The 72,089-nt window shown below is 42.1% G+C and overlaps 1 protein-coding gene across 1 annotated transcript; it reads right to left on the reverse strand.

The window, feature by feature from the left end:
• Positions 1–47,571: 47,571 nt before the first annotated feature.
• S100A10 (S100 calcium binding protein A10) lies at positions 47,572–56,814 on the reverse strand. The gene is made up of 3 exons (XM_036905085.2): positions 56,628–56,814; positions 50,411–50,563; positions 47,572–47,968 (listed from the first exon to the last, which is right to left on the reverse strand). Exons 2-3 carry the CDS (start codon positions 50,540–50,542, stop codon positions 47,807–47,809), a joined length of 294 nt encoding a protein of 97 aa, XP_036760980.1. The 5' UTR covers positions 50,543–50,563; positions 56,628–56,814; the 3' UTR covers positions 47,572–47,806.
• Positions 56,815–72,089: the final 15,275 nt, after the last annotated feature.

Here is a 72,089-nt window from a genome sequence, read left to right on the forward strand (position 1 = left end):
TCTAGTAATATTATATTTTAGGCGAAGGGTATGTGCATTGACATGGAATTGTTTGTGAAATTGAGCAGCTTGTTCTACATTGTCAAAAAGAGATTCTCTAAGATGTACACAGCATTCACTACATACTGACTATCTGCTAAAAGGTTAAAAGGTTCCTGTGAGAAAAGCGTAAAGGCTTGTGCTACAGCCAACAGCTCTGTTTGCTGGGCTGAAGTGGTTGGAAAACTGAATGTCCAAGATTGGTCACCAGTGACCACAGTCCCAATGCCATTCTTTGACCCATCAGTGAACACCACCTTGGCTTTGGGTATGGGATTACATCTTGTGTTTTTAGGAAAGATGACGGGATTAGAGAGGCAGAACTGTAGCCAAGGATGTTTTGGGTAGTGGTTGTCAAAGGAAGCATTGGTGATGGTGTAAGCAACAGCCCATGCATCACAGCATGCAGTAAGACATTCAATCTGCTCAGCAGTATAAGGCGTTATTATTATGTTTGGGGGAATCCCAAATGTTTTTATAGCTGTCCTGATTCCCTTGATGATCAAATCAGCTATACTCTGAGGATACCATCTTAATGTTTTTCCTGGAGAGTGGGCCAGATATACCCAGAGAATTGGCCCTTCCTGCCAAAGTACCCCTGTTGGGCTATTATTACTGGGTATCACTATAAGGAATAGCAATTTGCCATAGTCTATTCTATCTACCTGGGCAAGCTGCAAGCGGGATTGGACTAGGCTCAAGGCTTCCTTGGCTTGCTTACTGAGAGAGCGCGGAGATGATAAATCAGAATCGCCCTTCAGTGTCTCATATAATGGACTGAGCTCTTCATCTGTAAGCTTTAGGAATGGCCTTACCCAATTTATATCTCCAAGTAGTTTTTGAAAATCATTAAGGGTTTTTAATTGATCTGTTGTTATGGTCATTTTTAATGGCCTAGCAATAGTATCTTCCAATTTAATTCCTAAATACTGTTTGGTGCAAGTTGCCTGTATTTTCTCTGGTGCTAGTTCCAGACCCCATATCTTAAAGTGTGCTTGCAAGAAGCAGAGGGCTTCTTCTACTTTACTATTCTTTTCATGACATAAGAGAATATCATCCATATAATGATAGATAATTACATCAGGGAACTTTTTTCTAACTTCTGCCAGGGCCTCATGCACATACAACTGGCACATAGTAGGGCTATTTGCCATGCCTTGTGGCAACACTTTCCACTCATACCGCTCATCTGGGCAATCATGGTTGATGGCTGGTACAGTGAAGGCAAACCTTTTACAGTCCTCAGAATGAAGAGGGATGGAAAAGAAACAATCTTTGATATCTATTACAATTGATTTCCAATCTTTTGGCAGGGCCATAGGCAATGGTAAACCTAATTGCACTGATCCCATGAGAATCATCTGATTATTTACAGCTCTTAAATCATGCAGCAATCTCCATTTTCCTGACTTCTTTCTTATGACAAATATGGGTGTATTCCATGGGGAAGTAGAACTTTGAAGATGCCCTGCGGCAATTTGCTCTTGCACTAATGTGTGGGCTGCTTCTTTTTTCTCTCTGGTAAGGGGCCACTGAGGAACCCACACGGGCTCCTCTGATCGCCATTGTATTTTTAATTGCTGTCTTCCCTCAATGGCCCCGAGGGAAAACCCAGTCCTGGGCCTCCAACCCTACTGGGTACCACTCCTGAAAGTGGGATAGGTGTCTCTCTGCCAGTCAGGTTTTTTCCTATGCCTCCGGCTCCTGTATAGCCCTGCTTCCTCATAATGGACTTTGCCTGATTACTATAGAAGGTTTCTGTTGTTAGTTTAAGATTCATCTGGGTTAGTATGTCTCTTCCCCAGAGAGACACCGGTATGTTCAGCACATAAGGTTGAATTACTCCCTCATGTCCCTCCGGGTCCTTCCAGGGGAGTGTGGCAGCACTACATAATGGGGCTTGGGCTATGCCTAGCCCTCTTAAAGTCTGAGCAGCTCGGTTTAAAGGCCAATCTTTTGGCCACTCATCTTCCCTTATAATGCTGCGATCTGCTCCTGTGTCTAATAGTCCTAAGAAGTTCCTATCTCTAATCTTTAGGACAAGCATAGGCCTGTCTCCCAGCTCTAATGTGAGACAGGTCAGAGGGGCCCCAGATGATCCAAATCCTGATTGACCTCTTTTCATGTTGTTATTCCCATATTGTCTATGCTTACTAGGAAGCATAAGAATTTGAGCAATGCGGTCTCCAGAATTAATGGCTGTAACGCCTCTTGGGGAGGAGACCATAATCTTTACTACTCCCTCATAATCTGGTTCAATAACTCCTGGGTGTACTATTAATCCTGCTTTAGTTGTGGAACTCCGGCCCAATAGAAGTCCCACTGTCTCTTTAGGCAATGGTCCTTTAAAGTCTGACTCTACTAACTGGACTCCCATCTCGGGAGTCAGTACGAGTCTGGTGGTGGCACGGATGTCCACTCCTGCGCTCCCTGAGGTGGCTCTCCTTGGTTCTTCAACTCCAAGCTGGATCCTTGATCTGTCAGATGAAAATGTGTCCTGGGAATTTGTTGGATCACCCCATACATTTGAGGGCCCTGAGGTGGGGGGCCCAGCCTCCCGTTTTTTGCCTGTTGCGGGGGTAGTGGGCGTCCCTCCACATCTACTACTGATCTGCACTCTCTTGCCCAATGGTTTCCTTTTCTACATCTGGGACATAATCTCGGTTGTGGTTGGATGTTGGTTACACTGGCTCCTCCTCCGCCTAATTTCGGGCAATCTCGCTTTAAATGACCCATCTGCTTGCAATAGAAGCATGCCCTGGGAGGGGTAGCCCTGCTGCACGCATTTTGCAGTCCCTGAGTTATGGCTGCAGCCATTACCTGTCCTTGCACTACAGTGTCATTGATGTCCCTGCAAACTTTGAGGTACACATTTAAATCTTTATTTTTCCAAGGTCTGATAGCCTCTTTACACCATTTATTTGCTTGCTCATAGGCCAACTGTTTTACTAGGGGCATTGCTGTGAAAACATCTCCAAATATACGGCCTGCAGTTTGCATCAACCTTGCCAAGAAGTCTGCATAAGGCTCATTTGGTCCTTGGAGTACTTTAGATAATTGACCCTGTAAATCACCAATGCCCTGGAGTGTTTTCCAGGCCTTGACAGCTGCTGTAGCTATTTGCATATACACAGCAGGAGGGTAATTTATCTGATTATGCTGTCCTAGGTAAGGTCCTGTGCCCATTAGCATCTCCAGGTTCCACTGATTGTTCCCTGCGGCAGCGTTGCGCCGGGCAGTGTCTTGAGAAAGCTCTGCCCATGCAGTTTTGAATAGCAGGTACTGACCTCCAGTAAGGCATGCTCTGGCTACATTAGCCCAATCATCTGGTGTTAGATTCTGAGTGGCTAATGACTCCACTATGGCCACAGTGAACGCTGCTTGCACTCCATAGGTGATGGCAGCTTCCTTTAGGCTTTTAACAAGCTTAAAATCTAGGGCTTGATGGTATCTTTGCTGGGTGTTTGGATCTTCTATTACTGGGAAGACTGCATTCCCCTCCATGGTTAGCCATTCCCTCCATCTATCCTTGCCCAATTGTTCTTGGCACCCCTGGCCACCACAATATGAGTAACTCTGGTAAAGGGGTGGCTCTGCTCTATAGGTTGGAGAGCAAAATGGATAATTTGGGGCGGTTGGCACAATCTCCTCTACCTTACTGCTCTTATTGGGGCGAGGGGCTGAGCTAGTCTCTCCTTCCTCTCTGCTTATTCTCAGTCGGCTCAGTGAGGAGCACAATGTGGGCCGATGTCCTCTCTGAGCAGCCTTAGCCTCTAACTCTTCTCCTGATAATTCTTGGTCCTCTTCCTCATCAGAGGACCCCCCCCCTGTGTCAGAGGCTCTTTCTTCTTTCAAGAACCTCCTCAAGAATCTCTTCTCCCTCCCTTATGGCTTCTCTACAACTAGGTTTATTCTCCTTTAGGCAGCTCTTAACCAGCCCCCATATGGGGAGCGTCCCAGCCGGGAGCGGCTCCCTGCGATCTGCGCTGCGCAGATCCTCGCCTAACTTTTCCCACACGGGGGTAGTGATTCTTCCTGCATCTAGGAACCACGGAGCATGCTTCTCCACTGTGTGGAGGAAAGCCCTTGCGGTTTTTGTTTTTAATGAGGTTCCGTTGGCCCTCAGGAGTGCTCTCAAAGGCTCTTCTACTCTAATTCGAGACTCTTCAGATCCCATGTTAGCGATTAAAGGATAAAAGGCTACTTCTAAGTTTATGGGTAAAGGGAACTCTTATCGCTAACCTGCATTCGTCGCTATACCGCGAACTTTCCTTGCTTCGTCGCTTTCCCGCGAACTTTCCTGGCTTCGTCGCTTTCCCGCGAACTTTCCTGGCTTCGTCGCTATCCCGCGAACTTTCACTGGCGCCCTAACTTTTCATAACATTTTTGACAAAACAAAACAGTACAACAAAGAACACTATGACGGACAGACAAAACAGAAATCCCCACCACAGCCGCTTGCTATCTCCTTTCCTACTCCTACATTTGCTTTGCTCGTTGGTCCACTCACCCTTCTCATCTGAGGCGCCTTCCCGAGCAATCCTTCCGAACGGGGTCCACAGGTACTGCTTCAGGGTAAGAAGCTCTATGGCGTCTGCGTCCACTAGTTTCTCCTCTGGGTGGTTGGAGAAAAACTCCCGGGTTTCGGCACCAGATACCGCGTTCGCCCCTTGTTGCGGTGACGACAGCGATACGTACACAGACCTGGTTCACTTCAGTTCTTTATTGTTGCTCGGAAGGCCGGGAGAAGGCGAGTGAGAAGAAGCAACAGCCGGGGGGAGCGAATGAGAAGAAGAATGAGGGGAGAGAGGGAGACAGAGATTGAGAGAGTGGGAAAGAGAGTGAGTGAGAGAGTGAGAAAGAGAGAGAGAGAGAGAGTGAGAGAGTGAGTGAGTGAGTGAGTGCTTCTCTTTCCTGCTTATGCCTTATATAAAGGAAGCTGGCCTATGGTGATCAAGATCATGCAAGCCTATAGGAGCAACTTCCTTATGCTAATGCCACCTAACCAGGCAGGGTGGCGCCCATTAAGCGGGTGCCATCTTAGGGCATTGGTCAACTAGAGTGGAAAGGCGGTGTTCAGCCATAGTGGGACTCAGCCTCGGCCGTAGGCCGGCCCCTACAGCCTGTGGCACCAGCCCCTCCTTTATTTTTAAAGGTCCGCCCTGTTGTAATTAAGAAAGTAAAAAACACAACCACCTCGGGCCCCTGAGGGAGAGGAACCACCCCCTCCACATGTTGTGGGGCACTCCATGCTCCGCCCCTATACTCAGGATGAGCTGGTGGACCTGAGAACCTAGTATTGGCAGAAGCCAAAGGAACCTCTGCGTACATGGCTTTTGCACCTCTGGGATATAGGGGTGGAATTAACAATTCATTGGCCCCCTGTGAATACACAACATGTCCTGGCACCGGAGGACATAGGAGCTGAATGTTCTCTGAGTTATGGCAACCCTGAGCATTTTCCCGGGACCCCTGCTGTGATAGATGGCTATGGGGGTAAGGCAGTTAGAGTGAGGAAAGCCCAAATCCCACTGGGGATAGGGCGTTTACCCCCAAAGGAGTATACTGTGTACATCTCTCCCATCCCTGAGTATATTTTGCGTGTGGATATCCTGCAGGGCCTGTGGTTACAGACCACTGCAGGTGAGTTCAGATTGAGGGTACATGCTAAGCACCCATCTGTAGCTTCTCCTGTACCTCAGTGGGTGACAAATACTAAGCAGTGTAAATTGCCTGGGGGCACAAGGAAATTGGAGAAACTGTACAGGAGTTGGAGAAGGTGGGCATCATAAAGCTCACTCATAGTCCTTTTAATTCCCCAGTGTGGACAGTGAAAAAGCTATATGGCTCCTGGCGTATGACTGTGGACTACAGGGAATTGAATAAAGTCACACACCCTCTTTGTATGATGCTGTCCCCTCAATAGCAGCCCTATGGACACACTAAGTCAGGAAGTGGGCACATGTCATATGTCTGAACCTTGCTAATGCTTTCTTCTCTATTGACATAGCACAGGAAAGCCAGGAACAGTTTGCCTTCATGTGAGAAGGCCGGCAGTGGACATTCACTGTCCTTCCACAGGGATACCTCCACAGTCCCACCATTTATCACAGATTTGTAGCCCAGGACTTGACCACATGAAAGAAACTGCAAACAGTACAGCTGTATCACTACATTGATAATATTATGCTCATGTCTGATTCTCTTGCAGATTTAGAAGGGGCAGTTCCTAGACTGCTGCAATGTCTACAGGAGAATGGATGGGCTGTGAACAGTCAAGGTTTAGGGACTTTGTTTGTCTGTGAAATTCTTGGGGTTGTCTGGTCGGGTAAAACTAAAGTTGTTCCTTAAGCAGTTATACACAAGCTCCAGGCTTTCCCCACCCCTACCACTGTGGCAGTCTTACAAGAGATTTTGCATCTTTTGGGCTACTGAAGAGTGTTTATCCTGCACTTGGCACAAATTCTAAAGCCCTTATACTAGTCGGTATGAAAAGGCATGAGGTGGGACTGGGATGAGACATGTGCAGCTGCTTTCACTGCTGCTAAGCAGGCAGTCAAGGCCATACAGGTCTTGAATGTAATGGATTCATCAAGGCCCTGTGAACTAGATGTTCACGTAACTGTGGATGGTTATGGATAGGGCCTTTGGCAGTGGCTTGAACAGACACGCCAATGCTTTAGATTCTGTTCACAACTATTAAAAGGAGCAGAGGTCTGGTACACCTTGATAGAGAAGCAACTGGCTGCTGTGTACCACACCTGCTGCCTATGGAGCCCATCACGGAACAGTTCTGAACAAGGTAATAACCCCTATCCCAGCACGGTGCTGGAGTCCAGCTTCAGAGAGTCCAGGAGTCCCTGAAGGATGAATGGCGTCGGCCACTGAATGAATGAGTGAGAACACAGACACTAGCCAAAGCTGAGCCTGGCCTCTAATGAAAAGTAGCAGCTTGATTATATACCCTTTGATTACATAAAGTAAAGTACAGATATTAATCATATAATTGACACATAGCATGGTTACATGAGTTTGGGAAATGAGATTAAGTCATTTGGCAGGTCTTAGCAGTTAACTTATTTCTAAGTAAGCTTGGTTTTTAGTTATTGTGGCCAGAAAATCTCACAAAGGTTAGCTAGGTGCCAGACTCTTGGTTTCTTTACAGATGACTATCTAAAGTTCACTATTCTATTGTTTTTATGTAGGGCCCTCATTCTTTCATAGCTATACTCCCATTCTTAATCGCTGGTAGGACAGAAGGAGGCTCTTTCTAAAAGAACACGGTGACTTTTTGGCAGGCAGGGACAAATTCTATGGACTGTGCCTCGGACCCGTTTTCAGGAAGACTTAAAATGGAGATTTTTCTGATCTGGAGTTAGGTAATGCCCTGTTCTCATTTGTTTTATAGTTTGCCAGGTTGTTCTCTGGCTGGCTAACCACAGAATAGCATTTGTACTCTGTACCCACCTGTTGCCATTAATCATTGAATATGTTATCTGGAGGCCATGTAGGGGCGGGGTAAGGAACCTCAACCCAGGTAAATTTTCCATGTCTTTTTTCCCATAAACTTGGGTTCAGTTCTCATGGGGTCTCACTTTCCCATCATCGGGGGTAGTCACAGGGCAGTAGTGGTTTTTTCCAATTTCCTTTAAGGCCAGTACCTAAAATTTTCAGGGAGAATTAGATATGACTTCTTCCCTGAAGGGGCAGCTTGAATTGAATCCAAAATAAGCAAATTTATTAGGAGGGGCATTTTGAGCAGGAGGGATATCGGGGTTGCTCCTCTGGGAAGGCCACTGTGGAGTCCTTTCCATCCAACTGCCTGGACTGTGTCATCAGGCTGGGGGTTTAGACTGGCTCCCGACATCATGGGGTGGGTGAGAGCCTGGACCCAGAGGCCATGGAGTGGCATGTCACAGATGCCTACACTGGCCACATGGGGCACATATTTACAGTAGCATAGTGTCCTCTCTACTAGGCCCTTAAGTGGAGAACTCCAACGCTTATTGAGGCCAGTGACCTACATCAGTGGAAAGCAGGAAGAACTTGCTTTTGAGCCATTGGTAGCCAAGAGTCCTTATCAGCAGGGAAAAGCCCCTATACCTGAAGATGCTTGGTACACAGATGGCTCCAGTTGTGGGCAGCCCCTGAAGTAGAGGGCTGTGGCTTTCCATTCTAAGACTGAAACAATATGGATGGAGGATGGAGAGGGGAAGAGCAGTCAATGGGCTGAGTTGTGAAAAGTAGAACTCATGATCACCCATAAGCCCTCCCCAATAGTTTTCTGTACTGAAAGCTGGACCATCTATCAGGGTTTGACCCTGTGGCTACTGACATGGTACCATGCCAACTGCATGGTTGGTCACCTGTCCCTTTGGGGTCAAGAGTTGTGGCAAGACCTATGGGCCTCTGGTCAGACTAACACTATTACTGCCTATCATGTGACTGGCCACTTGCCTTTGGCATCCCCAGGGAATGATGAAGCAGACAGATTGGCCCAGGTATGCTGACTAGAAGGAAAGCCTGCCTCTGATGTGGCCCAATGGCTATATCAGCATTTGTTGCACACAGGGCAAAAGACAATGTACGGTGTAGCCCATTGGTGGGGCTTGCCACTGACCTTTGAAAAAGTCAGCCAAGCCCAGAAAGAGTGTCTTGTGTGCTCTAAGAGGGACTTATACTGAGTTCCTCAGCAACATGCGACAATAGTAAGGGGGCTGATACCCCTTATCAGGTGGCAGATAGACTATATTGGGCCTTTGCCCATATCAGAAGGATATCTCTATGCCATGACTTGTGTGGACACGGCTACTGGACTATTGGTTGCTTTTCCTCCGACTTGAGGATTATCATTATTTTATGTTATTAGTCTGGTCACAATGCTCCAGTTTTCTCACAAAAGGGCCATTGTGGAAGATGGAATGTGTAGATTGTGAGGCAAGATTTCTGGAGGTGTGGGCTGTGGGTAAAATTGTAACATTTCCAGAATCTCTTGTCTGGCTTTGTGTATCTGCATATCAATAGGTGTTTCCAAGGGGTGGAGAGATTTAGTCCATCTACCCATCAACAGGTAATTACAAAGGCCTGTGAGAATTTATCTGGATTGGAGAGGTTGGGTGGCACTCTCTTCTGCTGCAGTCTGGTCAAGAGAGAGAGACAGATGACTGCTTGTAAGAAATAAAAGGTTTTCTTAACTTTATTTCTCCCTTTGACTGATTTCTATTTTAGAGGTATTTTGCTGTGGAATTTTCCCCCCAGAGTTACACCACAGTAGGTGAAAGGTGGCTTAGGCAGGCAGGTAGGGAGCACCAGGTAGAGAGCTGTTAGCTGTTGGGATTGAGGTGTGGAGAGGGGCTTCAGGCATAAAGAGGAAAAAGAACATAGACAACATAGGACCTGGGGCAGGAAATGGAGTCAGAAATCAGAAATTCTAAGTGGTAAAAGGTTCTCTCACAAGGTAAACAAGCAGAGGGAAAGAATGTCTTTTAGGGCAGAACATGTGGAAAGACAATTAAATATTTTGGCTGCTTTGCATCAAATGAAAGCCTATGGTAACAAGGAATAAAACTAGTATTTGTGTCTTATTATATTGAACACTAATTATCATTAATCTGAACATTTAAATAGAACTCAGCATGTTCTGAGAGCAGGCCAAAATTCAGAGGCCTAGTGTAAAGCACATTAAAAGAAGAGAACTTTTATAAATAATGCTGAATTGGTCTCAATCTAGAAAAATTGATTCAGAATCTTGGGGGTGGGGCTGGGCATCAGTGTGTTTCTTTTTAAAGCTCCTCACTGAGTCTATGGCACATCCAGGGCTGGGAACTCCCAGTGTGGTGGAAAACAAGTCCTGAATTGGAAGCCAAAAGATTGAATTTAGAGTCTCAGCTCTGAAATAGCTCACTGTGTGTTTTTGCAGAAGTCATTTTAGCTCTCCGGACATCTGTTTCCTTCACAACAGAGTAAGATTGGAGCAGATGACCTCAAGACCCCTAACTAGCTCCAATAGTCAGTGACTCATTTTCTGGAGAAATGCCTTCTTTATTAGCTCAGATACTGACCTGCCCACAACCACACCCCAGTAGCCCACTCATTCTGGGGGAATTTCACACAGGAAAGAAGCAGCTAAAAGTCAATCCAGAGAGACAGGCAAGGATTTCTATGGCTGGTCAGGAAAACAAGTGAGAAAACAAATGAACAACAGAAGCACCAAAAGGCTTACTTCCCTTGGCTTGTTTCTAAAGTAGACTTAAATAAGCAGAGAATAACTCACTGGAGGCTTATCTTGTATTAGTTTTCTATTGTTGCCATAACAAATTATCACAAATGTGGCAGTTTAAACAACACAAATGTATTATCATACAGTTCTGTAGATCAGAAGTTCCACATGGTCTCACTGGGCTCAAACCCAGGTGTCCACAGGCTGTGTTCCTTTCTAGAGGTTGTGTGTGTATCAGGGGTGGGGATTCAGCTCCCTTGCTCATTTCAGTGGTTAGCAGAATTCTGTTCCTTGCTGTTGTAGGACTGTAATCCCTGATTTCTTTGCTGGCTGCCAGCTGAAGACTGTTCTAGAGATGACCCAACATTCCTTGACCCATGGCCCACTTCCTCCATCTTCAAAGCCAGCAACAATAGCTTGAGTTCCCCTCACCTTTCCAGTCTTCTCCCTTCTCAATTCTCTAACCCACCAGGAAAGTTTTTCTGCCTTTAAAGACTAATGTGATAAAATTGGGTTTACGCAGATCCAGTATAACCTCTGTGTCCTTCACCTTGATCACATCTGCACAGTTTTTTTTGCCACGTAAGATAAGATATTTACAGGTTCCAAGGATTAGGATGGGGACTTGGGGTTGTTGCAGGAGGAAGCCATTATTCTGCCTACCGTAGGCCTCCAGGTAAATGTTTTTTTAAAGATCAGAAACAGGAGTAGGAGCTTGTGCTGCAGAGTAGGTCTTAGGTTTATCTTCAGAGTTACTGAATGTTGATCCTGGAAGGGATGAAAATATTTATCTGATATAAGTGGGTTTTGAATCATGGACACTGAGAATGCTAGGTCTTGCCTTTCTTTTTTGTTCAGGGGTAAAAATATAGCATGTCTAATTCTATTAGTGTATGTTCTTTGAGAGCAGGCATCAATGGCTGAAAACACTCTCCCTTTTGGGCCAGAGCTTTTCATTCTTGTCCCATGGAATTCTCAGCTTCTCTAGGATCCTTTAGAAAGAAAGTCTGGCCCTGTTATTCAACTTAGTTTGCTCCTGGCTCGTCTTCTTGAGCACTGACATTGGGGAACAGAATTTAGGGCATTAACAAAAGTCAATGAAAGAAGACTCTATAGCCTTAAAAAAGATGAAAATAAATCCTGTTTTTCAGATCTTCTATTGAAATTTAGGATCTGAACTCAAGTAAGATGGCTCTGAACACCCATAATACAGGAATGGTGAAGATTTGTTCATTCAATATTTATTGGACATCCACTGTGTGCAAGATAATGAGCAGTTCAAAGATGTCTGAGAGGAAGAGACAGGGTGCTGTTTTAATCAAAAACAGTCATTGAGCCAACTTCATGTTGTGAAAGGGTTGGCCTTGTTGGTTTGGAGTTTGTTTACCTCCCACAACTACTTAATGATAGACAGGAAAATCTGAGTCTTCCTGGAGTTATGTCCCTTTAGTCAATTAATCATTCAAAAGATTGTTCCCACTTTATAGGAGGAGAAAAAAAGAAAGCCTTTTTCTTTTTGAGGAACAACATTTTTTTCTGGCATGGTCTGGCAAAGAAAGGAAACAGATTTTATTCTGAGAAGATGGAAGTATTGCATTCTAGTGCTTTCTACTCTGGTGGTTGATTCTGATAAGCAGAATTTGGGAAACATTTCTGGAAAAAAAGACTTTTCCTAATGTTCCATTAAAATGTTGTGAATGATCTTTCTCTGTTAATTTAACAGCATTTTTGGGTTGAGAAGTTTTCCTTACTGGAGGGAAACATTTCAGTTCTGGATATTGCTGTGTGCTAGAGTGGAGAAAGCACAGACAAGAGACAAACAGACCTGGATCCAAACCCAGCCCTGCCTGTTCTTATTTATGTCTTATTTTGTGGGTCACTTAACCTCCCTAAAGTTTTGGTTTCCATATGGAAAATGAGATAATATCCACTTGTATCAAAGTTCTTAGTGTATAACAACAAAAACCAACTACACATTTAATTGCACACTTAAGCAGAAAAGGAACTTAATGAAAGGATACTGAATAGTTCACCAAACCTCAAGAAAAGAAAATGTGTAGATACAGGGAGGTCAGCCATGGCCAGGACCAAAGTGGAAGCATGTTATAAAGCCAGGCTGGTGGAGATAGGGATGACTGGGAGCTGGCCCTGGGCCCTGAACACTAGCTGGCACTGTTAATTCATGGTGACTCAGGATTGCTTCCCTCCTGCCCTGCCTGATGGTGCAGTGGATTCTCTGCAGTCTTTGCTTTTTAGCATCACTAATTTTCAAGTCAGCATTTGGGGCAAAGTGTGCTGTTTGGAGAACTTAGGTCACTTGCTATTCCCTAGCAGTAAAGAAGTTTGGGAAAGCAACTATGTAGTACATTAGCTTCTATAAAGAGAGATGGGCTCTTCCCATGCACCACAACTCTTAGGGCTGGAAAATTTCCAGACATAGGAAGGAGATTTAGATGCTAGGTAGCCAAAAAATAAAACAAAAAACTACTATAGTCCATCTCTTTGGCGGTCCAACATTGACCTATTTCTTCTTTCCCTTATTTAGCACTTCCAAAATAAAATATTTCTCCCATACAACCTAATGCAACTATACTTTGTATAATATGCTCTCACCCCTACCCCAAGAGGCATACACCAGTCTCATCAGTTACTGTGATCAGCTCTAAATTCAGGATCTCTAGATAGTGTTCACTCCTTCAGTTCTGACATGATCCTGTAGGGAAAATGGAAATTTCATGGCCAGGATTCTCACTTGATCCTCTCACCTCACCCATTGTACATGTTTGATGAGGTAATACTTAGCCTACTTCACAGGTGCGTACTCACATACCTGTTGGCAATAAGCCATTACTGCAGGTACTGATGTAAGAAGAGTTCCGCCCTGTGCTAGGGGCCAAGGAAAGCAGGAGAGTGGAGCCTAGAGAACAGAGCAGAAACTGGAGCCTGGAGTGGAGGCAATGCTTGGGCAGAGATGGAGACGGGCTTACAACTTGTAGACAGCCGGGTGACCACCATGAGAATAAAACTTGGTATGAACCCCTTTATACCCTCAACATTCAGTTATTAGTCTCACCAAATCTATAGCAAACTTGCCTGGGGCTGAAACCGTCTTTTGGCCCAGAGCTACAGTCCCATATCAATGTTTGTAATATATAGACTGAGTTGTAAAGTTAATTACCACTAGCATAGCCTATGTAAAATAAAGGAATAAATTAGTTTAAGTATGTATTTACATATAAGACACAGCAAGGAAAAAAAAGGGTAGATGTTATTATATTCCATTCTTCTGCATCAGCTCACAAGGCCAAAGTAAATATTTTTGACTTTTTGCCTTGGCTGACTAATGTTCTTCATACAATGGTATAACTAAACCTCTACTCCCAGCATATCTAAGCCCTTGGCAATCTATATATTTTTTTCATTCTGACCTTTCACTCTGACAGGACTAGGATTTACCCAGGATCTCCTGGATCCAGCCATCCTCTTCCCAGCCTCATTCTGTGGTAACACCCCTATTTCCTCATGATGTCCAGGATCAATCATCTCAAACAAGACTGTAACAGGCACAAAGTCTGTTTCACCAGGATCATCAGGGGTCTGACCTTGTAATTGGCTCTTCAGGGCATGCTGAGATCTGCTCTAGTTAAAGGCTCAGAGACAGTCAGTGTCTGTGTGGGTAGAGTAGGAGTTGAACTGGCTTCACCTTGCACATGGCCTCCTTCAGCTAGCAGGTTCTCAGGGCAAACTGAGGCAATCTCATCTGACAAGGAGGGAGTGGCAGTTTGGGTTGATGAGGATGACTCACTGAGAGTGAGGTTTTTGGATGCTCTGAGTTGGCTGAATGTTTTATTTCCAGATTCTAGTACATCAGGTTAAATTCTTTCTGCTCAGTACTATAAATCTTACACAAAAGATCTTGGAAGGCTGTGGATTGAACATATAACTTGTTGACCCACAGAATTAAACTTTGTGTTGTTTTTTGACTATCTCAGTCTTGTGGCCCTGAAAAGATAAAGAGTTTGAGCTTTATTTTTTTAAATGCTTTTTTATTTTTAAATTGTGGGAAACTACACAGATGAGACCTCTATTTTTTCAGTTATATAAAGTTTTGGATTTCAGTCCATGCTGTAAGTGTAAAATGTAAGTATTTGAGTTTATTATCATCTTTCTTTATTCTGTCCAGTGACACTAGGATAAAAACATTCTACTCCATAGTCCTTGAATTCCCCATACTGTTCATACTGGTATATGACTATTTTATTCCTCAAATCTTCTCTTCAGTGGGTTACTTACTCCCTATGACCACAGGTAAGAATTTAATTAGCAGGATTCTTAATAGTTCCTGCTTTTCTGGGTTGTTACCTTCTGATTCAAGTCTGGATCAGTCTGAAAGGTGGCCTAGTCCTTTGTAAACTTCCTAGTTATAAGGGAGTCTTGGAGAGTGAGTACCTGGCTTATGAGCATTTACGGAGGGAGGGTGACTGCTTCCAGCAAGACTCATAAGACAGGGAATTTCCCCAAGGTATGTAGGGAGTTCAGATGCTGAGCAGCCTGGAGCCTGCCCAGGGCCTACTGTGCTTCCTTAGGAGGGTGTTAGGGGTATTCAAAAAGATGAGACCCATGACACAGCTAGTAGAGTAACTGGCACATTCCTAGCATTTTCCTGGTTAACAAAATTAGTAGGCCTGAGCCATGAAGAATGGAACTATGAATATATAGTTAAACTTAAGCATTGAAATTTGACATGATTTAGATCAAAGATTTAATAGGCAGACTAGGAAATGTTATATTAAGTCATTATCTTCTGATACTTAGAAAACTTCTATTTTTGGGAAGAAAAATGACATTTTAGTTGAGAAAAAGTGTGAATATTCAACTTAAAAAAAGTTCTTTAAAAACCAGCTTAACTATTCTTACCTGGTTCTTGTTATAAAAAGGAAATTTAAACAATTAAGCAAAATTTGAATCCATCTTCATCCATACAAAGTTGTTTAGAATGGGTGTAAGTTCTCTACGGTGTTGATTTCTCATTGGACAGGAACTTGCTCCTGCTTGCTGTTTCATCTGGGTTTTTAGTTAGTTTTGCATGTTTGGCTTAAACTTATGGATATGTATAAACAGATCAACAGAAATGAGAAAATACTGTTTTGACTTCCCAGATGAATCTGAAATCAGAATGATATTGTTCATGAATATTTAGTCATAAGCTCCATTGAAATTAGAGGCCCCAAAGGCATATTTATTGGCTTGGAAATATTATCCTCATCTGTTGGCTTCCAAAAGAAAGAAAAGAATGTCACCACTCAAGATTCACTCTAAATGACTTGTGATTCCATTGCTTATATACACATGCATTAATTAATTTGTCAAACATGTGTGAGTTCCTAGTACATATTGGGTATTATGTTAGCCCTCTGAAAACACAGCAATGAAAAAAAACTTGGTCCCTGAATTTAGAGCTCATGGTCTAATGGAATAGGTAAGAAAGATGTATAAGGAAGTAATTGTAGTATAATGTGACAAGTATGATAATCAATGTATGTACAAAGAAAAGTGGTGGCTCAGAGGAGAACATGGTTAACTATAGTTGGGCAGGTGGATGAATTCAAAGAAGGCTTCACAGAGAGGGAGAGATGAGCTGAATCTTGCAAGATAACTTAAATGTTCCCTAGGGGAAGGGAGAGGGCATTTCAGATTGAGAAATGGCCTGTGCATAGGCATGAGGGCATGAGAGCCTGATGCTTTGGGGAACTGCAGGTAGCTTGGAGTATAGAGTGGGAGAGGGATTGGCAGGAGATGAGATTGGAGGGGTAAGCTAAAACCAGAACATGGTGAGTCTTTTATGCCATGCTGAGGAATGTGTACTTCATCCTAAAGGTGCTAAAGACCATTGATCTGCTTTAAATGGGGCAGGTTTGAATTTAGAACAATTATTCTGAAAGCAAACTGTTTGATAATTGAAAGTGGAGGTGAAAGTGGAACAGGGTGAAATTAGAAGGTGAAAGTGGAACAGGGTGAAATTAGAGCCAGGGAAACCAATGAGATTAGAGAATATTGCAGATGTGCCTGTGAGAGAGGCTAGCAATGTCCATCTTCATTTGATATGATGAAGCTATTGTAAGTGTACTGATAAGGAATCCCAATTCTTATCATACTTATAATACTTACAGCAGGGTAGCAGAGCCAGCTAGATGACCCCCAAAGATTTGTGTTCCCCTTCCATGATGTAGAGCAGCTGTTGAGTGGCAGATGCCCAGCCAGGAGCTACATTAGCAGGCCCCCCACCTCACAGCCTGGTGGGGCTGTGTGTCTAGTCCTCAGCAGAGGAATCAAAATGGGAGGGACGGGTTTACTTCAGGGTTAAGGTGGTTGAATATCAGGTGTGAACTTCTTCATACTCTGTCCTCTGTCTTTACTGATTGCAAGTTCCTGAATCACCACTTGAAGGATAGCTACCAGACATAATTGGACTTTACTGTGCTATTGGACTCAGCAGTTAACCTACTCTGATACAGCCTGTCTGTTCTGTTGCCATATTACAGAAATTTGTCATTAGACTTTGAGTACTTGCTGCTGAATTATTAAGGCTTAACTCTAAATCAGTTCATTAATTATTTTGACAGTGACACTATCCATAGACCTCCATAGTTTGTGTTCTTTTTATTGAAAGCTTTCTCCATGACTTCTGGCCTTGGAGGCCAATCCAGTCTGTGTTCCACAGAATGACTCAGGTGAGAGCCAGAAGGAAGCTGACCAATACCATCTCATGCTCCTCCTGTCAGGTTGGCCTGGTGATGCTGTCATGTGTTTTGGGTACTGTTTCAGTTCTTCTTTCCTTTAATTTCCACAAGTATTTTTTGGCACCTATTGTCAGGCCTATTCATTAAGTTTTACTTTGTGCCTAGAACTGTGCTACATTGTGCTGGTGCAATAATGAACTAGAAAGAGATGGTCTCTGCCCTCCTGAAACTTAGAGTACTGGTGGGCACAGAGAATTAAGAAAACTTCTATAAAATGATATGCTAAATTCTATGGGGAATAACAGGATGCCTTGAGTGCAGATAGAAGGAACACAAAACCTAAACTTGGGAATTCAGGAAGGCTTGCTGGGAGAAGTGACTTTTAAGCAGATATATCAGGGTTGAATAGGAGTTAGTCAGATGAAGAGTAGGAGACAGTATTTTAGGAGGAGAAAGTATGTGCAAAGTCCTCGAGGAGGGAGAGCATGAAAGGAGCTAGAAGTTCTATGCTCCTGGAATTTGGGAAGTGGCAACAGCTAATGTTGGAAAAGGAAACAGGAACCTGATGATGAAGAGTCTTATAAACCTTATGAAAGGACTGTCTTAGATTGGGGTGCCCCAAAAGCAGAACTGGAGGCAAGGGTTTGGAAGGAAGTAATTTATTTGGAAGTTAGTTTCAGGAAGCATGGTGAAGGAAAGGGGAAGTAAGACACAGAAAGGAACCCTATAAAATCTGTGTTAACCAGCAGGGCACTGCTCTCAGCAGCTGAAGTTCAGTGCCGCCGAAGGCCGCTGAGAGAGCGTGCGGGGCATGGGTCTGAGTTGTCACCGGGGCTCGGAGGAGGGACATTTATCCAGCATGTTCATTCCTCACTGACTGGAGGTTATCCTTGGGCCTTTAACTCCCTCCACTTCTGGTCTGACCTGAGCTTCTGAGAGAATGCCAGTGTCTCTACGCTGGAAACCATTGCTCATATGGGACAGTCTGTAGGTGATATCCAGGTTGGGCCAAGGGGATGTGGGCAGGGTACATCTGCATCTCCCAAGAGTCTAAACTTTCATCTAAAAATAAATGGAATCTATTGCAGGGTTTTCAAGAATGCATTTTAGAAAGCTCACTTTGGCAGAATGGAGAGGGTAGATTAGAGTGGGGGAAAACTGATGCGTTAAGAGTTATTTTTTAAAAATTTCCTTTCTGTTTGAATAAGCCTGAGTGAATTTTGTGTGAAACCAAGAATCCTGAAAAGGTCAGCTTTTTTTATTTGTAGAGTAGGGGAGAGTAAGGAAGATAATGAGTATAGCTTTTTAAAAAATAGGTTTTATTTTAGAGCATTTTAAGTTCACAGCAAAAATGAGTAGAAAGTATAGAGATTTCCCATACACCCCCACACAGGCATAACCTCCCCCATGACTAACATCCCTCTACCATCAAGATGGTGTACTACTGGCAAAACAATAATGGTGGAATAGATCAATGGAACAGAATAGTGAGCCCAGAAATACACCACATTGCTGTACCAGAGTGGGGCATTTGTTATGACTGAACCTGCAGTGATGCATCATTATCACTTAGAGTCCAAAAGTTAATATTATGGTTCACTTCTGGTGTTGTACATTCTATAGGTTTGGATTTATAATGACATGCATCCACCATTGTAGTATCATGCAGAGTAGTTTCTCTGCCCTAAAAATCCTCTGTGCACTGCCTGCTTATCCCCTCCCTACCTCTTAACTCCTGGAAACCACTGATCTTTTTACTGTCTCCATATTTTTGTTTAAAATGTTGTCATATAGTTGGAATCAGATAGTGTGTGGCCTTCCCAGATTGGCTTTTTTCATTTGGTAATATGCATTTAAGTTTCCTCCATGTCTTTTCTTTTTAGAACTGAATAATAGTCTATAGTTTGAATATACCACAGTTTATCCATTCATACACTGAAGGACATATTGGTTGCTTCCAAGTTTGGGCAATTATGAATAAAGCTGCTATAAACATATTAGGTAGGTTTTTGTGTGGATATAAGTTTTTCAACTCCTTTCGGAAAATACCAAGGAACATGTTTGCCAAATTATATGGTAAAAGCATGCTTAGTTTTATAAGAAATCTCTAAACTGTCTTCCGAAGTAGTTGTGCCATTTTTCATTACCATCAGCAATGAAAGAGAGTTCCTGTTGCTCTACATTCTTGGGTTCCAATTTTGGCCATTCTAATAGATGTGTAGTGGTATTTATTGTTCGAATTTGCATTTCTCTGATGACATATGATGTGAAGACATATGATGACACATCTTTTCATATGCTTATTTGCTATGTGTGTATCTTCTTTGGTGAGTTAAGTTCTTTAGCTCATTTTTAGTGTGTTATTGTTGAGTTTTAAGAGCTCTTTGTATATTTTAGATAATAGTCTTTTATCAGAAGTGTCTTTTGTGAATATTTTTTCCCAGTCTGTGGCTTGCCTTTTCCTTTTCTTTACAGTGTCTCCTTGGACACAGAAAATTTCAATTTTAATGAAGTCCAGCTAATCAGTTTTTTTCTTTCATGGATCCTGCCTTTGGTATTATATCTGAAAAGTCACTGCTAAACTTTAGTTCATGTAGATTTTCTCCTATGTTATCTTCTAGTTTTGTAGTTTTTCATTTTACATTTAGGTTTGTGATCCATTTTGAGTTGATTTTTGTGAAAGGTGTAAGGCCTGTGTTTAGATTCATTGTTTTGCATGTGGATGTCTGGTTGTTCTAGTCCCATTTGTTAAAAAGACAATCTTTGCTCCATTGTGTTTCCTTTGTTCCTTTGACTCAGTTGACTATATTTATGTGGTCTATTTATGGGCTCTCTATTCTGTTCCATTGATCTATTCCACCATTATTGTTTTGCCAGTACTACACCATCTTGATTACTGTAGCTTTTAGTAAGCTTTGAAGTTGGATACTGTCACTCTAACTTTGTTCTCCTTCAATGTTGTGTTGGCTAATCTGAGTCTTTGCCTCTCCCTATAAACTTAAGAATAACTTTTTTGAAAAGAAAATCAGTTTGTTTTGTGCACAAAACAACTCATTGGAAGTTTGACTGGGATTGCATTAAATCTATCAAGTTGGAAAGAACTGCTATCTTGACAATACTGAGTCTTCTTAGGTATGAATGTGGGATATTTTTCCATTTAGTTAGTTATTCTTTGATCAGAGTTATATAGATTTCCTCATATAGATCTTACACATATTTTGTTAGATTTATACCTAAGTGTTTCATTTTTAGAGGTGCTATTGTGAAAATAGTATTGTATTTTAAATTTCAAATTCTGCTTTTTCATTGCTAGGAAAGCAAATGGCTTTTGTATATTAACATTATATCCTGAAACCTTGCTATAATCACTTATTCTAGAAGATTTTTGGTCAGTACTTTAGGATTTTCTACATAAATGATTATGTCCTTTGTGAACAAAGACAGTTTTATTTCTTCCTTCCCACTCTGTACACATCTTGTTTCCTTATAGCATTAGCTAGGACTTCTGTTATGACGTGGAAAAGCAGTGGTGAGAGGGGACCTCCTTGACTTTTTCCTGATCTCAGGGGGAAAGCTGCTAGTTTCTCAGAACTAAGTGTGATGTTAGGTGTAGGCTTTTTGGAGATTTTTTTTATGAAGTTGAGGAAATTCACCTCTATTCCTAATTCACTGAAGAATTCATTTATAATAAATGAGTATTGGATTTTGTCAAATGCTTTTTCAAGATCTATTGATGTGATCATGTGACTTTTCTTCTTTAGGCTTTGATTTAATAGATGACATTAATTGATTTATGCTTGTTGAATCAGCCTTGCATATCTGGGATAAGTCTCACTTTCTCAGAGTGTATATTATTTTTATACATTATTGGATTTGATTTACTACTATTTTGCTGAAGATTTTTACATCTATGTTCATGAGCATATTGGTCTGTAGTTTTTATTTCTCTTGTAATGCCTTTGTCTAGTTTTGTTATTAGGGTAATAATAGCTTCATAGAATGAGTTAGGAAGTATTCCCTCTGCTTCTTTCTTCTGAAGGAGATTGTAAAGAATTGGTATAAATTCTTAAATGTTTGGTAGAACTCACCAGTAAACTCATCTGGCCCTAGTACTTTCTGTTTTGGAAGGTTATGGTTAGTGATTCAATTTCTATAACAGATATAGGCCTATTTGATTGTCTAATTCTTCTTGTGTGAGTTTTGGCAGATTGTGTCTTTCAAGGAACTGGTACATTTCAACTAGGTCATCAAATTTGTGGACATAAAGCTCTTTAGAGTATTCCTTTATTATTTTTTTAATGTTCATAGCATCTGTAGTGATGTCCCCTCTTTCATTTCTGATACTAATAATTTGTATTCTTCCTCTTTTTAATTTTATTGGTATTTTCAAAGAACCAGCTTTTGGTTTCATTAACTTTCTGAAGTGATTTGCTGCTCTAATTTTTATTATTTCTTTTCTTCTGCTTACTTTGGATTTAATTTGCTTTTCTTTTTCTAGTTTCCTAAAGTGGAGGTATAAATTATTTATTTTAGATCTTTCTTCTTTTTTAGTGTGTGCATTTAATGCTGTAAGTTTCCCTCTAAGCACTGCTTTCACTGCAACTCAGAACTGTGATAAGTTGTGTTTTAAGTTTCATGTAGTTGAAATTATTTTGAAGTTTTGCTTCATAATTCTTCTTTAACATGTGTGTTACTTAGAAGAGTGTCAATCTTCAAATATTTAGGAATTTTCCAGCTACCTTTCCGTTATTGATTTCTAGTTGAATTCCATTGTGGTCTGACAGCATACATTGTATAATTTCTATTCTTTTAAATTTGTTACGGTATGTTTTATGGCTCCAAATGTGGTCTATCTTTGTGAATGTTCTACATGAGCTCAAGAAGAATGTGTAATCTGCCTTTGTTGGATGAAGTAGCCTACAGTTGTCGATTATATACAGTTAATTGATGGTACTGTTGAGTTCGACTGTGTCCTTGCTGATTTTCTTCCTGCTGCATAATTGAATACATTTTACTATTATTATTTTGAACAACCCAGCATCTGTTACATCAATTTTGAAAAAGAAAAATAAAAGTTTTAATTTTACCTTCATTTATTCCTTTTCTGATGCTCACCATTTGTTTATGTAGATCTAAGTTTCTGACCTATGTAATTTTCCTTCACTCCAAAGAATTTTTAAAAATATTTCTTGAAAGACAGGTCTACTGGCAACAAATTCCTTCAATATTTATTTGTTTGAGAAAATCTTTCTCCTTCACTTTCAAAGGTAATTTCACCGGGATGGTGATTCTTTTTCTCTGAACACTTTAAATATTTCACTCCACTGTCTTCTTGCTTGCATGGTTTCTGAGGAGAAGATGGATGTAATACTTATCTTTGCTCCTCTACAGGTAAGGTGTTTCTTCCCTGTGACTTCTTTCAGAATTTTTTCTTATCTTGATTTCTGTAGTTTGAAAATGAAAATGATAGTATAATTTTTTAATTTTGTTAACATTAATCTACAATTACATGAAGAACATTATGTTTACTAGGCTCCCCCCTTCACCAAGTACCCCCACAAACCCCATCACAGTCACTGTCCATCAGCATAGTAAGATGTTGTAGAATCACTACTTGTCTTCTCTGTGTTGCACAGCCCTCCCCATTCCCCCACCTCCCATATTATACATGCTAATCATAATACCCCCTTTCTTCTTCCCCGCCCTTATCCCTCCCTTCCCTCCCATTCTCCCCAGTACCTTTCCCTTTGGTAACTGTTAGTCCATTCTTGGGTTATGTGATTCTGCTGCTGTTTTGTTCCTTCAGTTTTTCCTTGTTCTTATACTCCACATATGAGTGAAATCATTTGGTATTTGTCTTTCTCCGCTTGGCTTATTTCACTGAGCATTATACCCCCTAGCTCCATCCATGTTGTTGCAAATGGTAGGATTTGTTTTCTTCTTAAGGCTGAATAATATGTGTATATTTTGTGTATATGTACCACATCTTTATCCATTCATCTACTGATGGACACTTAAGTTGCTTCCATTTCTTGGCTATTGTAAATAGTGCTGTGATAAACATAGGGGTGCATCTGTCTTTTTCAAACTGGGCTGCTACATTCTTAGGGTAAATTCCTAGAAGTGGAAATCCTGGGTCAAATGGTATGTCTATTTTGAGCATTTTGAGGAACCTCCATAGTGCTTTCCACAATGGTTGAACTAATTTACATTCCCACCAGCAGTGTAGGAGGGTTCCCCTTTCTCCACAACCTCGCCAACATTTGTTGTTGTTTGTCTTTTGGATAGTAGCCATCCTTACTGGTGTGGGGTGATATCTCATTGTGGTTTTAATTTGTATTTCTCTGATAACTAGTGATGTGGAGCATCTTTTCATGTGTCTGTGGGCCATCTGAATTTCTTCTTTGGAGAATTGTCTGCTCATCTCCTCTGTCCATTTTTTAATTGGATTATTTGCTTTTTGTTTGTTGAGGTGTGTGAGCTCTTATATATTTTGGATGTCAAGCCTTCATTGTATCTGTCATTTATGAATGTATTCTCTCATACTGTAGGGTATCTTTTTGTTCTATTGATGGTGTCCTTTGCTGTACAGAAGGTTTTCTGCTTGATGTAGTCCCACTTGTTCATTTCTGCTTTTGTTTTCCTTGCCCGGGGAGATATGCTCATGAAGAAGTCGCTCATGTTTATGTCCAAGAGATTTTTGCCTATGTTTTTTTCTAAGAGGTTCATGGTTTCATGACTTACATTCAGGTCTTTGATCCATTTCGAATTTACTTTTGTGTATGGGGTTCGACAGTGATCCAGTTTCATTCTCTTACATGTAGCTGTCCAGTTTTGTTAGCACCATCTGTTGAAGAGGTTGTCATTTCCCCATTGTATATCCATGGCTCCTTTATTGTATATTAATTGACCATATATGTTTGGGTTAATGTCTGGAGTCTCTATTCTGTTTCACTGGTCTGTGGCTCTGTTCTTGTGCTGGTACCAAATTGTCTTGATTACTATGGCTTTGTAGTAGAGCTTGAAGTTGGGGAGCAAGATCCCCCCACTTTATTCTTCCTTCTCAGGATTGCTCTGGCTATTCGGGGTCTTTGGTGGTTCCATTATGAATTTTTGAGCTATTTGTTCCAGTTTGCAGAAGAAAGTTGTTGGTAATTTGATAGGGATTGCATCAAATCTGTATATTGCTTTGGGCAGGATGGCCATTTTGACAATATTAATTCTTCCTAGCCAAGAGCATGGGATGAGTTTCCATTTGTTAGTGTCCTCTTTAATTTCTCTTAAGAGTGTCTTGTAGTTTTCAGGATATAGGTCTTTCACTTCCTTGGTTAGGTTTATTCCTGGGTATTTTATTCTTTTTGATGCAATTGTGAATGGAATTGCTTTCCTGATTTCTCTTTCTATTGGTTCATTGTTAGTGTATAGGAAAGCCACAGATGTCTGTGTGTTAATTTTGTATCCTGCAACTTTGCTGTATTCTGATACTAGTTCTAGTAGTTTTGGAGTGGAGTCTTTAGGGATTTTTATGTACAATGTCATGTCATCTGCAAATAGTGACAGTTTAACTTCTTCTTTACCAATCTGGATTCCCTGTATTTCTTTGTTTTGTCTAATTGCCTTGGCTAGGACCTCCAGTACCATGTTAAATAACAGTGGGGAGAGCAGGCATCCCTGTCTGGTTCCCGATCTCAGAGAGAAAGCTTTCAGCTTCTCACTGTTCAGTATGATGTTAGCTGTGGGTTTATCATATATGGCCTTTATTATGTTGAGGTACTTGCCCTCTATACCCATTTTGCTGAGAGTTTTTATCATGAATGGATGTTGAATTTTGTTAAATGCTTTTTCAGCATCTATGGAGATGATCATATGGATTTTGTCCTTTTTGTTGATATGTTGGATGATGTTGATGAATTTTCGAATGTTGTACCATCCTTGCATCCCTGGGATGAATCCCACTTGGTCATGGTGTATGATCCTTTTGATGTATTTTTGAATTCGGTTTGCTAATATTTTGTTGAGTATTTTTGCATCTATGTTCATCAGGGATATTGGTCTGTAATTTTCATTTTTGGTGGGGTCTTTGCCTGGTTTTGGTATTAGGGTGAGTTTGGGAGTATTCCCTCCTCTTCTATTTTTTGGAAAACTTTAAGGAGAATGTGTATTATGTGTTCTCTGTATGTCTGATAAAATTCCGAGGTAAATCCATCTGGCCCAGGGGTTTTGTTCTTGGGTAGTTTTTTGATTACCACTTGAATTTCTTTGCTCATAATTGGTTTGTTTAAATTTTGTGTTTCTTCCTTGGTCAGTCTTGGAAGGTTGTATTTTTCTAGGAAGTAGTCCATTTCTTCTAGGTTTTCCAGCTTGTTAGCTTATAGGATCTCATAGAATTCTCTAATAATTCTTTGTATTTCTGTGGAGTCTGTCATGATTTTTCCTTTCTCATTTTTGATTCTGTTGATGTGTGTTGACTCTCTTTTTTCCCTTAATAAGTTTGGCTAGAGGCTTATCTATTTTGTTTATTTTCTCAAAGAACCAGCTCTTGGTTTCATTGATTTTTTTCTATTGTTTTATTCTCAATTTTATTTATTTCTTCTCTGATCTTCATTATGTCCCTCCTTCTGCTGACTTTAGGCCTCATTTGTTCTTCTTTTTCCAATTTTGATAATTGTGACATTAGATTATTCATTTGGGATTGTTCTTCCTTCTTTAAGTATGCCTGGATTGCTATATACTTTCCTCTTAAGACTGCTTTTGCTGTGTTCCACAGAATTTGGAGCTTTGTGTTGTTGTTATTTGGTTCCATATATTCCTTGATCTCTATTTTAATTTGTTTGTTGATCCATTGATTATTTAGGAACATGTTGTTAAGCCTCCATGTGTTTGTGAGCCTTTTTGTTTTCTTTGTACAATTTATTTCTAGTTTCATACCATTGTGGTCTGAGTAGCTGCTTGATACAATTTCAATCTTTTTGAATTTATTGAGGCTCTTCTTGTGGCCTAGTAGGTGATCTATTCTGTAGAACATTCCATGTACACTTGAGAAAAATGTGTATCCTGCTGCTTTTGGATGGAGTGTTCTGTAGATATCTGTTATGTCCATTTGATCTAATGTATTGTTCAGTGACTCTGTTTCTTTTCTTATTTTCTGCATAGTTGATCTCTCTATTGATGTGAGTGGTGTGTTAAAGTCTCCTAAAATGAATGTGTTGTAATTGATTTCCTCCTTTAATTCTGTTAGTATTTGTTTTACATACTTAGGTGCTCCTATGTTGGGTGCATAGATATTTATGATGGTTATAAGTACTGCTGCTCCTGCTTTTCTCTCCTTATATTATTTGCATTAAATATCTTTTTCCATTCTTCACTGTTAGTCTGTGTATATCTTGGGTCTGAAATGAGTCTCTTGTAGGAGCATATAGATGGGCCTTGTATTTTTATCCATTCTGCCACTCTATGTATTTTGATTCATGCATTCAGTCCATTTACATTTAAGATGTTTATTGATAAATTTGTACTTACTGCCATTTTATTGTTTTCTGCTTTTTTTTTGTATCTCCTCTCTGTTCCTTTCTTTGTTTCTTATATTCTTCTCTTGTTATTGATGGTTTTCTTCAATGTTGTAATTGGATTTCTCTCTTTTTTTAAAGTTTATTTTTGTGCATATGGTATACCTTTTTAGTTGTCTCACAGTTTGTTGACATTCTGTCCTTTTTTCCCCTGTCTCTTTTTCTTTCCTTTTCAGTTTTTGAGGTTTCTACTGTGATATCCTCAAGCTCAGAGATTCTTTCCTCAGCCATGTTCAGTCTACTAATGAGCCCATCAAAAGCATTCTTCATTTCTTACAGTGTTTTTGACCACTAACATTTTGGTTCTTTCTTAGAATTTCCTTCTCTCTGCTTACATTTCCAATCTGTTCTTGCATGCTATTTTATGAGAGCCCTTAGTGTATTAATCATAGTTGTTTTAAATTCCCAGTTTGGTAATTCTAATATCCCTGCTATATCTGAGTCTGGTTCTGATACTTGTTCTGTCTTTTCAAACTGTGTTTTATTTTTTGCCTTTTAATATATCTTGTAATTTCTTCCTGATAGCCAGGTGCGATGTACTGGGTAAATGGAACTGCTGTAAATAAGCTTTAGTACATAGTGGTAAGGTGGGAGGCTATGATTAGTTGTCATTTGTCTTTGAGTAGCCTGTGACTCCAGACTGTGAACTTTACACAGGCTTCTCAGGCTCCCTCTTCCCACTTTATGTGGAACAGGATGCCTAGAGTTGACTGGAGTTGGGCATTTCCCCCAGGTCAGTTAGGGTTTGATTTAATAGTTTCTTCTGAGGGTAGAACTTGTTAAGAGCAGAATGCTCTGAAGTATTTCAAAATAGTTCTCATTCTCCTCCCCCTGCTGAAGCACTTAGGGATTTTTTTCTCTGTTATTCCCTGTGACAACCTAGTAGAGCTTCAGGACTTAAAACTTTCAGAAGTGTGAGGGCCTCCCTGGAGTTTTTTATCTCTCAGGGGTGCCCACATGGAGCCTCCAGCAAGTTGTCAATTACAGTTCAACTTTTCCTACGTTGATACTCTTGGAGGTTTCTGTTTCAGCTGTGATTCTCTGCAGTCTCCTGTTGATCTCTCTACCTTTGAGTGCAGTGGTTTGCCTTGTGACCTAACTTCTCTGGTGGATATCCAAGAAAAGTGATCTTTCAGTTTGTTCAGTTTTTTACTCGTTGTTACGGCAAAGAGGTGACTTCCAAACTTCTTACACGATGGACTAGAAAAACCATGACTGTAGTTTTTATGTTGAGTTTGAGAGGTCTGTAGAGCATCCAATGGGGTTGTTACTATATCGATGGTAATTGAATGGGGGTGGGGGGTGATAAATGAGATTACCCAGGGATAGAGTTAATGTGAGAAGAGAAGAGAACCTAGGAAATATACTTGAAAAAGGTCAACATTTAAGGAAGAAGAAGAGATGCTAACAAGGGAGAATAAGAATAAACTTGAGAGGCTGGAGGAAAATCAGAAGAATTAGAATTTATGGAACCAAAGGGAAGAATGTTTTAAAAAAGGGAATAACCAACAAGGCGAATCCTGCCAAAAGATCAAATAAATCAAGGGTTAAAAATTTTCTATTGGAGGGAGCTTTTTGCCAGTTTGGGGTAAACCATTTTCAGTGGAATGATAGGGCATAATACAGATCAGAAAGAACTGAGAAGGGGATGAGGACATGGAGAAAGATGAGATTAATTTTTTCAAGAAATTTGTAGCACATGGATTTGAGGGAATGTTCTTTTCTTCTAATAGGAGAGACTTAGGCAAGTATAAAGGTTGATGGGAATGAGTGGAATGACTGGTAGAAGGAGTGATAGAAAGAAAATACAAAAGAGAGATGACTGTTGGACTGAAATTTCTTAGAAGGTAGGGAGGAGATGAGAACCAGAGCACAGGGAGAGCAATTAGCCTTTGAGAGGGAGAGTGATGTTTCATTTTAGCAGGCACAAAGCAGTTAGCAGCTTTGGGGCCAGATATTGTTTTCCCCAACTTTTAAGTGGCATAATTACTTTTCAAGTAAAGTAACTTGCCCAGTCATAAAGGAGAACCTAGGTTTTCTGCCCCCAAGATTGCTTTGGGCCCCAGCTATAATATTTTTTGCCTGAATTATTTGAAAAGCTTTAATTCCCCATAGGAAGTGCCCTGAAAATGGATGAAATTTAGTTGTTTCCTTGTTTTATGACTTGATAAGCCAGAATACAAAGAGTTTTTGCTAGAACAAATGTGTGGTGCCATTGGTAGAGATCTAGTAAAAGAGGCTGCCCCAAATTAATGTTTGACCAACTCAGTATCAAAGGTCTAACTTTTCTTCCTGAGCAAGACTGCTAGAATTAAACAACCTTCCTTCTGCCTCTGTGTGGCTGAGAAGCACCAACATGCCTATCTTATATGATTATCTCCTTAATTTTCCCAACAATCTTACCATGTGGATATGATTGAGTCTGTGTCACAAATGAGAAAACTGAGCATTAAAGAGATCAAGTAGCTTATTAAAGACCACAGAGTAGGTGGTGAAGCAAGAATTTAAATCCAAGTCTTTTTTATTCCAAAACTCTTGTTCTTTCAGCTCTTGTTTCTTTGGGTGTAGATTAGAAGGTGAACTATATGGCTTTATAATATCCACTGGCATATAACCTGTCTACCAGGATTTTGTCTTTCTCCTTTCAACTTCCTTAAATTGAGAAGGAGATGCAGGACTAATAGTAATCAATATTTATAAAGTGCCAGCTAAGTGTTAAGCATTGTTCTAGGTGCTATAGTTATAGTAGCTTAATCCTAGAGCAATCTTATGAGGCAGGTTCTATTATTGTCTCCACTTTACATAGGAGAAACTGAGGCACAAAGTGGCATAAACTTGTTCTAGGTCACATAGCCTGTAAGTTTGCAATGCCAGAATTTGATCACAGAAAATCTGGCTCCTGAGTATGGGCTTGTAAATAATTATGCTATTGCCTTTCAGGCAGGGATGTTGGTCTTTAATGAGAAGAATGACTGGACTTCATTCTCAAATCTGACCTGGGTATGACTCACAGCTCTACCACTTAAAAAGGTAAGTAATTTGACCTGGGAAAAATTTCTTACCTTTTCTACAACTCAGTTTCTTCTTCTATAAAATGATACTCAACTCAAAAGAATTACTGTGAGGATTAAATGTGAGGATAACATGTTAAGAGCTTATGCCTGGTAATAGAAAATGGACAATAGATTGTTCTTATTCTTACCCATGCATCATACAGTTGACATTAACAGGCAGGATTTGAGCACAGGTCTGCTTGACTCCAGAGTCCCCTCATGAACTACTGTCCCAACTACCTCCCAAGTGTCCTCATCAAAGTGTGCAGCAAGACCCGTCTCCAGACTTTTGTGATGTTGTCAATGGCTCTCTCAACCTTCTGCCCACACCAGTGGCCTCTCTGGCTCCTCCTCCCTCCTTCCTGTCCCACTGTGATAAGCAGTCAGTGCTGAGAAGGCAGAACCAGACTGGGAGGTGAAGGCCAGTGGGTCAGGGATAGGAAGCCAAGGCATAGTCCATGAAGTGTATGTGAAAGCCATAGGAATGGCCAGGATCACACACCTGACCCACAGTGTTGCTGACAGATCCCAGTGGGACTGTGCAAAGTCTATGGGCTAATGCCAGGCCAAAGTCAGGATTTGGGTTATATATCATTAAATCTGGGCTTCTTTTGGAAGTCTGCCACCTCAGCACACCTCAGCACACACCTCAGAATTATGGGGTCAAGCTTGCATAAATTTTGAAAGTGCATCTGATACTTCTGTTCTCTATCCATTTGTAATCAGTCACTGAGTCCTGTTATATTTTTAAAAAGTTTTGTGTCCTGGCCACTTGTTCTGTGACCTGAGAATGCCCTGAGGGAGTGCTGTTCCCTAGAAGTGTGCAGTAGTGTAGAAGATTCTAGATTTCTCAGAGTGGTCTAAGAAAACATAGATTAGGGAGAATTTATGTTAAGGAGAGAAGTCAGGATTGTTAGCATGTAAACTGAGTGTGCATTTTAGGTCCTAAAGGTGAAGTAGGGCCATAAATAAAAGCATGAAAAGAGAGGTCAGATGCTGGGAGGATGGGAGCTGCTCTGAAAGTGTAGAGCCCAGAGGGTAGGGGTAAATGATAGCCTAAGTGCTGAAGTGTGTGGGGATGCTGGAAGCTTGCACTGTAGGGCTGTTTGCATGGCATAGGATGATACTGACTACCTAATGCACACTTCTCAACTGGGTCCTCCAAAGTGCTGCTCAGAGGAGAGGAAAGTGAACACTGCCTGTGTGTGTGTGGGGTGGGATGGGGGGCAGGTGTCCAAAAGGTGCAGCCAAAAGGGACACAGGGGATTAAATGTGTAGGAGCGGATTTTCTTGGAGATCCTATTTTTTTTAACGGAAGATTTGTTTGTTTTAATATAAAACTACTTTGAATGACACCATCAAAGTGGGTACTCCAGGAAAGGGCTCCCTATTTATACAGTAACTTGAGTAAATTCTGTCACTGCCCTTCACCCCCAAACCCCTAGCCACAGGGTCAGAAGCACAGGCTTAAATGGTTGTGGGGAAGTGCCCTCATTCTTACATTGTTTCTCCACTACTCTAGTCCAAAACTTAACTTCTCTTACTTGGATTATTTCAATATGCACTTAAAATCTTAAAAAATAGGAGAGGAGGAGCCAAGATGGTGGCGTGAGTAGGGCAGCAGAAATCTCCTCCCAAAACCATATATATATTTGAAAATACAACAAATACAACTATTCCTAAAAGAGAGACCAGAAGATACAGTACAACAGCCAGGCCACGTCTACACCTGCGAGAACCCAGCACCTCACAAAGGGGGTAAGGTACAAGCCACGGCCCAGCGGGACCCGAGTACGCCCCTGACCCCAGCTCCCCGGCAGGAGGAGAGGAGTTGGAGCGGGGAGGGAGAGGGAGCCCAGGACTACTAAATACTGAGACCTAGACATTTGCACCAGGAGTTTAGACACACAGTGTGTGGTGTGCTGGATACTAGGGAAATGGAACAGTAAAACCTGCGAGCGGGTTCCCACAGCCGGCGCCCCTGGGACAAAAGAAAAGCGAGTGCTTTCTGAAAGTCTTAAAGGGACAGGGACCCCACAGCTGGACGGAAGCGTCGTGGCACACTCAGCCCAGCAGCTGGGAATCCTGGGGAACTCTGGGCACCTAAACAACCTGGGCGGCAGCGCAGTTCTGAGACCCCTCACAGTGAGAAATAGCCTTCTGCCCGTTCCCCCTCTGTAGTGGCCCCGCCATAGTGGAGCAGCAGGCTGAGACTGGCCACGTCCACAGCAGCGGTGCAGAGCCACCTCCGCAGCCGCCTGGGCCAGACCCAGAGGCCCTGTCGGCATGCAGCTGCCCAGCGCAAGCCGCTAGGGTCGCCATTCTCACAGAAAGGGAAGGCGACAGGCAAGCAGGAAGGGACTTTGCTCTCCCAGCTGACACACGCCCCAACTGCCTATGACTAACTCTACCACCATGAAAAGGCAGAATTTGATACAGACAAGAATAGCCCAGATATCCCCTGAGAGGGAACCTGTGGAGATAGATTTAACCAATCTTCCTGAAAAAGAATTCAAAATAAATGTCATAACCAAGATGATGGAGATGCACAGAAAAATGCAAGAGCTAACGGATAAAGTTGGGAGGGAGAATACAGAACTTAAACAATCTCTGGAAGGATGTAAAAGCAGAATGGAAGAGGTGCAAGAGGATGTTAATAGAATAGAGATCAGAGAACAGGAACGCAGAGAAGCTGATGCAGAGAGAGATAAAAGGATCTCCAGGAATGAAAGAATATTAAGAGAACTGTGTGATCAATCCAAAAGGAACAATATCTTCATTATAGGGGTACCAGAAGAAGAGAGAGAAAAAGGGATAGAAAGTGTATTTGAAGAAATAATGGCTGAAAACTTCCCCAAACTGGGGGAGGAAATAGTTGCTCAGAAAATGGAAGCACACAGAACTCCCAAAAGAAGGGACCCAAGGAGGACAACACCAAGACACATAATAATTAAAATGGCAAAGATCAAGGACAAGGACAGAGTATTAAAGGCAGCCAGAGAGAGAAAAAAGGTCACCTACAAAGGAAAAGCCATCAGGCTATCATCAGACTTCTCAACAGAAACCTTACAGGCCAGAAGAGGATGACATGATATATTTAATGCAATGAAACAGAAGGGCCTTGAACCAAGAATACTGTATACACCACGATTATCATTTAAATATGAAGGAGGGATTAAACAATTCCCAGACAAGCAAAAGTTGAGGGAATTTGCCTCCCACAAACCACCTCTACAGGGTATGTTAGAGGGACTGCTCTAGATGGGAGCACTCCTAAGGCTAAATAGAAAATAAACTCACAGCAAAGAAAGCAGACCAACCAAATAATAACTAAAGGCAAAAAATAAAATCAACTACCCACAAAAGCAGTTAAAGGAAACACAAAAGGGCACAAAATAAAACACCTAACATATAAAGAATGGAGGAGGAGGAATAAGAAGGGAGAGAAATAAAGAATCATCAGACTGTGTTTATAATAGCTCAATAAGTGAGTTAAGTTAGACAGTAAGATGCTAAAGAAGCTAACCTTGAATCTTTGGTAACCACAAATCGAAAGCCTGCAATGGCAATAAGTACATATCTTTCAATAATCACCCTAAATGTAAATGGACTGAATGCACCAATCAAAAGACAGAGAGTAATAGAATGGATAAAAAAGCAAGACCCATCTATATGCTGCTTAAAAGAGACGCACCTCAAACCCAAAGACATGCACAGACTAAAAGTCAAGGGATGGGAACAGATATTTCATGCAAACAACAGCGAGAAAAAAGCAGGTGTTGCAGTACTAGTATCAGACAAAATAGACTTCAAAACAAAGAAAGTAACGAGGAATAAAGAAGGACATTACATAAAGAGCTCAGTCCAACAAGAGGATATAACCATTATAAATATATATGCACCCAATACAGGAGCACCAACATATGTAAAACAAATACTAACAGAACTAAAGGAGGAACTAGAATGCAATGCATTCATTTTAGGAGACTTCAACACTCCACTCACTCCAAAGGATAGATCCACCAGACAGAAAATCAGTAAGGGCACGGAGGCACTGAACAACACACTAGAACAGATGGACCTAATAGACATCTATAGAACTCTACAACCAAAAGCAATAGGATACACATTCTTCTCAAGTGCACATGGAACATTCTCCCAAATAGACCACATACTAGGCCACAAAAAGAGCCTCAGTAAATTCAAGAAGATTGAAATTCTACCAACCAACTTCTAAGACCACAAACATATAAAACTAGAAATAAATAGTACAAAGAAAACAAAAAGGCTCACAAACACACGGAGGCTTAACAACATGCTCCTAAATAATCAATGGATCAATGACCAAATTAAAATAGAGATCAAGCAATATATGGAAACAAATGACAGCAAGAACAACACAAAGCCCCAAATTCTGTGGGATGCAGCGAAAGCAGTTTTAAGAGGAAAGTATATAGCAATCCAGGCATAGTTAAAGATAGAAGAACAATCGCAAATGAACAGTCTAAAGTCAAAATTATTGAAATTGGAAAAAGAAGAACAAATGAGGCCTAAGGTCAGCAGAAGGAGCGATATAGTAACAAACAGAGAAGAAATAAATAAAACTGAGAAGAATAAAACAATAGAAAAAATTAATGAAACCAAGAGCAGGTTCTTTGAGAAAATAAACAAAATAGATAAATCCCTAGCCAGACTTAGTAAGAAAAAAAGATAATCTACACACATAAACAGAATCAGAAATGAGTACGGAAAAATCACAACAGACATCACAGAAATACAAAGAACTATTAGAGAATACTATGAAAATCTATATGCTCACAAACTGGATAACCTAGAAGAAATGGACAACTTCCTAGAAAAATACAACCTTCCAAGAGTGACCAAGCAAGAAACAGAAAATCTAAATGTACCAATTACCAGCAACAAAATTGAAGCAGTAATAAAAAAACTACCCAAAGCAAAACCCCGGGACCAGATGAACTTACCATGGAATTTAATCAGACTTTCAGAGAAGACATAATATACATTCTCCTTAAAGTTTTCCAAAAAAATAGTAGAGGAGGGAATACTCCCAAACTCATTCTTTGAAGCCAGCATCACCCTAATACCAAAACCAGGCAAAGAACCCACCAAAAAAGAAAATTACAGACCAATATCCCTGATGAACGTAGGTGCAAAAATACACAACAAAATATTAGCAAACCGAATTCAAAAATACATCAAGGATCATACACCATGACCAAGTGAGATTCATCTAGGGATGCAAGGATGGTACAACATGTGAAAATCCATCAACATCATCCACCACATAAACAAAAAGGACAAAAATCACATGATCATCTCCATAGACTCTGAAAAAGCATTTGACAAATTTCAACATCCTTTCAAGATAAAAACTCTCAACAAAATGGGTACAGAGGGCATGTATCTCAGCATAATAAAGGCCATATATGGCCTAAGATCTGGAACAAGATAGGGACGCCCACTCTCCCCACTGTTATTCAACATAGTACTGGAGGTCCTAGCCACGGCAATTAGACAAAACAAGGAAATACAAGGAATCCAGATTGATAAAGAAGTCAAACTGTCACTATTTGCAGATGACATGATATTGTACATAAAAAACCCTAAAGACTTGACTCCAAAACTACTAGAACTAATACTGTAATTCAGCAAAGTTGCAGGATACAAAATTAATACACAGAAATCTGTGGCTTTCCTATGCACTAACAATGAACTAATAGAAAGTGAAATCAGGAAAAGAATTCCATTCACAATTGCATCAAAAAGAATAAAATACCTAGGAATAAACCTAACCAAGATTGTGAAAGACCTATACCCTGAAAACTACAAGACACTCTTAAGAGAGATTAAGGAGGTCACTAACAAATGGAAACTCATCCCATGCTCTTGGCTAGGAAGAATTAATATTGTCAAAATGGCCATCCTGCCCAAAGCAATATACAGATTTGATGCAATCCCTATCAAATTACCAACAACTTTCTTCTGCAAACTGGAACAAATAGCTCAAAAATTCATAATGGAACCACCAAAGACCCCGAATAGCCAGAGCAATCCTGAGAAGGAAGAATAAAATGGGGGGATCTTGCTCCCCAACTTCAAGCTCTACTATAAAGCCATAGTAATCAAGACAATTTGGTACTGGCACAAGAACAGAGCCACAGACCAGTGGAACAGAATAGAGACTCCAGACATTAACCCAAACATATATGGTCAATTAATATATGATAAAGGATCCATGGACATACAATGGGGAAATGACAGCCTCTTCAACAGTTGGTGTTGGCAAAACTGAACAGCTATATGTAAGAGAATGAAACTGGATCACTGTCTAACCCCATACACAAAAGTAAATTCGAAATGGATCAAAGACCTGAATGTAAGTCATGAAACCATGAACCTCTTAGAAAAAAACATAGGCAAAAATCTCTTGGACATAAACATGAGCGACTTCTTCATGAGCATATCTCCCCGGGCAAGGAAAACAAAAGCAGAAATGAACAAGTGGGACTACATCAAGCTGAAAAGCTTCTGTACAGCAAAGGACACCACCAGTAAAACAAAAAGGCATCCTATAGTATGGGAGAATATATTCATAAATGACAGATCCGATAAAGGGTTCACATCAAAAATATACAAAGAGGTCACACACCTCAACAAACAAAAAGCAAATAAGCCAATAAAAAATGGGCAGAGGAGCTGAATAGACAGTTCTCCAAAGAAGAAATTCAGATGGGCAACAGACACATGAAAAGATGCTCCACATTGCTTGTCATCAGAGAAATGCAAATTAAAACCACAATGAGATATCACCTCACACCAGTAAGGATCGCCACCATCCAAAAGATAAACAACAACAAATGTTGCCAAGGTTGTGGAGGAAGGGGAACCCTCCTACACTGCTGGTGGGAATGTAAATTAGTTCAGCCATTGTGGAAAGCGGTATGGAGGTTCCTCAAAAAGCTCAAAATAGAAATACCATTTGACCCCGGAATTCCACTTCTAGGAATTTACCCTAAGAATACAGCAGCCCAGTTTGAAAAAGACATATGCACCCCTATGTTTATCAGAGCACTATTTACAATAGCCAAGAAATGGAAGCAACCTGTGTCCATCAGTAGGTGAATGGATAAAGAAGAAGTGGTACATATACACAATGGAATATTATTCAGCCATAAGAAGAAAACAAAATCTATGATTTGCAAGAACACAAATGGGGCTAGAGGGTATTATGCTCAGTAAAATAAGCCAGGCAGAGAAAGACAAGTACCAAATGATTTCACTCATCTGTGGAGTATAAGAACAAGGAAAAAACTGCAGGAACAAAACAGCAGCAGAATCACAGAACCCAAGAATGGACTGACAGTTACCAAAGGGAAAGGGTCTGGGGAGGATGGGTGGGAAGGGAGGGAGAAGGGGTGGGGGGAAGAAAGGGGGCATTACGATTAGCATGTATAATTAGCACATGGAGGGCTGTGCAACACAGAGAGGACAAGTAGTGATTCTACAGCATCTTACTATGCTGATGGACAGTGACTGTAATGGGGTTTGTGGGGGGGACTTGGTGAAGGGGTGAGCCTAGTAAACATAATGTTCCTCGTGTAACTGTAGATTAATGATACAAAAAAAAATCTTAAAAAATAAAAATAACATTGAGATGCAATTATTAAAATAATACATGTTTATTAAAGATAGGAAAATTATTAAAATATTTAAAAAGTAATGAAGTATTTTTTAAAGTAAAATTAAAAAAAATTTTTTTTGTATTTTTACATGGATTCAAATTCTAAAGATATAAAAGGACACTAAATATTCTCCTTCCCACTTCCTGTTCCCCCTGCCATGTTGATCCTTCTGGGAAGCATCCAGTTTTATCAGTTTCTTATATATTTAAGTATTTAGGCACATATATTCCTCATTATCACTTCCCCCCAAATGGTAGTTTAATAGACATACTTACTGACAGACACACTATTCTGTACTTTTTCAGTCTAACATTGTGTCTTGGAGATGGATGCAAATTGAGATCTTCCTGTTTTTTTCATGACTGCCCAGTGAGCAGTCGACTCTTAATTAGCAGGCCTTTCTCTAGTCTCTTCCAAGTCTGTCATTTTGTGTCAGATTTATTGTGCTTAAATGTCACTCCCTTGATCAAACATCTTGCTCAGACTGACCTGTGCTCCCTGCCTGCAGCCATGAGAAGCCCATGCGCGCTCCGTGTCTGACAGCGTGCCTGTCCCACTGTCCCTCTGTGCACTGGGCTCTGCTCATTTCTGCCTTTCCACTTGTTCCTCTCCAGTCTTCCTGTACTGCCCTGACCAAATTCTTTCTCCACGAAACTCCCAGCTCTCAGAACCAACACCAGGTTCACCACTCGCCCCCTGTGCTACTTCTCTACCTCAGGTACTGTCATGGACATGTTAACTCCTTTGGTATGCAAGGCTCTTATCCCACCAGACTGTAAAGTCTGTGCAGAACACTGACCACATTTCTGTGTCATTTGCTACTTCCTGCAGTGCTTTAAATCACCTCATTGAAAGGAAATTTCAATGTTTGTAAAATCTGCAAGGCCAAGAAACCTGGCTCTGTGTGCCAACTCACCCAGAATGGGGTAGGACAGGGCAAAGTCACTCTGCAGAGAACAAAGCTGAATCATCTTCCTCCTTCTAGAAAAACAGGCTTGAGGCTAAGTGCTTTTAGTGCTCATCAGAGCCTTGATGGAAGTGCCTAGAAGAGGTTGAAGGGAACAGGCTGAGCCTTCACGGGGATCACACACAACGTAGGGGCTGCTCCCTGATTAGTTGCTTTGGGTAACATAAGATTTTTACATTGAACAATACAAGTTCTACATTTAGAGAGCTAACTGAAATTATTTTTCCCTCTTTGGTCAATCTTATTGAAAGGGTAATGTAATAATATTAAAGAAAAGTTTAATAATATGACAATTTTACTTTTACATAACCCCTTCCAAACTTTGCCTACTTTCATGGATTTAAAAAAATACAGGACAGCTACAGTCAGAGTAAACATACCATTTTGCAAATAAGTGGAAATCTTGGATGGAACAGAGAATAAATATTCCATGGAGGCGTCTTTCTCACCTAGACCTTCCAGCCCCTCTCATCTTGATTTTCTCCCTCTCTTGGTTTTGGCATGACTTGCCAGAGGGCAATTTCTTTTCTCCCTTTTCTGTTCTCAGTGTTTCTTAGAAAGATAAATATGAATCACCACCATGTGTTATCTTTCGTAAGCTGGAATGTGATGGAATGTGAACACTGGGAAAGCAGGTAGACCATTCATAAGAACATATTTACTGTCAGTTACCTCCTTTTAGGCAAGAGGGTCATCTCTGTCTCCCAAGAGTAGAAATAACTGAAACCTCAGATGAGTTTTTAATCTAGTCATTTCACCCACCACACTTCACATGTCATTTACTATTTCCCTGTTCATCATTCACTTATCACCTCCTACCCTTCCTGTCCTATCTACATGCACTTTCTCATGTGAATACTCTCCACTCTAGCCTGCTGGACTACACATAGCCTCCTATGTCCTGCACATCCCTTTGTGCCATCATTACCATGTCTGGGGAAGCAGCAAGAAAGTGTGGTTAGAACCTTAGATGATCTAGATTCAAACTCCACCTGCACCACTTGTTCACTCTGCAAATCACCAGTAAAGTGGGAACTGTAACAGTACCTACCTCATAGGTTGCTGGGAGGAGCAAATGAGTTAACACTTGCAAAACACTAGAAAAGAACCTGGAACATAAGAACTGAAGAAATATAAGCTACTATCTGCATTTCTTCTAATCTTCACAGACCAAACAACATCCTACCTCCTAACCTAGAATCTCTCAGTGGTCTTGCCACAATGATTGCTCTACTCTAAAAGTATGACAAGTTTGATACTTAATTTACCAAGTAACACATTGAGACAGCTTCAGAATAGAAAGAAACACAGTATCTAAGTTCAAATCTTGACATTGCCATTTACTGTGGGTCTTGATGGAATTACTTGAGTTTTAGTTTTGTCTTCTGTAAAATGGATATTATAATATGTTAACAGTCATTGTGAGGGCTAAAAAAGGTAATGCTTAAGTATCTCATGCTGATCCTGATTTGTGGTGCATCCTCAATAAATATGCATGGTCTTTTTAAAAATATTATTTAGAGTTTTGTTTTCCAGACTGTAAAAATGAGTCACTGTAGAAAATGTAGATAACATAGCAGTGTAAAGAAAAGAAAATTAAAACAACCCCATACACTTTTTCCTGGAGACATTTCCCCAACCAGTAACTCCTACCTTGGAAACTAAAACACAGCTGGGTATACTATTACCTTTAGTCTTTTTCTGTGTGTGTGTGCAAATACGCATATTTTAAAAAGAAAGGAATTCCATTACACCAATTTTGCAATCTGCTTTACTTCTCATAGACATTGCCCTCTCTTATTTAATATTCTTCAAAATCATGGTTTTCATGAGTTACATAGTATCCCATGTACATGTATATTTAATTTATTTAACCATAACCCTATTGTTAGTCATTTAGGTTGTACTCAGATTTTGGCTAGTCTAAAGAATGCTGATTCAAATATCTTTGTATATGAATTTTGTAACTACCTTTGACTACTTTGTTAAGATAAATTCTCCTAGGAATAGAAATATTGGGTCAAAGAAAACACATTAAAGGATTCTGATACATATTGACAACTTCTGTCTCCTCCAAAGGTTGTATAAATTACAGTCCTATCAACAGTGACTAAGGGTATCCCTCACATCTTACCCCTGCCAATGCTCTGTTGTGTTGTTATTTAAGTTTTTGTTTGCTTTATCTGTTATCTTTCAACCAGATTATAATCTCTTTGAGCAGCGCTGTCAGCATTTGCGTCTTTATATCCGCCACAGAACTTTGCTTGGTGTCATTTATACAGTAGACTATAAACATTTGCCAAATTAATGAATTTATCTTTACTTCTATCCTTCCAGGGTTAAAAGCTGGAGAAGGTACTTGAACCATCACTTTTAAATTGGTCAGACTGAGCAAAAATGACGTTTTTATATTTGTCCTTGGTCTTCCACTGAGGTAAACTGAGTAGACAAGTATTAAATCACAGGTGATTGGCTCATGTTCAGAGGACCTGGATGAGGCAGTGTCCAAGAGAAAAAATGAGGTGTTTTTCAGGGTCAGCTCTGCAGTGTTTGAAACCGACATTCTGCACTGTTATCCATTCTTCCTTCATAACTGGGTGTGAAGAGGGGAGGCATCTGCTTTTACAACTCAGCCATTTAGCAGAATAAGTGGAATTTTCCAGATGGTTCTTGATGGCTATTGGCATAACTGTGGCGTTGCCCTCTGAGAGCCTCTAGGCTGCAGCCCTAAAGCCTAGACGCTGTTTCATCTGGCCAGATTGTGACATCTATGTGCTTTTCTTGGTACGGAGAGCCATGCAGGATTTCTAACTAGAAATGCCATTTTTATCTTCCTTTTACTAGCTCCCTACTAAATGTTTTGAGCAATGAGGCTAAAGTGAGGAAAGTGTTTCTTACTCTCCCTTTTCCCTCCCAACACACACACACACACACACACACACACACACACACATAAAGCTCTCAAATACAGCAGCCCACATGATTCCCTGGCACTGGGCACCTTTCTGAATGCCAGAGTCTGGGGGTTATCTTCTGGGAGTAACACACAACTTTAGAATATTTTTGAATCTATATACTCACTAAGATGAATTGATACTTTCTCTTCTCTGCCTCCAGAGCCCTCTCCTGTGATAATTCTGTTTCCAGGTAAAAACTTGGAGTGTGAAAGTTTGCTATGGATTTGGAGACTGAATCCATTATAGTGTTACAATTTCACCTGCTGCTTGTGAATTGAACACCAATTTTACAATATCCAGTAAACAGTTGCCCCAGGAAGCAGGTGGTATAAACCAAAGGGGTAATTCTGGATTGATGCACATTCTCATGGGCAGAGAGGTCGTTTGCCTGACCATAATGGGCCAGTTTGCCTCTCTATTCCCTGTAGCTGTCAGAGGTTATCTTTTAAAGCCTCCTTTCCTTACAGCCAGTTTCTTTAAATTACAATTTGAAGATTTCTCTGAGAATTATCACTGTGGCAGTTATGGTGAATCAGCCTGCCAACTTCTGGCATGCAAAGGTTGGAAAATGTGAAACTATTTCCCAGACTCCCTTGCTGGGAGTGAAGGGCCCCCACCCATAAGATGGTGAACTTCCTGCTTCTCTTCCAGGTCCTCAGTTCCCGCCGGTGCCACCTGGAGCCCAATCACCCCTCGCCCCCCTAATCCCAGCACCTAGCCAATAGCCACCAGCCCCGTAGAAGTGACACCTCAATCAGCTCAGGCTCCTTCCTATATAACCCAGCACCTTTCCCTAATAAAGCGGAATTCTCCGGTGAATTGCTGCTGTGTGTCGCTCCCTTCCTTTCATTGGTGCTGAAACCCGGGAGATGGGACACCCCAACTGGGCCCCGTCTTCCCCCTGACATCAGCAGCAGCTTGCCCTCGTCCTCTTTTTCTGGCGCTGGCTCATCACACTCACCACTCCTCTCTGGCCTTTGGGTAAGTTTTCCCCAGGGTGGGCCGCTCTTCCTGAGCTATCGCAGCGCTATTGACCGTGATCGTCTGGCAAGGCCCTGAAGCTCGGGGACGAGGGGGAACTCTCCCTGCCTCAGGCCTTCACGGCTGCGGCGGACCCTCAGGCCCCTCCTCCAACAGCCATAAACGAGGTGACTCCTTTGCGGATGAGAACACTCCCTTTCCCCCCCACCCTCCTTCCGTTCCTTCCAACGAAAATTACTAGTACTAGGTTCCTCGTGACTCTGACACTCTGCCTTCTTAGAGAAGTCTGGGTGACGACCCACACTTCCTAAGATATTCCGACTCGTATACGAGTTTCCTCAGACCACCAAGGATCACTGGGGACGCCCTTTGTCTCCTTGTGGTCTGTTCCCAGTCCGAGGATCTCTGTTCGTCTTCCCCTGTTTGTCTCCTTCTCTGTCCTTTAGCCATGGGAGCCTCCTCATCCCTCCCTGAAAGTTCACCTCTTGAATGCCTGCTCAAGTATCTAGCCACCCTCTCCCTGACACCTGATATAAAACCAAAACTTCTCCGCAAATACTGCTCCCAAGATTGGCCGACATACCTCCTAGACAATAACAACCAATGGCTCGCAGGGGGAACTCTTAATCCTAACATCACTCGCGATCTCTTTAACTAAACTGGAAGGAGATTCCTTATACCGAAGCTTTCCACCTCCTCCTCCCGCCTCCCTCGCCGCCGCCGCCTCCTCCTCCCCCCACCTCCCCCCAAGTTCTCCTAGCCTGCAAGCCATCTCTCCCCCGCAGAAGCCTCCCGTTCACTCCCTTCCCCCTCCTCTCCTACAACAGCCCCTCCCCCTTCCTCCACCACCATCTCCTCCCCCACCTCACACCCCCCTGCAGATCAAGCCTGAGCCTTTCAGCCCCCCTCTAAGTCCCAGGAGCCTCCTCCGTCTTTGCCCCCATCACCTGTTTCTCCCCCACAGACTGAGCCAGAACCCTTCAGTCCCCCACCACCGTGGGTCTCCGCTCTCGAGATATCTTTGCCTGCTGCTTAATAGCAGGTCTGAAAAATGCAGCTTGTAAAGTAGTCAATTTTCAAAAGCTCCAAGACATAATTCAAAGGAGGGAGGAAGCTCCCTCCGAGTTCTTAGACAGACTCACTCAAGCCCTATTACAGTATACCAGCCTGGACCCAGAAACGCCTGATGGAAGACATGTCCTTATGACATACTTCCTAGCTCAGAGCTACCCCAACATTAAAGCTAAACTCAAAAAGTTAGAACAGGGCCCCGCTACCCCGCAGACTGAGATCCTAACAGTAGCCTCTAAAGTCTTCCATAACGGGGAGGAGGAGAAAGAACGCTGTAGACAAAAGGCTGATCAGGCCAATTTCCAAATGTTGGCCCAGCTGATAAAACCACAACCTGGGCGCCCTTCTACAAACAAGCCCCCCCCAGGAGCTTGTTTCAAGTGCGGACAAGAAGGACATTGGTCAAGGGTGTGCCCCTCCCCCAGATCTCCTACCACCCCATGCCCCAGATGCCACAAAAAGGGCCACTGGGGGTCTGATTGCCCAGCCACCCGAAGGGGAGGCTGGACGAACAACCCCCATCCTAAGCCCTCCGTAGTGGGGCTGGCAGAAGAAGATTGACGGGGCCCGGGGGCTTCTCGCCCGACCATTTCCATCACCAAACAGGAGCCCAGGGTTACTCTAATAGTAGACGGTCGCCCCATCTCCTTCCTCCTAGATACAGGAGCCACCTTCTCAGTCTTGCGAGAATACCGGGGCCCTACCAAGCCTGCCATTACTCCTGTAGTCGGGGTAGGAGGTAAACAGATTTTCCCATTAAACCCCCCCCCTTTTATGCACAATCCAAGATAATCCCATACCTTTCTCCCATTCCTTCCTGGTTATGCCCCAGTGTCCCATCCCTTTACTAGGACGGGACATCCTTTCTCTCCATGTTTCCATAACTATATCCACTCCCACAGCCCCCAGTACTCCCTTTCTAATGGCCCTCATAGCCGACGACCCCCCTCTACCCAATGAAAGCTCCAGTTCCGTCCTCATACACCCTGTAAATCCCAAAGTTTGGGATATTACAAGCCCCTCCGTGGCTCTATGTCCTCCTGCCTCTATCAAATTACGTGACTCCTCTCAGTATATCTGTCAGGCCCAATACCCCCTAACCACTTCAGCCCTCATAGGCCTCCAACCCATCATTCAAGATCTTTTAAACAAAAAGTACTTCAGACCCACTCACTCCCCATTTAATACCCCCATATTAGCTGTTAAAAAAACCAACAGATCTTTCCGCCTTAGTTCCAAATCCATACACCCTTTTATCGTGGATCCCTGCCTCGGCCTCCCACTTCTCAGTCCTAGATCTCAAGGATGCAATTTTTTCTATCCCTCTGGACCTCCCAAGATTTTTTACAGAAAATGGCTCCTCTCTGACCTGCCCGTTCCCAAAACCAAGACAGAAATCCTTTCCTTTCTAGGCCTGGCTAGGTATTTTAGAGTGTGGATCCCTAACTTCTCCCTGTCGGCAAAACCCCTATACGACCTCAGCAAGGGCCCCCCTGAAGAACCATTATCCTCCTCACCCCGACACTCCTTCATTAAGCTCCATCAAGCCCTTGTTGAAGCCCCAGCTCTTCATCTTCCTGATTTGTCAAAGCCCTTCTCATTGTACATTCATGAGAGGTCCAGTCAAGCTCCAGGAGTCCTAGACCAACATTATGGCCCATCCTTTGCCCCAGTAGCTTATCTTTCCAAGCAATTAGACCCCACAGTTCGGGGATGGGCCCCCTACCTATGGGCATTAGCCGCTGGACAGTTCTTGCAGAAGGAAGCTCATAAACTGACATTCGGGGTGCCCCTTACCATTCTGTCCCCACATCACCTAAAGGATCTCTTAACCTACAAAAGTTTACAGACTCTCCCTCCAGACTCCTGACCTTACTGTCCTCTTTCCTCCAAAATCCCATTCACCCCCTTTGCCATCCATACTGGAATCATGACTTTTTCCTCCTTTACTGCTCCCTCGCTCTCTCTCGCTTTTTTTCCTCATTCCTATTGTCTTCCCCACCACCCCAGCCTCCTTTGTATGGCGATTCAAAGTCAGACAGACTTACACACAGCATCAAACAAAAATTACTGCCCTCATTGCCACATCAGACTGCCCTCTGAAAGGCTGCTCCGAGCCTTTATACCTCTACTTTCCTCCCTCCACCGAAGTGTTCACTAGCAGCTACCTTTATTCTCCCTACCTCTGCTTCCTCTATGACCAAAAACAAGCCTGTTGCAGGCGATGGCCAGACACCTACAGGGGATGTCCCTACTGGTCTTGCGCCATTCACTACATGGGTAACTCCTGGTACCCACAGTATTACTCCTCCAACCCATTCTCTTCAATACTAACAAACCCCTTCCTTACCTAGCTTTGGCCCATTGCAGGCCCTATAATAATAATTCTCCTCGCCTGTCTCTTCTTGCCTTGTAAAGTTTTTCAAATCCCAAGTTGGTAAAATCTCTAATCAAACTTTCAACCAGCTTTCACTCAGGAACTACCAGCTTTTAGCCACAGAAGATCCCTCACCCTCACGTAACCTCCTCACCACACGCTGAGATGGACCCCTCTCTCCGCTGGAAACTGTTCCTGGAAACAATGGCCGCAGACGCCTGGCTTCTGGCACCCGTATCCTCTTGGCACCATTAGAATCAACAAGTCCTCGATCTATGGTTACAGGGAACCTTCATTGATTTCCAACCTGAAGAAGTCCACATCTACTCATCCTTACTGTGCGGAGTCCTATCAACCCTTTCCTCCCAGTCCTCAAGCCCTCACTCCCTTCTCCGCCCCCATTCAGCAGGAAGCAGTCAGAGAGAAAGCAACGTCCACAACCCCATAGAGGAGAAAGAGGGGAATGAAGGGCCCCCACCCATAAGATGGTGGACTTCCTGCTTCTCTTCCAGGTCCTTGGTTCCTGCCGGCGCCACCTGAAGCCCAATCACCCCTCGCCCCCGTAATCCCAGCACCTAGCCAATAGCCACCAGCCCTGTAGAAGTGACACCTATATCAGCTCATGCTCCTTCCTATATAACCCAGCACCTTTCCCTAATAAAGCAGAATTCTCCGGTGAATTGCTGCTGTGTGTTGCTCCCTTCCTTTCAGGGAGGACTTTGATGTGATTAAGGTTCTGCTAATTAGAGGCACTTCCTTGAGATTTGGACCTGGTTCCCAGGTCCTTTGTGGAAACAGGAGAGAAATGGCTGTTATTTGCTAGTGTGGCCTGTACTGAGTTGTGTGGTTCTGGAGCTACGAGCTGTAGGAATGGTTTACTAGTTCAGCAAGAGCCAGGTCCGAGCCAGCAGCTCCCTTATGGCATGGACTTCAGTCATCTCTAGAGTCCGTTTCTTTAGCTAACCAACTGCCCTCCTCTAGTTAGTGATACTAAATCCTTCTCTTCGCTGCAAAGCTAGTTGTCTTACCTTGTTCATTTGCTGGTTGAGACAAAATGACTAGAATCTTAACTTTAACCTTGATCTCAGATTCCTTTCCCCCAAAACTAGTTTTAGACTATCCTGTTCACTTTTTTGTTTTTATGTGTGATTGATAGATTACCTTATATTGAACTTTACCCCAGAATTATGTTGGTGTCTAGTCATAAAAACTACTTCCATCTTCATTGATCTATTTAATTATTGATAATTATTGACATATGAATTGGCACATGAATAAGCATGTAACATGTAAAACATATATCCTGATGGTCTAATAGTCACAGAAAGGGCTGAAACATTTTGCTATTTATCAAAACATCAGTAACTGGTACTTCCTTTTCAACGAAAAGGCAGCAGTATCCCATTATGTAAGTCATGCTAGCCTGTATTTCCTGACATCTCGTGACTACTCAATGTTAATGTGGTGTTAACTGAGGTGTCACTATAGACTCTTTTCTGATTGTCTTCTGGACTTATTTTTACCCTAGAGTTTGCTGAAACTCTGCTATGAAAAATGGATTCAGACATTTCAGGCATTCTGAGTGCCAGATGGAGAGGCACTGATTTAACTGGGCAAGACTGTGCTCAGTAATTCTAAAATTAGGATATATTCCTCAAACGCCTTCTCTCAGCCCTTAAGAGTTTTGGCCCCTTGGCTAGATACAGCCACAAGGGCAGAGCAACTAAAGAAGTCAGACTCTGAGCCTTGGTGGAGAGTGCATTTCCATTCTGCCGGTTCTGTGCAAAGAGCTCACGGCGAACTCACTGCCCAACAGCACACAGGCTCCTCATGAAGTGAAGCAGGGAGCACCCACTTCGGAAGAAGTAACAAACATTCTGTCTCAGATTACGAACTGAAAGAGGAATTTGTTTATTGAGGGAAAAAGGATGCAAGCAATATAAAAATCAGAAGCTTATCTGGCTTTGGCTTTTCTTTATGTTTGTCTAATGGGGGTTTGACTTTATTTGTACATATTCTAGGGTCCTCATCAGCTCAAGAAGTCGTTATACAGGGGGAAGCTGTGGGGCAGATCCTTAAGTGACCCTTTGGGAGAACTCTTATCAGGGAGGGAGTACTGTTCAATGCTGCCTACTTCTTTCCCTTCTGCTTCATGTGTAGTACAAAATAGTCATTGCACGCAATGGTGAGCCCAGCAATTAGTGAAAAGAAGCTCTGGAAGCCCACTCTGCCATCTCGGCATTGGTCCAGGTCCTTCATTATTTTGTCCACCGCTAGAGGGTCTTTTTGATTCTAAAAAGAAATAAAGAACAAATACAAAAAATATCAGTCAATGGCTGCAACGATGAACTTCTCTGATAAGTACTGATAACCACCCAACTATTTGAACTCTTATTTTAGGTCATAAGTAACCTTTGGAGGTCATCTCAATGTATTTTTCTGCCTTGAAGGAAAATTTCAGTAAATTCACATTTGTTCTAAGCTAGAAAAGATGTTTCCATGGTATTCTTTCATATAACTATAGGGAACCTTAGAAACTGCCTACTTCTAGAAAGAGGAGATTCAGGGCCAAAGAGGCTGGACCCAGACCTGTGAATTCTCAGTCCACTGCTCTTGCCACTTAGAACCCAGTATGGCCTTCTGACCTGCTCTGCTTCCAGTTCAACTGTTTCCTAAGTTCTTAAAATCCCAAGATTCTGCCTAAGAACACCCTAAACTCCCCATTTTGTAATTTAAACTTACAGTTTAAAAAAAAATGTTTATTCAAATGTTACTGATAGCATGGCCAGATCTTTTATAAAAAGGAAACTCCTTATGGAAATGCCTCCTAAGATTATTTAGGGAGTAAGTTTCAAATCATTCCTTTTCCTGATGATGGTTAGAAGTGGGAAAGTGTGGCTTCTCCATAGGATCAACTAGGGAGGGAAATATGACCCTTTAGAAGTGTTCAAGGGTTCAATGAATTCCATTGATTGTATACATGAGTGAGGGAACTGACACTCTGTGGTCACAAGTGTTCTAGTTGTTTACAACTGCACTCAGAAATCCCTCAAGGTAAAGGCAGTAGCATTTCCTACACGAGGACTGCAAAGTCCTATCCTAAGCAATCAACTAAAACCTACTCTGCAGCTGCCTCCACTTTTGGTGAGTTTCAGTTAATTCTGGCTTCACCCATAGCTTCCTGGCTGTGGTCAGGAGTGAAATTTAGATGACATAAGGGGTCAACTTTAGAAACAAAATGTTCTGTCAAAGCAGAGTGTGGGTGTGCCTGGAATAAATGCCACACTATGTGTGGTGCTCTGTGCTACAGCACACTCTACATCTCTCATGCCAGAGCTTCTAGGGAGGAAGGGTCTGTGTCTCACATGATGTTCATCCTGGCCTCTAACTTAATGCAACAGCGTAATTGACTGTATTTAGTGTAACGAGGACGACTTTTTGTTGGAGTGATAGGTAGGTTTACAATGAGCTTGTTTTGTCTTGCATTTTATGTTTGTCTGGAAGGATCTGCAATAGTGAAAATGACCTTGGGGACACCCACGTGGAGCTCTTTCATTCACATTGGAGGGCACTGAGGCCCAGAAAGCTGAAGCAGCCTGCCCAGCAGCAGGGCGGAGCCACAGTTAACTTGTGGCCTGTGATTGTATCACAGGACTATATAAAAGCAGAGCAAAGGCATATTCTAACTCACCTTGGCATAGCACTGCGGTAACTGTGGATCTGAGGTCACAGTTAGGCTGTTTCTGTCGATTTAACCGAGACTGATGATATGTAAATCATAGTGTAGTATAAAACCCCATGTTTACTGAGTCAGGGTCAGGGGCTTAACGAATGTGCTATCTACACCAGGCAGATGACAAGATGCCTTTACCATCATCTCCCTTTACCTGTGAGAGGCCAAGACATTATTCCACACCAAGCACAGTGATAATCCTTTCACGTGACTACAGTTGTGGCAGGGAAAGATGGACTTGCATTTCAATCTAACATCTTGTCCAGCAATGTTTCACCTTCAGTTAAATACAACAACCATCTCCTGAGGGGCTACGATGTAAAAGAACAACTGTGCCTGTGGCCTAATGTCTGGGTGATGTGTTGGAGCTGATGGCAGAGTCCTCCTCTAGTCTTCATGGATTCCTCAGTCTGTCAAAGGTGAGGCATAAACTCAAGCTGTGTTCCTGTGTTCTCACAGCATTTTCAATGTGAAAAGCAGTTATTTCTGGAGTACTGCCTGGCTCTCACTCAACAGATGCCTGACACCATTCCTTTACAGATTGGAGTAGGAAAATATTTTTTTAAAGCCTTTTTCTGAAGGGATTTAAAAAGGGAGATTCAAGTTGCTCAAAGTGGATGTGGACAGAATGTGACCTGACGTGGCCCTTCTCTGGTTGATGACTCTGTGACTCTGTGGTGAAAGGCCTTTTTCCCACAACTCTCAATGGATGCAGATGACTCTAAATGGAATCTAACACCTTGTCTTGTGATTATCTGTAGTTTTATCTCACCTCCAAACTGTAAACTCCTTGACAGCAGGGGCTACATCTTCTCTACCTTCTGCTTCCCTTGCAGTACCTTACAAATAGCAGGCACTCAATGTTTAATAAATAAACGAAGACACCTTCCCAGTAGTGACCTCCACAGGGAAAGGATGGAAAGAGGAAGGGAAAACAGCCAAGACCTAGGAGCATTGTTTTTTTTTTTTTATGTCTTTTTTTCTGAGCTTTCAGTACTTACTTCCAAAAATCCAGGGAACTCCTTTTCCATGAGTACTCTCAGGTCCTCCTTTGTTAAGTAACCTTTCTCCCCAGCAAATTTGTGAAATGTGAACATCATGGTTTCCATGGCGTGTTCCATCTGAGATGGCATTTTGGTGAGGTCTGCTGAAACCTTTTAAAGGATGTAAAGAAACAGACTTTCCTTTAACTTTTGAGCCACATGGATCGCCAGTTCTTTGTGGATAACTGGAAGGAAGATGATTAGATCATGCATTTTATCCTTTCCTGCTCTAAAATTCAATAAACCTAAGGACTAATTCACCCCAGGTTTTGGATCTCCTGCTGATGGGAATGGGCACCTAAGTGATCTGAATGTGAGGGATTTGTCTACTTGCCTGCTAACTGTCTACAGCACCTACTGAGGAACAAAAACTCCAATCATTTGGAAAAGCAACAGCAGTGTCCCCCTTTTTAACTGACAAAGCACCTACTGAAAGAAACATAATTTCTCTTGGCACTCATAAATGGGACTCTCAGATATGGCTGAATCACACCCAGTTAATATGAAAACTTAAACCTCCAACCTTAACTAGGCAACCTGGTTCAGTCTAATTCTAAGGTTTAGAAGTCTGCTTACAAGTGTATTTTGTCTGTTGGGTATGTATTCTTTACTAAAGTTCTGAACTTTTTATTGATTACAATAAAGACATTTGCATCTTTGGTAGTAAAATGCAGTTGCCCTACCTTAGTGAAAGATACCCAAAGCTCATTATCTAGTTTCTTGAAAAGAAACAAGAGTATATCCTAATTCCCTTAGGGACCTGATATATTTTTGGCAGCAAGGACAGAAGAGCCACTCTCCAGTCTGGGGTGCAGCAGCACAGCAAGAGCTTTTCATCAGGAAGAGCATACACGAAGGCAAGGAGACACATCAGAGCACTATATTCAGGTGTGATGATCTGGGGACTCATGTCTCATAAAGACCCATGCTTGGGACTTAACAGGAGGTCATGGATTTTGGTTTAATTGGAAGGAATGCTTTGGCCAGAACACAGTAACTTTGACTAACATCACCTAAAATCACTTCTGGATAGAAGACAGGTGAACTTAAAATGAAGACTGTAATATACCACTCGAAGAAAAAAAAAAGCACAATAGGTTTTGAGCAAAGGTTGTTTGAAGGAGAGACTGGCACCATGCCCTGCTGGACAGTACCAACAGGAACCAGGGACATGGTTTTGGTCTGGTTCTTGCTGCTGATAGATCCATATTCAACACAGATTCCTAAGTGCTATCTCTTACAGAGGAGAAGGTGGAGTAAGCTGGTGACCACGAAAATTGAGCAATTACACTTAAGAATCATAAATTCCATCCCGAGTCCCCAGAAAAGTACAGGAATCAACATGCCAAAGAATATGCTACTCTAGAGAATGCTATAAACCAAAATCTGGAAGGCAGTTCTCCTGGAGACAGCAGCAAATTAATGCGACGAATTCCACAGGACCACACCCTTTCCCCTCTCCTACAGATCTGGCTTGTCCTCATCCCCGATAAGGTTTCAGATGGCAGTGGGCTTAGAGTGATTGGTTCTGGAAGGCCAGCAATTTAAGAGAACAAAACTGAATGAGTCACCTATGACAGAAGGATGTGGGATCCCACTCCAATTCTGAAATAACTCACGTAAGGGGTCAGTGGGCAGAGGTTTAAAAATATCTGTGCCCAAGCTAAGAGTGGCAGGGCACTTCATGAGCAATTAATTCCCAAATCCCAGGAACTGGCACTGGCTGTAGGACACTTGGTTCACTGTCTTCACAAGGCAGAGCAGAAGGCAAGTACACAGCAAAGCCAGAGGAGAAGGAAAGGGAGTGCACCAAGGGAAGGACCCCTGAAGTAGGAGAGTGGGCTAGCTTAGCAACTTGTAAGACATAAAAGTCATACACTGAGGTGATCATGGCCACCCCTGAAGGTCTACTTAAAGGGCGTGAAGCCAGCCCTTCCTGAGTGAGTGCTCAGGGCACTGCGGTCCCACCCTCTTCCTGCCCACACTCATGAAGTCACCGAGCTTTGTGCTCTGGAGACACATCCCTGCCCTGCTGGCTCCCCACTCCTCCTCCACCTCACTGTTTTATTTAACAAATGGGTTGTGACTACAGCAGCCAGCTGATTCCCTATTTGTCTTGTAGACCTTCTGCAGTAAGAATGTAGAAGAAGGGCTAGCCAGGAGATTGAAGGTTGGGAAGGCAAAAACAGCTTTGAAAACCAGGAGAGATGACCTTGGTCTCATCAGTGACGCATGCTCTAGAGGGCCCTGGCCCAGGCTGTGAGCAAGTTATTCTGTTATGAAGGAGGGTGAAGCCAAAGGAAAAGGGGAGAAATGTGATTAAAATTGTTCTCGTGGCTAATGGATGAATCGTGTTGCTCTTCTCCTTGTGCAGTCCCCAAGTCAGCCTAGGCAAGGTTTGCCTGGGTGGGGCTGATTGCAGTACCAACGCCATGATTCTGGGTGGTTCTGGGCAATGGTGGGGCTGGGACCCAGATACCCTTCTGTTGGAGAGTCTGGGCCTGGGGCCGAGAGGCAGCAGTGCTTCCTCTGTGCCCTGACAGCTTACTTCTGCACCTGAACACTCAATCCATTGAAACATTTACCTGGCTCTCTACCTTAAAGTTCCTCTAGGTTAAGAACTGTGAATCATTTTGTTTTATTCATAAACCATTAATGCTAAATGAGTGAAATGAATCAAACAATCCCCATGGCAGAAGCTGAGGTGCAAGTTTGACTACCAGGTCTGGGCTGAAAACCTTGAGGCTCAGAGCTCAGTGGGGAGATGTGAGAGCCGGGCAGGGCTAGGTAATGGGCCTCAAAGGGGCTATGCATGAATGGAACAGTACAGTGCAAAGGAAAGCATGTTCCATAAGCAGCAGCAGAAGTATAGTCCTGCTAAACAGGTCTGGTCAGACCCTGACATGACTTCTCTGTTTCTCTTCTCACTCTTGCCATTTTCTCATGTTTTTTGGTTCATACCCGTCTATTCCGTGCTCCTCTAGCTCTGCCCTCAATACAAGAAAGGATTGTTTGTGGGCAATACAAGATCTAACTACCTCACTGTTCACTCACTTTTTAATCAATTTATTCTGGTATCTGTATATCCGCTGTATGTTTGCCTGGGCAACAGGCCTCAAGAATGGAGGCTCAGGAGTCCATAGTCTTTATGTATATAGTTTTGTCTATAGTAAAGAATTCTGAACTTGACAAATTTAGTCACAGTGGTGGGAATTCAACTTTTCCATTTTGGTTCTCCAACACTGAACACTGCTGCTTCTCAGCCCACTAGGCTGTGGGCTCCTTAAGAAGGGTCCCAGTAGCTAGGACCCTACCTCTTCATAGACAATGCTTAATGAATTGGTAAGAATGATATTGACAATAATATAAATTTCAATGTTCCTGGGAGTAGCAGGGAAGCTGTAGGCTTTCTTCAAAAAGTGTCTGCTTGTGACCCATTTCAAATGTTTGTTCTGGACCTATGTCCAGATCCATGCCCTAATTTGAAAAAGTACACTTGTGAAGAGCAAGAGGTCTGATTTACTTTGCTCATCTGTGTCTTGTCCATACCCTAATTTTCTTGTAGCCCACCAAGGAAATAATTGGCAGGATATCAGTAAAAACAAGTATCTGTTATTATAACAAAACTACAACTGTTATTTATAATGTGTTTGAGGTTTCTTTTGGGGATTTTGAAAAGAAAAAAAAATTTTTTTAACTGAACCCAGAAGGCATTCTTGAATTTGATCCCTATAGAAAATTTAGAAGAAATAAGTTGAGGCAATGGATCTGGATCCAGGCTGACTCTCCCACCTTTCCCCAAACAAAACTTGTCCACTAAAAAAGTGGGCAACAAAGGAAAAGTTCCAGATGCAATCCAATAGGAAGAAAGATCTCAGAAGTCTTTTCTACCCCAATGAGCACATCTATTTTTCCTTGAAGAGTTGTCAGGTATTAGTCTGAATTGGCAAACCAAAGCTACTGTGACAACTGCTATTAAATCCATTGATGAGTTGGGCTAAGAATCAAGGACCAGGAAGAGTGCTGAAAATTGTTAAAAATAAGTAAATTAGCTCTTTTTGCTTTTGATGTGAGATTCCTAAATTGTTGAGTCCTCAGGAAAATGAGCTTAAAAAAATACTAAAACTCTAGTACATTCTTCTCAGTATTCTGCCTGCTAATTTATACACTGTAATCCTGAACAGATCCCATTGTTTCCCTCAACTTTAAAAGACTGGACTGTGTCCAAGGGCATACCAAGTGGGTAGTGCTCTAAAAAAGTCACGTTTTTGGAACTGTCGTGGAAAGCAAGGAGGCACCCAGTCTCAGCTCTACCCAACCCAGTCTCAGGCTTGAGAGGGGGTCTCAAACCTGACCGCACTGGGGTGGCTGCTTGAGAGGCTGGTCAGAAGCCAGACATGGAAGGAAAAGGACCCATGTGATATTGTATGCAAAAAAAGCCAGGGAAGAGCATCACCTAGAAATCAGGGTGCTTTATATACCAAGTATACTCTCAAGAAAATTTGAAGAACTGAAATAAGAAACTCCAGATGGTGGATCAAGGACCACATTGAAGAAAGTAGCTTCTGGCGAACAAGAAAGGTACGTACCGTTCAGAAGAGATCATTAAACAGAAACTGCCCCAACCTCTGGTATTACCTTTTGCAATTGTGCTGCAACACACTGGAGGCAAAGATCACTAAGAGGGTGTTCGACTGAACCTTGCCTCACCTGAAGAGCAGAATATATAAATCCACTGCTGTAGGCTGAAACTCAAGCTGCAGGGGAAAAAAAAAAATCTGCCTCTACTGCAGAGCCTTTAACGGGAAAAGCTACCTCCCGGGCCGAGCGGACGCAGCGCGTGGGCAGGCTTACCTAGATATGCCACAGTGGATCTACCACAGCCCTGCCAATCTAATGGCTGCCCTCCCCACAGTTCACTCAAGAAAACCTCTCTTTCAGTTGCCAGCCAGTCTTGGTGTGACTCATTTCCTCTGGAAAAATGCCCTCTAAGAGGGTACAGTTTCCCCTTTTCTTAAGGGAGTGTTCTGCCGGAACCATCTGCAGAGGTATCCGGAACCATCAGAGCCACACCCACATGCTCTCACAGCTGAGTCATAGGCCTCCACTAGGAGAATCTGGGAGCCCTTTGTGCTAACCACACCCTGCAGATTGCTCCCGGCTCCCTTTGGGAGAGAAGGGCTGGGCTTAATATATTCCAGAGGCTGGCCTAGGGCTCTGCTCTGCCTGGCCTGTAGCTGCTCAGCTTTCCTCACCACCCCCGCCCAACTTGGCAGAATCCTGGTTTCAAGTACATGGAACCTGGCCGAGGCTGGAAGGTGCAGTGCCCAGGGCTGGAGAAAGCACCATTCCTTCGGCCAAGCTCAAGTTGTGACCGGGTGCCAACCGCACTTCTATCTGTTCCACTGCACTGGGCCAGGTTTATCTGGGTTGGAAAGTCACCAAGACAGCTCTACCTCTACCTCATTATAGTTCCAATTGTTTAAGATAGCAAGTAGGGAACACTTTCAATGGTGAAATCTCTTCATATAGTGCCCTCTCCCCCACTGCCCCTAGAAAAACTGCTTTATAAAGAAACTAAAAACCCCCTCTCCCCTCTCAGTGGTATGACCTTCCCGCCCAGCAAACAACAAAAAGCTTGACCTACAGCATCTGGGCGAAGGTCTGACGAGTATCCTTTAGAAAGGGAATCCGACCGCCAACTGCCAGCGGCTGCCCCACCCAACCTCCCCGGCCCTCCCGGAGCCCCCTGGGAGGGAGCTACGAATACTGGACAGAGGTCAACCTGCAGCCAGGAGCCTACGAAGAAACACGCTGGCCAGGCCAGGGGGCGACAAACGGGGCTTCGGCTGACTCGCGGGGCTAGTCGCAAAGTAGGAAAGTGGAGTAAAGAATGATAAACAGAAAGGGAGGAGAGCGAGCAGAGACCTCGGGGAAACAACACCCGGGTCCTGTAGTAAAGGACCCGTGTCCCCTCGTTCCGCCCGCTAGGATCTAAGGAGGGCGCTGCTGGCCTTGCCCATGTGTGGCTCAGAGCGCCCAGCAGCCGATATCCCCAGCCCAGCCTCCCTCCGCGGCCAGGACACCACGCCACGAAGCCAGGCCTGCCGCGCCGGAGCAGCCGATGCCGGGGTCTCCCTGAGCGCCGCGCCGGGGCCGGGGCTGCGGAACTCACCTTGGCCGGTGGCGTGACTGGGACGCTCGGCTGGGTGGGACGCGCAGCCAGGGAGGAGAGCTGGGCCGGCCGCGCGCCTTAGTACGTGGAGCGGGGAGCGGAGGCGGGAGGAGTCTGGGCGGGAATCGGGGCTCCGCTCACCCCACCCCTTCCCCTCCCTGCTCTTCCTGTGCCCCCTGCACACGCACTCCCTCCCTCCGCGTGCGCGTACACGCCCTTGTTTTGCTGTGCGGAGGCGCCTGATGCCTGGTCTCCACCCGCCGCCCGTTTTTGCATTATTGTAAACTTTTCTTACTACTCGAACGCAGTCGAATATTTCAGGACATCCCCACCCTCGGCCGTGCCATTTCTCTTGGGTTTGTTTTTCGAGAGTGAGGGAATGTGGAAGTCAAAAGATGCGGCCGTTCTGCGGGTGGGGCCCGCTGGCCCAGACCCAGACGTGAGCGGATTTCGTTACCTATGGGTCTAGAATTCTTTTCTAGATAACACTGCAGGGAGGGGCTCGTGGAGTCCTAAGAACCGCGAAGGGTTACACTCGGTTCTCAGAATAGGCCCAGGGGGTCAATGCAGACGCCTCTGCTGCCTGAGGGCCCTCCGTCCTCCGGCAGAACTGAGAGAATGAGTTCCCTGCCCGCGGCTGTCCCGCGGGGGAGGTGGAGGGAAGGTGCTGTGTGGCTGCTCAGTTTCACGGGCGTTACAAATCCTTTGTTGAACGAGGGATTTACTTCTTTCAGTGTGTCTGATTCACTTGATTGATAGTTGAACTTTAGTTATAGTTGATATTGTTAAAGCCTAAATTTCAGAGCCTCCTACTTTTTGTTTTGTAGTTGGCCCGTTTGAAGAAGCTCTTTGGAAGAAATTTCTGGAAAAAATTTGTGTTTCTTAGCGGATGCATATCTCCACTCCCTCCTGGGCCCAGTTTAACTGTGGTTGAATTAAATGCAGGCTACCGTCAGCTGTTGGAAAAGGGCCCAGTCTCAAGTGCTGGGTTTTCCTTTTTTCCCAGGGGAGGTCCTAGGAGGAGTGAGTGATCCCAAAGGAATGAGCATTCTCGGGAATCCTTTTAGCGCCACCATGTGACTAATCTAGGCTCTCTTGCCAGGAAAACCCAATTTGAATTTCACCTCTCCTGCTGGATTCCTGCAACCCTAGTGCTGACTGTTAAGGGGGCACTTTTTCCCAGGCCCCAGGTTACAGTCAAGAATGGAGAAAATCCTGGATCTCTTTCGCCCCAGGGAAGACGCAGCCGGTTTTGGAGTGAGAACACCTGAGTTTGTATATTCCTATTTACTTAATTTGATTCAAAAGCCTTAGGAACGCTTAGTGTATGTGGCAGGCCTTGCGGTTTCAGAGATTAAAGATTGAGTCCCTTCCCTCAAAGAACTTCAAGTCTTTTTTAGTGTTAGATAAACAAACAATTAAAATCCAGCGTGCTCCGTGCTAGAGGACCCTGCCAGACCCTGAGAATGGTGAGGAGGACTTCCCACCCCCACTTCCCCTTGGAGTGGTCACAGAACAATTCCTGGGGGAGGCAACATTTGGTAAGCATTTACAAATTAACTATGACACTTATTGTTACTTTTAAATCTGATAGAAAAAAGGTTATATTCTTGTAGGTTTGGAAAATATTAGAAACGTATAGAAAAGAAAATACAATTATTTATAAACTCATAAACCAAAGATAAAACACTTTCATGTCTTCCCTTATACTCTTTTTATGCATACATAATATATATTTTTTGGGATGGGGGTGTTAAATTGAACCCAGAAGGCATTCTTGAATTTGATTCCTAAAGAAAATTCAGAAAAAATCAGTTGAGGCAATGGATCTGGGTCCAAGCCGGCTCTCCCACCTTTACCCAAACATAAAACTTGCCTACTAAAAAAGTGCACAACAAAGGAAAAGTTCCAGATGCAATCCAATAGGAAGAAAGAACTCAGAAGCCTTCTCTACCCCAATGAGCACATACATTTTTCCTTGAATAGTTGTCAGACATTAGCCTGAATTGGCAAACTATAGCTATTGTGACAACTGCTATTAAATCCACTGGTGGGTTGTGCTAGAAATCAAGGACTAAGAACTGCTGTGAATTGTTAAAAATAATTCATTCTTTTTGCTTTTGGTGTAAGATTTCTAAATTGTGATCACACTAATTATAAAATTAAATATTAAATTTTTATCCCATAATGCTTTATTTTCTGTCATTAAATATCCAGAGCATGAGGGTGTACATTCACTCACTCATTCATAAAGAAATTATTCAGCTGCACTGTAGCTTCTCTACTGTCTTCTCCAACCTGACTGTCAGGTTCTCAGGTCTTAGTGGCTGCAGCTCCACAAAAAGAAGGGACCTGGGTTTCTGAAACATTGTGCTGAGTACTGAGGAAACTGGTGAAAATTGTCAGTAGGATGGACACTATCCTTCTGTGGCTTTTTATGACTCTATGTACTGGTAAGTCCATAAAGCTCTAAGTACCTTCCATGCCCCAAATCTCTGTATCCCAGGCAGTTCTTCAATCAGAAAGCAGTTATGCTTTGTAAACGCCAGGCATACCATGGAGCTAACTCCATTTCCGTAGTGACAATGGATTGTACCAGTGACCAGCACCTGAGCCAGAGCTGCCCATCAAAGAAGGTGGAGTAATGGAGTGAAGGGAGATGTGCCAACAGGAGCAGACTGAATGGCCATCAAAGGAATGGCAACAGAGGGCCCAGACAGTATAGTCCTTGGAACAAAGAGAAGGCAGTGTTCAGGTTGTCCCCTGGACCTATGATACATTCCAGTGTACAGAATAGTAGAAGCAGGGAGCATTGTTCCCAGTGAAGCAATGTTGGGTATTTTCCCACTTCTCCCTGTGGAAACAAAACCTGTTACCCGTGGCTCTCAATTTTTGGGGGTCTGTGGCTGCAGCAAGAAGGGTGCACTATCTACCAGAAATGTCCGTTCTTCCCATCATAGTTTGGAGGTGTTGGTGGGCAATGGCTGCATAACCCCACCCTAGGGATTATGTTCCCAGTACCTTTTGCACCTAGGTGGGACTATGAGTGGGAACCCACAGAGTGGAACTAGAAGTGATATGTGTCACTTGCAGGCCAGGTTGGTTACGAGGTGACTTTTCCATGTTTTTTTCTCCACCTGCCAGATTCTGAGGCTCTAGGGGTAGAAGAGCCACAGTTGGAAGGAGCATGAGTCCCTGAATCACTGAGTGGAAGAAAACCAACTGCTGACCAAGAACATCCTTACTGGATGTGGGTGAGAAAGAATCCTGGAATTTGGGAGTTTATTTGCTACAGCATAATACTTAATGAATAGAACGGCATTCTTTTCAGTGCTAGTATTTTTAGAAGCATGCTCAAAAAAGATGAAGTTTCATGGTTGCATGTATAGGAATTAACATTATTATACTGATCACATTTCACATGTGGCACTGTTTGAGTAGATTTACTGCCCTGATCACTCACCCTCTCTTAGATACTCATGAGGCAAGGTTCTTGGAGGCAAATATATAGTGTCATTGTTTCTTCATGTGTATCAAGTTGTAACCTGTACCACTCAGAAACTATGTGTGGCATAGTTCAACATTCTGTCTACTCAGAGTTGTGTTAGTGATGTGAATCACAATTGTAGCAAAAGAAAACTTTATCCATAAGTTGCAGAGCCCTAGTGAGGAGTCACAATAGTCCCCCTTGCCACTTCAGTTGAAAGCCACCTTTTGCAGTTGCCTGGTCAGGACTTGTTGCCGGCTGTTGTGCCCAAAGTCGTGAATCCCAGAAGACCATCAAGGAGCCAACACTGATGCAAAAGCAAAGAGCCTTTATTCGAGCTAGCTCGAGCTCAATCTCTCATCTACACCAACACAGTGGCAAGATGCCAGAGAAAGAGAGCGAGTTTCAATACCACAAAGGTTTTATGGGGTTCTAAGGAAGTTGGTGGGGTGATAGGTCATGGCTCTGGTCAATTGGCAGGGTCTAAGGGTGGTGGGTGAGCTCTTGGCTGACTGGAGGGGAGAGAGACCAAGCTCCGATTGGGTGAAATAGGATCCAGGTCCCGATAGGCTGAGGTAGGATCCGGGTCCCAATTGGCTGAAATAGAATCTGGGAGCTTGCCCTTTCACTCCCCCCTTTCTCTGGATCCTAAGAAGGGACCCAATCATAGGTCAAATAAGGTTTTGCAGTTGTAAGGTGATAAAGGCTGATACTGTTGTCTTAGCACCATTAGCTGGACTGTATTAATTCTATCTTTAATTAAAGTTATCAGTTTATTGAGGATACATGGTCTAAAGGTAACAAGATTACTAGGGGCTTGTATTGAGCACGGAGGACTATCAGTTGGATGGCCCCCATGTGGTCTCTGACAATCTGGACACCAGCCCGTTGATGATACAGGGCCCAAGGGTTAGTAAAAGGAGTAGGATGGCAAGGGATCCTTGAATATTAAAGGTAATTTCCTGCCTTGATTTCTCTCTGGGACACTGGCGCCTTGTTTCGGGTGCACAACAAAAGACTGCATGCCCAGCCTCTAAGGTGGGCTGAGATATTGTCTATTTGCTAAAGAATCCTGCCTTTTACTATGCCATCTACAGCTGGGTCTGCATGCTAAGTCAGTTGCTCAGCTTGCAAAATTACCTAGTCAGATCTGAAGGAGGAAAGACAGCACATAGGCCTGGACCTTTTAGTATGCTAAAGTGAATCTTATACATGACTACAAATGATTAACATAATAAAACATGTGCTACTCTTCTTTATCTGGGGAACATTAACCGATCTCACTGAAGAATGATTCTAGAGCTTAATGTTCAACATAGTTTTAGTAGCAGGGGTTTCCAGCATGTAGTTACATTGCTCTGATTGCAAATATCCTGCCTTACTTTCTCCAGAGGCTCTCACCTTATTCTGTCTAAGCCTATGGTCCCTGTCTCATTCTCCCCTCTACAGATAGAGACCCTAGCTGCTGCTAGGGAAAAGGGGTGATGACCGCTCTGGATGCTTCGTGCTGAGAAGGGGGCACAGTAAAGGGTGCAGCTAGGTCTCCATCTCTGGTCAGTTGAGAGGGCCTCGGAAGGTTGGCGCTTCTATTCTGGGTTTCATTTCTATTACTATTTGCAGTTTTGTGGCTTCTAGGCAAGATAAAACAAATTGTGTTATTAGGTTAAGTAGCAACATCTGGAGTTGGATTTTCTATTCTGGAGGACAAACTTGAGAGGTTAAGAATGCATGGCTGAATATGAGAACTAGAAATATGAAGACTCTAATTGAGAATCATAGTCAGGTATTATGGGGAAACTAGAATTCTGGATATTAGGATTTAGTATAGATAAGACAGCATTATTGAAACAACACTTTTCTCTAAAATCACCCTTATTTTTATTAGAATTAGGCAGATTAAGAAAACAATTAACAGTTGGCGTGATTATTTGCATAAGTGCAGCAAGAAGAGCAATTGATTACATAGGCTCTTTTAAATGTGCTTTGCTGGAACTTTTTGTAAGGAATTTCAGATTGAACTTTTAAAGGCCTCTTGAGGCCAGACAGCCAAGCCAGACTTGCCATCAGGTTTTGCCTGCAGTACCTGTAGATTTGGGTGAATTCCTCTCTTCTCGAGGTCCCTGAGACATCTTGAGGTTCCTGAACCTGCCAGGAAGTGACCTTCCTTACTCACCTGGTAAGGCTGCTGGGAACCCTGTAAGCAAGGTACCAGGCCAGTTCTTCCAAGGGGCTTTGTTGGCTTTATAAAGTCAACCTTAGTTCCTTAAAGCTGTCCATATCTGAGTTTATGCACGTGTCTCTCAGGTATGACATTCCAGTCAAAGCCTTGGTAGTATAACCTGTGTTTTTAATTGGTCCTCTTACAAGGAATGCAGGTTCTTATTGAACTTATGCAAATAAACATACTGCCATGAAACATAAAAATAATCACTGAAAGTTTTAAAATTCTGGAGAGATCAAGTAGAGAGAAAGATAAATGTTTCTTTCTGCTTGTAAAGATAGTCATTTACTAAACTGTTGTCAGCTTAAGAAAAAGCTTAAAGCACTTTATCAGCAACATCTGAAACAAAAGTCACAAAACCATCTTCCTTAGTTCACTTAATCTTATGTAACCAATGCCTGTTCTGCTGAAATCTAGTTCTTTACTAGTAGTTTAGGAGTAATAAAACAGTGACTATAAATGACAAAAGACTTACAAATGACAATAGCTAAAGATCTGATGAGAGCTTACTATAAGACAGTTGACATAAGGAAATTTGGATATTTTTGTAACAAAACATTCAGTAAAAAAGTTTAGCATCATTCCCTTTGACAGTGCTTTCCAGGTAATTAAGCAGGTAAGTATATACCAGATAAATAAGCCAAATTAGTCAAATACTTTCTCCCATGAGAAAAAAATTCCTCTGACATGTTCCAGGGGCCCTCTGGAAAATATCAGAGTGAACTAGAGGTAAAAATACCTTTTTGAATTTGATTTTGGGAAGTTGTCAGAAGAAAGTTTATTTGGCACTTGCTTAAATAGTATTATAGGTTGCTTTGAAGCAATACTTATCCATTTAACCAGAATGACAAAATACCTCAAAGGCAAATAAAGAAGTTTACACAGTTGTTAGCAAACTTTAGCTTTTAGTCTTTTTAATATTAAGATGTCATTTCCTTAAATACTCAGACAACTCATTGAGACTTTAAGCATGAGAAACTTCTTTGATCAAACAATTAGAAAGCCTTTTGCAATCTTTCAACATGAAGAGCAGACTAACAGTTTAAGAAAACTTTGTCTTTTTAACTGAAAACAAAATTCTAATTTTGCTGTGTACTTGATACCAAGACTCATTTGCTTTAATTTTATATAGCATGACCATATTAAATTCTTCCAAAACTTTCTACAACCTTCTTCTTATATTTAGACTTCTCCCTCTAAATAAACAGCTGTACTTTAGAACAGTTACTTTCTATTATCAAAAGACACATTCTTTAGCATGCAGAAATGTTTTCCTTATTACTTTAAGTAGTTTTAATTAGAACTTAAAACCATTAGGTACCTTAATTTCTAGTGAACACTGAGAAGCAGGCTATGTAAACTGTTACACTAGCATTCTTTAGATTGACAAATTTATGAACATTTTATAATTTCTGTAACTATGAGCTTTACAGCACAATCACTAAACATAAAGTATATCAACTTAGCAAAACTTTAAGATTTTAGGTTACTACAAAGATTCTCAGGCTGCAGGTAGGTATACACACTGTAACACACAATTAAAAAGGTGTTCACTCGCCACACTCACTTAGTTCACTCATTGGTAACAACTATGCTAGATTACTTACAAGACCTTTACTGAATATTAGACAAAGCCAAGCCTTTAAGCATTTTATTCTTAAAAGATTTAGCAGATAACATGACTTAAATGACCTGAGGTAAACTTAGCTGATAACTACATGGACATGCACACCTCAGCCAAACCCAAATTAGCATTAATGCTTAACATTTTTTATCAGATTTTCTGGAAGTTTTGGAATGCCCAATTTTCACAAGCGCTTGTCTTTAAATCAATTTCATTAATACCATCTGGAGGTAGAAAGATATTTTCATTTACACACTTAGACACACAAACATACAGACTGAGACATAATGATAAGGTTCCTTCTGGCAGCCATCCGACATTGAAAACTGGCTACTCACTAGAACAAAAAGTTTGCCACCAACCCTTCTGGACTTCCACACTAAGGTTGTTAGCTTTTCCCCTGATATCTTTAACCTGTAAAAAGTGGTTAGATTAAATGTTCCCTCTGGCAGCCAGCCAACATTAAAGGATGGCCACTTGGAGGTGCAGAAAATACGAAATTTTCCCTTCCTCACGTCCATGCTCAAATTGTGAGCTCTCTCCGTAATGTCTGAGAAAAATGGTCTGTCATGAGAGACAAGGGGGTCGTCTGCATCTGTCCCATTTCTTCTGTCAACAACAAGACTAAGACAAACACTACAACAAACAGGCGCCTACAGCGAAGTGTCTGCCGCAGCTGCGGAGGCAAAACTGAAAGTTGAGGGCCTGTCGGACTGCAGCGGCAGCTGACTTTCCTCACAGATGAGGACCTCGTCCTCCAGACGGGGGCAAGGGACGTCTCCCAAGACTCCTGGTCGGTGACCTGCCAGCGCGTCCGCCTAAGTCAATGCCGACCCAGATACAGATTGGAGCTCCTACAGGCTTATACAGGCTTGTTCGTGAACAAAAACAGTGAGACACAGATAAAGACAGAGTGAGACACAGGTAGAGAAGGACAGATAACTGAGTGCACTCACCAGCCAGCACAGGGCCCTCTGGGTCAGGAGTCTTGGGGGTCTCTGGGATCCTGGATGAGCCCCCAAATGTTGTGTCCAAAGTCACGAATCCCAGAAGACCATCAAGGAGCCAACACTGATGCAAAAGCAAAAAGCCTTTATTCGAGCTATCGAGCTCAATCTCTCATCTACACCAATGCAGTGGCAAGATGCCAGAGAAAAAGAGTGAGTTTCAATACCACAAAGGTTTTATGGGGTTCTAGGGCAGTTGGTGGGGTGATGGTCGTGGCTCTGGCTGATTGGCTGGATCTAGGGGTAGTTGGTGGGGTGATAGGTTGTGGCTCTGGTCAATTGGCAGGGTCTAAGGGTGGTGGGTGAGCTCTTTGCTGACTGGAGAGGAGAGAGACCAAGCTCCGATTGGGTGAAATAGGATCCAGGTCACGATTGGCTGAGGTAGGATCCGGGTCCCAATTGGCTGAAATAGAATCTGGGAGCTTGCCCTTTCACCGGCAATCCAGAAAACAACAAAGGCCAGATGTGGCTGTACTAGTACACTCTGCATTAGGAAATATAATTTATTAAACATTTCCCATATTTTTTGAAAATTTAGGTTATTACCAATTCTTACAGTCATAAATAATTATATATAAAGGACTACTTTTTTTTTTTTAATAATTATTTTTTATTGAAGGGTAGTTGACACACAGTATTACATTACATGAGTTTCAAGTGTACAACACAGTGGTAGAACATTTATATACATAATTCTAGGTTCCAGCTATCACCCTACCAGGCTGTTACAATATCTTGACTATATTCCTTATGCTATACATTACATCCCGGTTACTAATTCATTTTACCATTGGAAGTCTGTCCTTTTTTTTTTTTTTTTTTTGTGAGGGCATCTCTCATATTTATTGATCAAATGGTTGTTAACGACAATAAAATTCTGTATAGGGGAGTCAATGCTCAATGCACAATCATTAATCCACCCCAAGCCTAATTTTTGTCAGTCTCCAATCTTCTGAGGCATAACAAACAAGTTTTTACATGTAGAACAAATTCTTACATAATGAATAAGTTACATGGTGAACAGTACAAGGGCAGTCATCACAGAAACTTTCGGTTTTGCTCATGCATTATGAACTATAAACAGTCAGTTCAAATATGAATACTCATTTGGTTTTTATACTTGATTTATATGTGGATACCACATTTCTCTATTATTATTATTTTTAATAAAATGCTGAAGTGGTAGGTAGATACAAGATAAAGGTAGAAAACATAGTTTAGTGTTGTAAGAGAGCACATGTAGATGATCAGGTGTGTGCCTGTAGACTATGTGTTAATCCAAGCTAGACCAGGGCAATAAAACATCCACGTATGCAGAAGATTTCTCTCAGAACGGGGGGGTGAGGTTCTAAGCCTCACCTCTGTTGATCCCCAATTTCTCACCTGATGGCCCTCCTGCGACTGTGCCTGTCTTAGGTTGTTCCTCCCTTGAGGAATCTTACCCGTCTCTGGCTAACCAGTCATCTTCCGGGGCCATACAGGGAAATGTGAAGTTGGTAAGTGAGAGAGAAGCCTTATTGTTTGAAAAAGTTAGCTTTTTACTTCTTTGCATATTTATGCCCTGTGGCTTCTATGCCCAGCATTTGTCTTGAGGTATCTTTACCACTTGGAAGAATTATGATGCTCGGTAAATTTGATATGAGGCACGAATTCTATTTAAGGGTTGTAATTAGGAAGGAAGAAGAAAAGCTATAGAAGTAGCAGGCGGAAGAAAACATGGGAAGATTGATTATTTCTTTGATATATCTTCTTGTAGAGTAACTTCAGCATGTATAGGTTTTAAGCTACTACTTAAATTGCACACACACATTAACATAATAGGAGTATAGTTACATAACCAAAGCATATCTGTAATTACCAGCCATCTGCAGTGAAACCAAGAAAACCAGTTAGGCACCTTAGGCATTTGTGAAAACTTATCTATGATATGGTGGATATTGTCCAACTGAACTTGAACAGTCTGAGAGAAATCAGACAAATTAAAACAACCCATTCCTGGGGACTGTTCACATGCCATATGTTCTTTTAACAGTAAATAGTTTGTAGTTGTAAGACTTTGGAGCGCTACAATTTGCACTTCTCCAAATTCTTGGTTGAGTTCCAACAGTATAGATCCAGTCCAATTTTGTTGTTTTACTGTATGCACAGGCCAGCTTAGATATCTCCTTCCTCATTCCCATGGCAAGTCCAGGAACTGGTGGGATGAGTGCATCTACAGCTGTAGCAGTGGGTGGATCTTTGTTGGGGTTTTTTGATGATCATCTTCTGGCATGAGTCTTCCAGAGAGTGCAGATGTTGGAAGTTCTTTTTCATATCGTATCTTAGTTCATTTTCGGGGTAGCCCAATTAGGCTTTGATCCTCTGTATAAACACAAACAGACCCTTTGCCTACACTTTTATATGCCCTTTATACCCTTGTGTAGAACTCGTTGGAGGTTACCACACAGAAACTGCCCTTTTTTTTTTTTTCCTATCACTAATCTACACTTACATGACGAGTATTATGTTTACTAGGCTCTCCCCTATAAACCCCTTTACAGTCACTGTCCATCAGCATAGCAAAATGTTGTAGAATCACTACTTGCCTTCTCTGTGTTGTACAGCCCTCCCTTTTCTCCTATCCCCCCATGCATGTTAATCTTAATACCCCCCTACTTCTCCCCCCCTTATCCCTCCCTACCCACCCATCCTCCCCAGTCCCTTTCCCTTTGGTACCTGTTAGTCCATTCTTGAGTTCTGTGATTCTGCTGCTGTTTTCTTCCTTCAGTTTTTCCTTTGTTCTTATATTCCACAGATAAGTGAAATCATTTGGTATTTCTCTTTCTCCGCTTGGCTTGTTTCACTGAGCATAATACCCTCCAGCTCCATCCATGTTGCTGCAAATGATTGGATTTGCCCTTTTCTTATGGCTGAGTAGTATTCCATTGTGTATATGTACCACATCTTCTTTATCCATTCATCTATCGATGGACATTTAGGTTGCTTCCAATTCTTGGCTATTGTAAATAGTGCTGCAATAAACATAGGGGTGCATCTGTCTTTCTCAAACTTGATTGCTGCGTTCTTAGGGTAAATTCCTAGGAGTGGAATTCCTGGGTCAAATGGTAAGTCTGTTTTGAGCATTTTGATGTACCTCCATACTGCTTTCCACAATGGTTGAACTAACTTACATTCCCACCAGCAGTGTAGGAGGGTTCCCCTTTCTCCACAGCCTCGCCAACATTTGTTGTTGTTTGTCTTCTGGATGGCAGCCATCCTTACTGGTGTGAGGTGATACCTCATTGTAGTTTTAATTTGCATTTCTCTGATAATTAGCGATGTGGAGCATCTTTTCATGTGTCTGTTGGCCATCTGTATTTCTTTTTTGGAGAACTGTCTCTTCAGTTCCTCTGCCCATTTTTTAATTGGGTTATTTGTTTTTTGTTTGTTGAGGTGTGTGAGGTCTTTATATATTCTGGACGTCAAGCCTTTATCGGATGTGTCATTTTCAAATATATTCTCCCATACTGTAGGGATCCTTCTTGTTCTATTGATGGTGTCTTTTGCTGTACAGAAGCTTTTCAGCTTAATATAGTCCCACTTACTCATTTTTGCTGTTGTTTTCCTTGCCCGGGGAGATATGTTCAAGAAGAGGTCACTCATGTTTATGTCTAAGAGGTTTGTGCCTATGTTTTCTTCCAAGAGTTTAATGGTTTCATGGCTTACATTCAGGTCTTTGATCCATTTTGAGTTTACTTTTGTATATGGGGTTAGACAATGGTCCAGTTTCATTCTCCTACATGTAGCTGTCCAGTTTTGCCAGCACCACCTGTTGAAGAGACTGTCATTTTGCCATTGTATGTCCATGGCTCCTTTATCAAATATTAATTGACCATATATGTCTGGGTTAATGTCTGGATTCTCTAGTCTGTTCCATTGGTCTGTGGCTCTGCTCTTGTGCCAGTACCAAATTGTCTTGATTACTATGGCTTTATAGTAGAGCTTGAAGTTGGGGAGTGAGATCCCCCCTACTTTATTCTTCTTTCTCAGGATTGCTTTGGCTATTCGGGGTCTTTGGTGTTTCCATATGAATTTTTGAATTATTTGTTCCAGTTCATTGAAGAATGTTGCTGGTAGTTTCATAGGGATTGCATCAAATCTGTATATTGCTTTGGGCAGGATGGCCATTTTAACGATATTAAGTCTTCCTAGCCACGAGCATGGGATGAGTTTCCATCTGTTAGTGTCCCCTTTAATTTCTCTTAAGAGTGACTTGTAGTTTTCAGAGTATAAGTCTTTCACTTCTTTGGTTAGGTTTATTCCTAGGTATTTTATTTTTTTTGATGCAATTGTGAATGGAGTTGTTTTCCTGATTTCTCTTTCTGTTGGTTCATTGTTAGTATATAGGAAAGCCACAGATTTCTGTGTGTTGATTTTGTATCCTGCAACTTTGCTGTATTCCGATATCAGTTCTAGTAGTTTTGGGGTGGAGTCTTTAGGGTTTTTTATGTACAGTATCATGTCATCTGCAAATAGTGACAGTTTAACTTCTTCTTTACCAATCTGGATTCCTTGTATTTCTTTATTTTGTCTGATTGCCGTGGCTAGGACCTCCAGTACTATGTTAAATAACAGTGGAGAGAGTGGGCATCCCTGTCTAGTTCCCGATCTCAGCGGAAATGCTTTCAGCTTCTCGCTATTCAAGATAATGTTGGCTGTGGGTTTATAATAGATGGCCTCTATTATGTTGAGGTACTTGCCCTCTATTCCCATTTTGCTGAGAGTTTTTAACATGAATGTATGTTGAACTTTGTCAAATGCTTTTTCAGCATCTATGGAGATGATCATGTGGTTTTTGTCTTTCTTTTTGTTGATGTGGTGGATGATGTTGATGGACTTTCGAATGTTGTACCATCCTTGCATCCCTGGGATGAATCCCACTTGGTCATGGTGTACGATCCTTTTGATGTATTTTTGAATTCGGTTTGCTAATATTTTGTTGAGTATTTTTGCATCTACGTTCATCAGGGATATTGGTCTGTAGTTTTCTTTTTTGGTGGGGTCTTTGCCTGGTTTTGGTATTAGGGTGATGTTAGCTTCATAGAATGAGTTTGGGAGTATCCCCTCCTCCTCTATTTTTTGGAAAACTCTAAGGAGAAGGGTATTATGTCTTCCCTGTATGTCTGATAAAATTCCGAGGTAAATCCATCTGGCCCGGGGGTTTTGTTTTTTGGTAGTTTTTTGATTACCGCTTCAATTTCGTTGCTTGTAATTGGTCTGTTTAGATTTTCTGTTTCTTCCTGGGTCAATCTTGGAAGGTTATATTTTTCTAGGAAGTTGTCCATTTCTCCTAGGTTTCCCAACTTGTTAGCATATAGGTTTTCATAGTATTCTCCAATAATTTTTTGCATTTCCGTGGGGTCCATCGTGATTTTTCCTTTCTCGTTTCTGATACTGTTGATTTGTGTTGACTCTCTTTTCTTCTTAATAAGTCTGGCTAGAGGCTTATCTATTTTGTTTATTTTCTCGAGGAACCAGCTCTTGGTTTCATTGATTTTTGCTATTCTTTTATTCTTCTCAATTTTATTTATTTCTTCTCTGATCTTTATTATGTCCCTCCTTCTGCTGACCTTAGGCCTCATCTGTTCTTCTTTTTCCAATTTTGATAATTGTGACATTAGACCATTCATTTGGGATTGCTCTTCTTTTTAAATATGCTTGGATTGCTATATACTTTCCTCTTAAGACTGCTTTTGCTGTGTCCCACAGAAGTTGGGGCTTAGTGTTGTTGTTGTCATTTGTTTCCATATATTGCTGGATCTCCATTTTGATTTGGTCATTGATCCATTGATTATTTAGGAGCGTGTTGTTAAGCCTCCATGTGTTTGTGAGCCTCTTTGCTTTCTCTGTACAGTTTATTTCTAGTTTTATGCCTTTGTGGTCTGAAAAGTTGGTTGATAGGATTTCAATCTTTTGGAATTTTCTGAGGCTCTTTTTGTGGCCTAGTATGTGGTCTATTCTGGAGAATGTTCCATGTGCACTTGAGAAGAATGTATATCCCGCTGCTTTTGGATGTAGAGTTCTATAGATGTCTATTAGGTCCATCTGCTCTAATGTGTTGTTCAGTGCTTCCGTGTCCTTACTTATTTTCTGCCCAGTGGATCTATGCTTTGGGGTGAGTGGTGTGTTGAAGTCTCCTAGAATGAATGCATTGCAGTCTATATCCCACTTTAGTTCTGTTAGTATTAGTTTCACATATGCTGGTGCTCTTGTGTTGGGTGCATATATATTTAGAATGGTTATATCCTCTTGTTTGACTGAGCCCTTTATCATTATGTAGTGTCCTTCTTTATCTCTTGTTACTTTCTTTATTTTGAAGTCTATTTTGTCTGATATTAGTACTGCAACCCCTGCTTTCTTCTCACTGTTGTTTGCTTGAAATATGTTTTTCCATCCCTTGACTTTTAGTCTGTACATGTCTTTGGGTTTGAGGTGAGTTTCTTGTAAGCAGCATATAGATGGGTCTTGCTTTTTTATCCATTCTGTTACTCTGTGTCTTTTGATTGGTGCATTCAACCCATTAATATTTAGGGTGACTATTGAAAGATATGTACTTATTGCCATTGCAGGCTTTAAATTCGTGGTTACCAAAGGTTCAAGGTTAGCCTCTTTAGTATCTTACTGCCTAACTTAGCTCGCTTATTGAGCTGTTATATACACTGTCTGGAGATTCTTTTCTTCTCTCCCTTCTTGTTCCTCCTCCTCGATTCTTCATATGTTGGGTGTTTTGTGCTGTGCTCTTTCTAGGAGTGCTCCCATCTAGAGCAGTCCCTGTAAGATGTTCTGTAGAGGTGGTTTGTGGAAAGCAAATTCCCACAGCTTTTGTTTGTCTGGGAATTGTTTAATCCCACCGTCATATTTGAATGATAGTCGTGCTGGATACAGTATCCTTGGTTCAAGGCCCTTCTGTTTCATTGTATTAAATATATCATGCCATTCTCTTCTGGCCTGTAGGGTTTCTGTTGAGAAATCTGACGTTAGCCTGATGGGTTTCCCTTTATAGGTGACCTTTTTCTCTCTAGCTGCCTTTAACACTCTTTCCTTGTCCTTGATCTTTGCCATTTTAATTATTATGTGTCTTGGT

This window comes from Manis pentadactyla, chromosome 4, assembly GCF_030020395.1.
Source record: "Manis pentadactyla isolate mManPen7 chromosome 4, mManPen7.hap1, whole genome shotgun sequence".
NCBI lineage: Eukaryota > Metazoa > Chordata > Mammalia > Pholidota > Manidae > Manis > Manis pentadactyla.

What these genes read in the sequence shown, in the direction of transcription:
- S100A10 (XM_036905085.2), bottom strand. Translation starts at nt 50,542, where the DNA reads ATGCCATCTCAGATGGAACACGCCATGGAAACCATGATGTTCACATTT. An exon ending in AGTTCCCTGGATTTTTGGAA is followed by an intron (nt 47,969 to 50,410) that starts GTAAGTACTGAA and finishes ATTTCTTTTTAG; the next exon opens with AATCAAAAAGACCCTCTAGC.